This window comes from Tenrec ecaudatus, chromosome 4 (genome assembly GCF_050624435.1).
Source record: "Tenrec ecaudatus isolate mTenEca1 chromosome 4, mTenEca1.hap1, whole genome shotgun sequence".
Taxonomy (NCBI): Eukaryota; Metazoa; Chordata; class Mammalia; order Afrosoricida; family Tenrecidae; genus Tenrec; species Tenrec ecaudatus.
Window position 1 is genome coordinate 61,188,328 of NC_134533.1, and position 67,217 is coordinate 61,255,544.

A 67,217-nucleotide genomic window follows, 5' to 3' on the forward strand; every position below is an offset into this window, starting at 1 on the left:
GAAACTTCCATGATTGTAAAATTATTTGTAATCATCACTGGGGCTATTTCCTGGTGCTGATTTGTTTGCTGGCCTGCAGGACCAGGACCGGGGCCTTCAGGAAACCTGGCCCAGCTGAGAGGGGCTTGGTCAGCTTGGCGAGGGTGGGCTCTGCTTTGGTCTCCAGGGCATCGTCCAGCTGCTTGGTCACTTCCGGACAGCTTAAGTCAGCTTGGCCCTGGCTCAGGAGGACGCCCGAACGTTTTGTGCACCAGCTGCAGCAGCCCCTTGCTTCCTGAATCGCATTCACTTCTTCCCAGTGAGAGAAGCGACAGTCCGGCTCATGGTTGAGCAGAAGAGGTGGGAGGAGCCTCGCGCTGACTGCAGGGGGCTCGGCTGCAGGCACTTCTCTCCAAGCTCAAGTCTATTTTAAAGGGAACATTCTCTAGGTCTAAAAGGGACAAGGACAAACAGGACATCACTTGATGGGGAAGCCACAAGCTGGTGTCTGAGGATGCAGTTAAGACAGGGGACAAAGGAAGCTCACTAATTCATCATCGGTGACAGATCAATACACCAGTTACAGGGGATTACAGAAACAGGAACAGACTATGATCAGGACACGTACATTCTGGTCCATAGAAGAGCTTACAAGAAGATTGGCGCAGGGCCTCCTGAGCGAGGTCATCAGGGCAGAACTGCCAAGGGCTGAACTCAGGACTATGACCTCTCTGTGATTTCCATCCAGGACACACAGGCAATGAGGGACGCCCCCCTCTCCCGTTTCTCCCCCCCCTCCCGTCTGAAAAAGGGTGGGTGTAACCTACTTTCTAATGTACTCTGCCTGAGCCCAAGATGCTTCACAGGCTTGGGAGCCCTGGTGGCGGCCTAGTGGTTGCACATTGGGCTTCTAACTTTAAGGTCCGTAGTTTGAAACCACCAGCCACCCCGTGGGCGAAAGATGGGCTTTCTACTCTGTATGAAGCGTTAATAGTCACAGAAACTTGCAGGGGCAGTTCTGCCCTGTCCTGTGGGGTCACTCTGAGTCAGCATGGACTGGATGGCTGTGAGTCTGGATGTTGCTTTGGTTAATGAGCCCTGGTGGTGTCGTGGTTACAAGTTGGGCTGCTAACTGCAAGGTCATCGGTTTGAAACCTGTCTGAGGGAGAAAGACTGGGCTTTCTTTTCCTGAGATTTAGTCTCGGACCCTCCCAGGGGCAGTTCTACCCTGTCCTCTAGGGTAAGCATGGACTTGGCCGTGGATTGGTTTTGGTGTTAATCTATGTGGGAACTCTGCAAATGGATTCTGGATTTTCACTGCCATCCACGGTTTCTGCAAATGGGGTGCTCAGAATTTCTATCTATAAAACCCACACACACAAAACAAACATATTTAGCTCTTTGTTTAGTATCAGCTTTCTCCCATGATTGTTTCTCTGTTTAGTTTTTCTACTTCTTTTGCATTTCTATGGATGATCTATATTTCCTCTAGTACTGTCTGTTTCATCACAGTCCCTTGTGATTCTCACGTTATAATTATAAAATGTTCTTATCCTTTTTTGTGTATTTATGTCTTTTCTTTCTCTGTTAATTATGCTCCATAATGATTTCTTTACCAGTTTTATATTTTGCTTATTTTAGGATGGGGGGCCCAGCCCCCCCCCCAACTGCTAGTCATGAGTTCAATAAGCACAATTGTACAGTTGAGATATATAAATATTATATTAAAGTCATCGAGAGCATGTGCAATAGAAGAGATATTACAATAATGCAGTCAGACACATCACATGGTAGCATGGCTCACCTCAGCCCCGGCTCGGTGGTCCACATGGAGAGAGGGGGAAGGGAAAGGGAGGACAGGAGAGGAGACGGGGAAGAGAGGAGAGAGAGAGCGGTCTCTATTGCTAACCCAGGCCTATATACCTGGGGGAGTGCAAGCCCACTAATTACAGGTAAAGACATATGTCACAGGAAGGGGTTGCACTATAGCTTATACAGCAATGAGATGGGGTGGTCTAGGGACATACACGCAATAAGAAGAGGAGGGGTTGGGGGGATACACATGTGACAAGATGGGCGGATCCTAGATTTAGGATGGCAGCTTAACTTTGCATGTCTCAGAGCTGGTTTGACCTGTTCCCAGGCTCACTGATAGAACCATTATCCATTATCCGTAGGGTGTGAACTCCACCTACAGGAACCAAATAGATGACTGCAAGCCTGTTCATTGTCTTTAACAGTGGGGAGCGGGCTCCTGCAGTGGGGCACCCTCAGGGAGGATGCCTAAGCATCTGACCTCCCCCCACACTTGTTCCCATCCCCAAAGAACCAGATCTTACACTTACTCATCAACTTCATTTTAAAAGTTTTGAAATAATTCCTTTGGCTTTTAACTCTCTTAATTCATTCCATTTGCATTGCTGTAACTTTTCTGCTATATTCTTGCATGGTCTGCATTGTTGATGGCATTTCAGCCCCTACCCCCCCCCCCCACTTCTCCCCATCCCCAGCAGGAAAAGTGGTTTAAGGAGATGCATCTTCTGAGCACAACACTGGCTGCATTCCATAAGCAGTCTTTCATTGGGCTTTTTAAATAGCCTATACTTCTGGGATTTTTAAAATTTATTTAATGAGATATAAAACGCATACACAAAATCAAACATATCAAAACAAAAAAGCATAGTTCCAGCACCCTGATGAAGAAGCAGATTGTGACCCACAGCCAGAGCCAGCTACGTAACTGCAGGGTCTGGTGCAAGGCGGAATGAATGCACAGTTCCTTGTAAAAGTTGTTTGTTTAAAAAAAAAAAGTTGTTTGTTTTTTCTGGAAAGACTTTATTTTGGGGGGAGGTGGGGAGAAGGGGGCATGGCACTCAGTCCTTCTTGGCAGCGGCCTCCCTCATGGCGGCCAGCACATTGCTCAGCTCCTTTCTCTTCCTCTTGGCCCATATATGTGTGCCCACCCTCTTCTTGATGAACTTAAGTGCCCACTTGTCCTTGGAGACCTTGAGCAGCTCCATGGCCCTTCGCTCATAGGGTGCAAAGTCACACAACTCCCGGATCATGGGATCATGTCCCGCACGAAGTTGGCGTGCTTGGTGAGGGGCCCGCGGCCGTGGCTGCTACTTTCAATGGCTTCTTTAAAAATGTGTAGATGATGACAGGCTGTGTCAGGGTCGGTCAGCTAGAGGTTTCTATGACCTCTCCCAAATGCCTCACCTGATCCATTCCACCAGTCATACCTGCACGAGGTGAGCCAATGGAGTCCCGCCACCTGTTATAAAATCAGGGTTGTGCCCCTGTGTCTTCCTCAGACTGTAAGGGGACCTTCTTGATGACGTGTGGACAGTCAGCAAGGCTTTAAAGAGCACTGGAGGCACCTCCTCCAGGGAAGCTTTGGTCCTCGGCCCTCTAGCAGTCCTGATGTTGACAAGGGTGGGCTTGAGTTCTGGCTTCGCAAAGGGTAGGCCTGCATTCACCCACCACCACCGCCAGGCTCCTAATTCATACAGGTGCGCACTGCCATCAAGTGGATGCCAACTCCCAAGGACCCTCTAGAGCTGCTCCTGTGAGTTTCAGAGGCCGGATCTTCATGGGAGCAGACATGCCGTCTCGCTGGTTCAAACTGCTGGCCTTGTGGTTAGCAACTCAGCCAGCAACCACTGCACCATCAGGGTCCCGAACACTGGCTAACAGAGATCGGATATCGTTTTACAAAATACCATTTACTTGAGGTAGAGGACTTACCATTGAGATGCTTTCTTCAAAACAATAACAATTCTGTTTATTTTTCAATAGATCACAGGAGCTCATGATAAAAAAAATGTAAAGCACAAAAAGGTACAGCTTGAAGTCTTCCTCTCACCCCAAGCTTCTAGCTTCTTCCCCCAAAGGCAACCAACATGACTGAAGTCTTTGTGTAGCCTTTTGGGTATTGTCTACAAATTATGCGAAATAACTTTAAATACTCTACAAGCAATCTGTCTTGCTCAGGAGACCTGGTGGTATGTGGGTTACGGGTTGGGCTGTGGGCTGCAAGGCCGGCAGTTTGAAACCCACTAGAGGAATGGTTCTCAACCTTCCTCCCGCCGTGACCCTTCAATACAGTGCCTCATGTGGTGGTGACCCCCAACCATAACCTTAGTTTTGTTGCTACTTCATCACTGTCATTTTGCTACTGTGATGAATCTGGCGACCCCTGTGAGAGGGTTGTTCCACCCCCAAAGGGGTCGCGACCCACAGGTTGAGAAGCGCTGCTCTAGTGGCTCCCATGGAGAAAGATGGGGCTTTCTACTCCTGTAAACAGTTAGACTCTTGGAAGCTCGCAGGGACAGCTCCAGCTCCAGCTCTATAGGATCGCTATGAGTCGGCATTGACTCGATGGCGGGGAGTTTGGTTCGGTTCTACATATAAGTCATACACCATCATTTGTCTGTCAGTCTGTCCTACTGTTTTTGCATGTTGCCATGATGCTGGAAGCTATGTCACTTGTGTTTTGAATCCCAGCAGAGCCACTCAAGGTGAATCGCTTTTAGCAGCGGAGCTTTCGGACAGGGAACCCAAACGTTGTCGGTCTGAACGTGATCAAACATGTCATCGAGACGCATGGGTAATCATTGACCATTGACATGTGAAAGGTGGCCACAACGAGGGAGGGAGGGAGGGAGGAACAATAGTTGTAAAATAAGACCTTGGTAATAGAAACAGAGCTGGAGATTGCATGTACAATTTTGAAAGGCCAATGATTTCTCTTTTTCTTAAATCATTTTATTGGGGGCTCATACAATTCTTATCACAATCCATACATACATACATTGTGTCAAACACATATATACATTTGTTGCCATCATCATTCTCAAAACATTTGCCTTCTACTTGAGCCCTTAATATCTGCTGCTCATTTTCCCCCTCCATCCCCACTCCCCCCTACCTCATGAACCCTTCATCATTCATAAATTATTATTTTGTCATATATTACACTGTCTGATGTCTCCCCCTGCCTTCTTCTTTGCTGTCCCTCCCCCAGGGAGGAGGCTATATGTAGATTCTTACAATCAGTTCCCCCTTTCTACCCCACATTCCCTCCACCATCCAGGCATCGCCACTCTCACCACTGGTCCTAGAGGAGTCCTTTGTCCTGGATTCCCTGTGTTTCCAGTTGCTATCTGTACCAATGTACATCCTCTGGTCTAGCCAGATTTGTAAGGTAGAATTGGGATCATGATAGTGGGGGGAAGGAAGCATTTAAGAACACCAGGAAAGTTATGTGTTTCATTGTTGCTAACCTGAACCCTGACTGGCTCACCTCCTCCCCACAACCCTTTAGTAAGGGGGTGTCAGGTTGGCTACCAATGGGCTTTGAGTCTCCACTCTATACTCATCCACATTTACAATATCATTGTTTGTTCCTTGATGCTTGATACCTGATACCTGATCGACAGCTTGTGGTCACATAGGCTGGTGTGTTTCTTCCATGTGGGCTTTGCTTCTGAACTAGATGGTCACTTGTTTATCTTCAAGCCTTTAAGACCCCAGACACTGTATCTTTTTATAGTCGGGGCACCATCAGCTTTCTTCACCACATTTGCTTATGCACATGTTTGTCTTCATTGATCGTATCAGGAAGGTGGGCACCCAGTGAAATGATTTTTAGTTATTTGATGTCTGATCCTGGTCCCTTCTACACCTCATGGTCAGACAGGCTGGTGTGCTTCTTCCATGTGGGCTTTGATGCCTCCTTCTCAGCTAGATGGCTGCTTGTTTATCTTCAAGACTTTAAGACCCCAGATGCTTTATCTTTTGATAGCCTGGCACCATCAGCTTTCTTCACCACATTTGCTTATGCACACATTTTTCTTCAGCAATCATGTCGGGAAACTGCATCCTGGAATGCCAATTTAATAGAATATATTCTTGCATTGAGTAAGTGCTTGAGTGGAGGCCCAATGTCCATCTGTTGCCTTAATACTAAACCTATAAATATATGTACAGATATTTGTTTCCCCACACTCATATATTTACATATGTACATTCTAGTCTTTAGACTATAAATACCCTTTGTCACCTAGTTCTTTCCTCTATTTCCTTTTACTTTCCTCTTGTCCCACGATCATGCTCAGCTTTCATTTGGGTTTCAGTAATTTCTCTTGTTACCTTGCCCTTGCTGAATCCCTATCAGTCCTCTCACACCCTCCTTGCCACTGATTTTGGATCACTTGTTGCTCCCCTGTCCCTGGGTTGGTCAGCACCACTTCCTTACCCCCTCTTCCCCCTCTCCCATGTCCCCCAGAACCATTGGTCCCATTGTTTTCTCCTCCAGACTATTCATCCAGTCTATCTGTACAGATAATGGTATACACCAAAAATCAAGCCATAGCAAGATAGGCGATGAGTGAGAACACAGCTATGACAACAAAAAAGGAAACCAATTACCCGTAGAAGAATAAATTAATTAAACGAAAAAAAATTTTAAAAGAAAGAAAATCCTGTAAATAAATCAAGGTCTGATTTTTTATCTCTAGGCATGTCCTTCAGTCAGGTCCAATGGGGTACCCTGCTTTGGCCCCAGAGTCTGTCCTTTGTACTCCCTCTGGGGCTCCCTGCTCTGCTCCCAAGGTTGCTCTGCCGCACACTTTTAGTGGTTTGCCTCGGTGTCACAGGGTCAGTCTGGGCCAGTCCCGACACTTAGTTTCCAGTGTTGTCCCCCTTAGGACCCTGGGCCATCAAGGAATGGCATGTCTCATAATGGGATCAGCTATATTGTCCACTCTGTCCATTGGCTGTTCAGAACAGGGATATCGTCCTCCAGGCCCGATGGGCCAGGATGTGCTCCACTCTCTCTCCCTCCCCCTTCATTTGCTCCCATTTGCTCTGATCAGACATGCCCCTCTCCTGTAGCTCCAGCTTCAGTGCCGTCCTCTAAAGTAAATTCTTCTTAGGTGAGGGGCAGTTGTCCACATAGCTGGTATTGGGGCCGAGCGAGCCATCAGGCCCCTCCACTGGCTCCCCACTCCTTGCCAGCACATTGCATTCATCTGGCACTGGCTTTAGATCTGGTCCTTCTTTCCCTGTGGAGATACAAACAATAGTCTCCCCTTGGGTGGGTCAGTGCCCTATTGTCCCATCACACATCCTTTTTTTTTCTTTCCCCTTTCCTCCTTCCACCCCCTTTTTAGTTGGCTACCATATGTACCCCTGGAGACCAATGATTTCTTAATTGCAAATACTTTAAAAAAATTTAACAGCATAAATGACAACTATACACATGGACTTCTCCAGATGGAATACACAGGAATCAAATTGATTACATCTGTGAGAAGAGACCATTGAGGGGCTCAGTATCAGTAGTTAAAATGAGGCCAGAGGCTACCTGTAGAACAGACCACTAATTGCTCATATGTAAGTGTGGGTTGAAGTGAAAGAAAATTAAACAAGTCTACCAGAGCCAAAATATGACCTTGAGTATATCCCACCTGAATTTTTTTTTTCCACCTGAAATTTTTAAGATTAAACGTTATTGCTATTGCACGTAACAATTTCAAATTAACTCTGTGCTGTAAGGTGAGAAAATGATGGCTATCGTCAATTTCATAAGATATTTCTTCAAACTTTTCCACTGAGTAAGGAAGGGCATGGAATCCCAGGGCCCCCAATTGTTAACACCCAACATGTTGCCCAATGTACATATAATTACAGAGAGAGATCACATCAATAGCCGAGAATCAAATAGTTGAGATTTTAATTATAAGCTCTTAATGGGGTCTAACTGGGGCCTTGGTGTTATAATGGTTACCAGCTGGGCTGTGATCCACAAGGTTAGCAGTTCAAAACCACCAGCCACTCCCCCAGGAGAAAGACGGGGCTTTCCACTCCCAGAGAGTTTGTCTCAGAAATCCACAGGGACAGTTCGACTCTGTCCTATAGAGTCACTATGAGTGGACATCGACTTGATGACAGTGAGCTTGGTTGGACTTTTTGATGGTGTATGATCACCTCTGTCAGGCTGTAATAATAAAGATGGATTTATTTATTTTTGCCTGCAAAGTTCAGTTCTGTTGTTTTTAAGTAAAAGGAGAGAATACATGAAAACACTTAAGTCTTGTGCTTAATTTTCTTACAATACAAATAGTAGAAGTCTGGAGACTTTTAATCGTTCCTCTTGAGTTCAAGCTGGGACAGGACTACAATGGGTGTCAAGCGATCAGACTGATTCCAACTCCGGCGGCCATGAACAAACTGGCACCTGCAATTAAGCTGTCAGGCATACATTTCCTGGATTTGTAGAATCTCATTCCCGTAATGCCAGCCAAGGTCCCAGATGTAGCTAGTAAAACCCAAACGTTCCTGGGATTCTGAGAGAGCTGATAAGCCCCCAGGCCTGCTAAGCCCCCGAAGAGAAGTCCAGCAGCCAGGGACAGGACACTACCTGCTTTCGCGTAGCCCATGATCCCTCCAGAAGCAACCAGTGCTGCGTAGCCAAAGCCAAACCCATGCAGGGGCACTAGTGAGCTGGCACTAGCTGCTTCGCCATGGTTCTGTCCCTCTGCGTCCAACTGTGTGAAGACACTACCTGCACCCGAATGGCTTTCCCAAGGCCAGCTCCGGCAGATGAGTTCTTCATATAATCTAGCTTCTCTGTGACCCCTCTGTGAGGGGATGTCCAACTGTCTGCTGATAGGCATTGGGCCTCCACTTCATGCCCCTCCCCTGCACCATTGGATATCTTTGGCTAAAAGCAGAGAATACTAGAAAGATGTTTACTTGACTATGTGCTTTATTGACTATATAAAACATTCGACTCTGTAAATCATAACAAAGTATGAACAGCACTGAGGATGGGAAGCCCGGGAGGACAGTTCACTGTGCTCATGCAGAACCTGTCTGCAGACCAAGAGGGTGGCTCATCAACCACCATATGCCGAGGAAAACAATTAACCACCTGCAATATGCAGAGGAACCAATCTTGCTTGCTGAAAGTGAGGAGGACTTGTAACACTTGCTGAGGAAGACCAGGGTTTGCAGTCTACAGTGTGGATTACAACTCGATGTAAAGAAACCAAAATCGTCATTCAAGGTGCCAGCTCTAAGAGAAGCCCCCCCTCCCACCATTGGTCTAGGGCAGGGGTGGGGGAAGACTGGCTTGTGGGTCGTTTAACCCAAGAAACAACCACCACAGAGTTGATGCTGACGCCGAGTAGAACTGCCCCTGGAGGGCCCGAGACGAAAGTAGAAAGCCTCATCTTTTTGCTGCTGAGTGGCTGGTGATTTTGAACCGCCAACCTTACCATTAGCAGACCAGTGCATAACTACTGCACCACCAGGACTCCTGTGGGCTATATAAGGCCCACAAAATCATCGCTACCAGCATGCCTCACCAAAGAGAGGCAGTTCCAGCTATGACACTAGGGGTGCGTTGATGAAATGCTTGACTGGTCTGATTTGAGGAATATGTGATAAATACCCAATGGCCCTTGGCAGAAAGGTGAGTCCCCGACCCTGGTCTAGGGAAGGCCCTTGTTTTCTCCCAATATACGTGGGCTCTAAGGCCCTTGGAAAGCTACACGTGTCTTGGCACCAATCTTCCCCTGGGCCCAGAGGCTCTTCAGCTCAGGCACCCCCAGACCCAAAGGGGTTCTTCTTATTTAATCTCTTTCATATCTCAAAAGACATTGACTCAAGATGCAACCTAATCCTGTAGATTGTACCCTGCTTAACCTAAGTGCCACCAAGCCTGCCTCGTTTTCATCAGCACACAGAATCATTGCACCCAATTATAGAATGGGGCGGGTGCCTACTAGTAAGAGTCATGCCCTACCTAAGGTGACACACATTTTTAGGGGGACATGCTCAACCCATAGCAATGTCTCTTGGAGATGGTTTCATATGAATGCATTCATGCATCTCCTCCTCATTATTTTTAACATCTTTACTGGGGTAAATGTATAGACCATAAAATTCGCCTATTGTGTGGACACAATTCTATGGCTTTTGGTATATTTGTGTAGAGTTTATAGACCTATCACTACAATCCAGGTTTAGAATAATTCCATCACCCCGAACAAGTTTCCTTCTGCCCATAATTAATTTTCAATCACATAAGCTTTGTTTAGCTGACATCAAGGAGTCCTGGTGGGACAGAAAGGTGGCTAGGTACGGTGGGTAGGTATTTGGTTGCTGAAAGGCCGGTGGTTTGAACCCACAAGCCACTCCACAGCAGAAAAGTTAACGCAGTCTACTTCAGCAAAAACGTGCATCCTTGGAAACCTGATGGGGCTGTCAGTAGCAACCACCAACAGTGGGTTTTCCGTTGCCATTCGAAGCAGGGCTCTCATTTTCTTCCACTGGAATACAGAATCCACAGCAGAAAGAATTTGTACCAACCTTAATTTTAGCCACCGATGCCATTATCGTGCATGTTGAGCATTCTCCATTCTCCGTGAGACGTTCTGTCCTTTGGTATCAGCTGTGCCCTGCAACAGGACTGACCTTCTGCAGGGGTGAGGAGCAGTCTCCCCTGGATGCCAGAAGTCGGAGAGCCACGAGTTAAGCAGAGCAGGTACAGGTCACTTGTTGACCCATTTGACCTCTAGGAATGGGATGCACATTGAAGTTCCCAGCTGTCCTCAAAGAGCCCAGAATCTAAAAGGAGAAACAGATGTGTTCCCAAACAGAAAGTGCTGCTCTATGGACCAAGAAGGGCTGAAAAGAGAGATTTCCTCAGCAGAGCCTGGGACTCGGTGCTCTGTGAAAATGTGGGCCCTCTGCTAAAAAGCCGAGAGAAAGTGCGGTTCAGGAGACTTGTAAGAATTCTTGCAAGGCCTTGCTTCACTTGCATTTTCGTTTGCAATTTAATGTCATTCTAAAAATAAGATTTTAACATTTTCTATGCAAATATCAAACCAGGATGTCTGAGCTCGTCCCAGGAGAACATCTGGAGCAGGAGTTTAAAGAAAACTTTTACCCACAAGATTCAGGAGGGTTGGGAGGTGAAGGGGATGCCCGCAGGTGCAGAGCGTTGAGCCAGAGCCTGCCAGGGATAGGAGACCTTCTCTCAGGTGGTGCTGCCTCGGATGCTGGCTGACAGGTGCTCTTGGTCTGAAAGCTGCAGGATTCCTCTTCCACCCACAAGTCTGGGGCGGTCCAGCCAGGTCTTCTTCCCTTCCTACAGGACTGCCGCCCCATCCCACAGCAAGTGGGAGATGCTCCCTCCAAGCAGCTTTTAAAACTCAGCGCGGGAATGCATTCAGTACTGGGATGGGAGAGCCTACCAAGATGGGGCTAAGGTTGGCCGGCGACCAGGTGCTCAGCTCAAGAGTTGGAAGGCTCCCACCATGCCCTCCCTAACACCCCCCACCTGGGGCAATAGCACCATGCCCTTGAGAAAGGCAGAATGAACCCTGTAATGGGGTGGGTGGGGCCTGGGGCTGCTGGGGGCTGGCCAGGAGCAGCATGGTTAAGGCATCCATCAGGGAGCTGGTGGGGGCAGGGCCTGTGCACAAACTGAGGCTCCAAACCCCCAGAACCTGCTCCAACATTCCACTGGACTTGGCGGGCACAACACAACCTGAGGATGAATGGAAGAATGTCAAGACCACAGCCACAGTGCCTAACACATCATGCGTACAATCCATTTGGCAGGGACCAAGGTTTAGTCTAGGCAGTTCTTGCCTGTCCTCTGGGATTGCTGAGTAGGAAGCCACTTGCAGGCAGTGGGTTTTAAGAAGGTCCTTCTGAACACGGAGCCCTGTCCAGCTGTGTTCGCCACACACCCACGAAGCCGACCGGGTCCTCAGACCAAAGAACAACCAACCGGTGCACCTGGCTGGACCCTCCACCCTCAAAGGAAACTAAGGAACGCGAGGGAGTGGAGGACCATTCTCTGTTCCCATGCGGTCCCTTCTGCCCTCGGCAAGACTTCGCTGTGCCCCATTCCACTCCACCTGCCCCGCCAGGTCACTGCTGGGGTCTGCTGAGGTGAGGCCTCTGAGCCAGGAACCTGAATGATACGTTGCTGGGGTTGAGACAAGGCACACCGGTGGTGCACTGGTTGAAGCACTCCAGGCGGTGGTTTGAGGTCGAGGGCCGCTCTGCGGGCGAAAGAGGTGGCAGTCAGATTATAACCGTGGGAACTGTTCCACTTCACCCTCCAGGGTCACGAGGTGGTGGGACCCGCTCACTGGCTGTGGGTTTGCAGTGGATCATTGTAAGCCTGGCCTGCTTACTGCTGCACACAGGTTCCCAAGTCACTTGCCCCATGCGAGACTGTCTAAAGTGGGCCTGGGGTAGGGTGGGGGCAGCCAATGGATGGGACGTCTGGCACCTCTAGAAGCTTAGGGACGCCAAAGTTCTTGAGAGGAACTCAGACAGTAGGCAAAGGGCCTTTCCGTTATTTTTTTTAAAGGGAAAGGTTAAATTTATTTAAAAGCATTACTGACGTCACAGTTTTGAGCCTATTTGTATCTTTTCCATTAAAATTCCCAAAGCATTACAATGTAAAGAATCCATAAAACATTTTTTATTGTCCCCGGATAGAGGACGTATCAGATATTAAACTGATAAGAACAGATACTACACTTGATCTTAGCCAAAAGGCCGAGAAGTGATCCATAAAACATTTTATGAGGAGGGGTTTTACACAGTGGTAAAATTAAAAATTATTTCAATTATCTTTTTTTTTTTAAGTTTCCTAAAGTGAGTGTGTGTTAATTTGGTCATAAGTTACTTTGGTTTTAACTCTAAAAGGTCGAACACCAGTCCCATGGGTGTTGGTAATAAGATGTTTCAAGCAGATTAACCCCACCTAGAAAATAAATCATCAGGATTTCAGGAGTAGGTCAGGCTTCCAAGGAAATGTTAGGGAGTAAAACTAGAGAACTGGAGAAGGGAGCATTTACAGATCATTGACTAGCGTGACTAGAGTTCTCTGTGTGCAGGCCAATGGCTCCCTCTGGACGGGGGCAGCTCAAGAGCACACGTTCCTCACGTGCTGTGTCACATGACTGCTGTTCCTCCCAGGACGCTCCCTTTTCTGGTTTCATCCATGGGACAGTGCACTCTCAAGAGCTCTCTGAGGAACGTGGCGAGCAGAGCACCACACCAGGTGTTTCAAGCAGGTGGCCGAACTTCAGCCTGCTTGGTGGTCCACGTGGAGATGTGAGGTGGGAGGGCAGGAGAGATGGGTTTTTTCCTCTGTAGTGGCCTCAGGGGCCCACTCTGAGATAAAGTAGGATGTTTTCCTCAGACTAAAAGGTTTGCCTTGGGCACTGTCTGGATCCTACTGCCGAGGGATGTCCTCCAGTGAGGAAACCTGTAGCATAGGAGGTTATGAGTTGGGCTGCTAACCACAAGGTCAGCAGTTCAAAACCCACCAGCTACTTCTCGAAAGGAAGATGAGGCTTTCTGCTCCTGCAGATTTATGGCCTCAGAAACCCACTGGGGCAACTCTACATTGCCCTATAGGGTCACTAAGAGTCATCATCAACTTGCAGAGAGAGAGAGAGTCCAGTCGGCTCCTTTACTGAAGTACACTCCTTTGTTCAGGTCTTTTTGGGATTTGCACTCCTGTCTCTGTTGTGCCTGATGAGACCCTATCACCAGTTTCATTATCCCAGGGTGACTATGGCCACTGTCCACATATCAGCTAGTCTTCTCTGGTGAGGCCTGCCTAGCTCCCAAGTTCCCGTTCCCAGGAAGGCGGGCATGGGACAGCCAGCAGTACTGCTGTGCCCTATTCTCTGGGTGGCAGCAGGAAGGCATTTTCTTGTACTGTAACGGATAATTAGACCCAACACAATAGTCCAGTTTAACCTCACACAACTCAATCTGCAAAGTGGGCTGGGCAGGAAGAAACCCGCTGGAATGAGCAGACACTAAGGGAGGAAGAGAATTGGACGTGGGGCCCGGGAGGTCTGGTCAGCAGCCCAGACGTGGGCGGGTGGCAGGAGTCTGCTCTCACGCTACTCCACCTCAGCAGCCCTTCCAAGCCTCCGCAGGCCTCAGCCTCCAGTTGGGTCAGTGTTTCACAGGCTGTCAAGAATGGAGGCTGGATGTGCTGGTGACTCAGTCCCTTGCCGATATCGAGACACACGGAGGCTGTGAAGGAAATCAAGCAATCCCTGCTGGACCAAGCCCGTGTTGTCCTTGCACATCACTAAATCAGGCCACTTCAACGACCCTCATCAAAGACACTATTAAATAAAACAGCACAAGATCTTTTCCCCTTTGTACTGAAAAGTCTGAAAGAAAAACAGCTGATTTCAGCAAGTCAGTAAACAAAGGCTGGCACTGAACTCCGGGCTTGATGGTGGGTTTTCCACTGGTCAGTCATTAGGCAGCCCCAAGTCACAGCATCATGCAGATGGCACTGTCACAAAGCCTCCCTGGAGTGGCGGGCGGGCACCTAACTGCACTGGCCTTGGAGTCAGCCGGCTGGAGTGGTTTGCTGTGCGCAGCCCGAGGCCTGCCTAAGACACACAGCCTCTCTGAACACTTAAATTTCCTCGTGTCCAAACAGGGATAGTGAAGCCTATAGATCACAGGAAATTGTTCAGAAGACTATCTAAAAAAAGTACGTGAAAGTACTTAGTGCTTGATATGTTCAATATACTCTCGATATGTTCAATATACTTTCGATATACTATGTGTGTTGGGTTATAATTAATTCCATTTGTGGTTTTCTTTTAAAAAAATTTTCACGCTATATCTAACCACCACCACCACCTCCCCCCTACCCCACACCAATATAATAAAGCAAATAAAAGTTTACATTTTTTTAAATTGCTGTATTCAAAATTATAATAAACTTTAGGTTAAATAAGCTTAATGCAATCCCGATACAATTACCCTCATCTTTCTTCAAAGAAATGGAAAAACTGATTACCAACTTCATATGGAGAGGGAAGAAGCCCAGAATTAGCAGAGAACTCCTCAAGGAGGACACCATGGGAGGGCTTGCTTTACCTGACTTTAGCAAATACTATACAGCCACAGTTGTCAAAACAACATTGTATTGGTACAATGACAGATACTCAGACCAATGGAAAAGAACTGAAAATGCAGAAATAAAGTCATCAGCATACAGACAACTGATCTTTGATAAGGGCCCCAAAAATATCAAATGGGAAGCAATGCCCTCTTTAAAAAGTGGTGCTGGAAAAAAATGGATATTTACCTGCAGAAAAATGAAGCAAGACCCTTATCTCACTCCATGCACACGAACAAACTCAAGGTGGATCACAGACCTTGAAGTTAAACCCCAAAGTGTTAGGGCCATCAATGAGGGAATTGGGACCAACTTGAGAACTTTGGCGCAGGGAATATACACAGGCTATCAGAAATAGGGAAGGACACAAACACAGAGGAGGCACAAATTGACAATTGGGATATACTGAAGATAAAACACCCATGTACATCGGAAGAATTCACCAAGAGAGTAATAAGAGAGTCCACGGACTGGGCAAACATCTTTAGCAATGACACATCAGACAAAGGCCTTATTACTAAAATCTACAATACTCTGCTAGCTTCCAAAAAGAAAAAAAAAAACTAATTGCCCACTTGAGAGGTGGGCAAAGGACTTGAACAGAAGTTTAACGGGGCAGAAATCCAAATGGCCAACAAACATGAGAAAATGTTCCCGATCTTTAGCCATAAGAGAAATGCAAATTAAAACAACAATGAGGTACCACCTGATACCCTCAAAGGTAGCCCAATTCAAATAATCAGAAAGCAACAAGTGTTGGAGGGGCTGTGGGGAGACAGGAACTCTCATCCACTGCTGGGGGGCCTGTAAGTATGTACAGCCACTATGGAAATCAATCTGGCGATACCTAAAACAGATGGAAATAGAGTTACCATATGACCCAGCAATCCCACTACTGGGCATATACCCAGAAGAGACAAGAAACAAACCAAGGCTAGACATCTGTGCACCAATGTTCATTGCGGCACAGTTCACAATTGTAAGGAGTTGGAAGCAACCCAAATTTCTATCAACTGACGATTGGATTAAAAAAATGTGGTACATACATACAATGGAGTACTACGCATCACTAAAAAGCAGTGATGAACGTATGAGGCGCATACCGGCATGGGAAGAACTGGAGGAAATCATCCCAAGCGAAGTAAGCCAAGCACAAACGGACAAGTACAACATGAGCCCGCTGAGGTATTAAAAAAAAATGCAAAAGGGGCATAGGGAAAAAGCTACTATATACAAACATTCTTGAGGTGAGGACCATGTAGTGTGGCAGAGACCAGACCAAATCCAGGGATGCACATGGTAGACAACTGAGGAGGAGGGGGGGGGAAGGAAAAAAAAAGAGGATGAATATAAGGAAGAAAAGGGGAGTGGGGGCATGGGGCGCTAACCCACCCAAGGGGAGGGTATTGTTTATATCTCCACAGGGAAAGAGGGATCAGACGCCAACCCAGTGCCTCAAGGTGTGAATGCAACATTCCAGCATGGAGTAGGGAACCAGTGGAGAGGTCTGGGAGGGTGGCTGGCCCCAGTACCAGATATTAAGTGGATGCCTGCCCCTCCCCTCAGAATTTGTTTCAAAGGAAGACATTAAATCTGCAGCTCTGGGAGAGGGTCATATCTGATCGGAGCACACGGGAGTAGATGAAGGGGGAGTTGGAGAGTGGAGCACATCCTGGCCAGACCAGTCCTGAGGATGATGACCCCAATTAGAGCAGCCAGTCCACAGAGAGGACCACATGGCCTGCCCCATTATGAGACATGACGTCCCTCACTGACCCAGGGGACAGCACTGGAGACAGTGTGGGAATTGCACCTGACCTGATCCCACCACACCGAGGCAAAGCACTGGGGGAGTGCAGTGGAACAGCAAGGGAATGGAGCAGCAAGGTCCCCAGGGAATGCTGAAAGTGGACTTTGGGGCCAGGGCGTGGTACCCCAACAGACTGAACTGGAAAACACTCCTAAGGACCAACAAACGATCCTTGAACTAACTACAAGCTTTTCTTTCGTGAAGTGTTTTGTTCTTTGTCAGTGGTTTGTTGTTGTTCTGTTGTATACTCTTGCTTGGTTTTGCTCTGTCTTGTTTATGTGCATGTTATTATCTCCGCAAGTCTGTCTAAATAAGATAGGCTGGATAAACTATCTGGAGGAAAAACAACGGAACCAACAGTTCCAGGGGGGACATGGGATAGGGGGAGGTGGGGGTTAAGGAAGTTGTGTTAACAAACCCAGGGACCAGGGAACAAGGGATCCAAATTAGTGGTGAGGTGGGTGTGGTAGGCCTGGTAGGGAATGATCAAGGGTAATGTAACGAAGAAGTATTGCTGAAACCCAGGTGGGGATGGAGCACGATAGTGGGACAGGAGGAAAGTCAAGGGAAATAGAGGAAAGAGGTAGGAGGCAAAGGGCATATATAGAAGTCTAGACAAAGAAATGTACATATGCAAATATATATATATGAGGATGGTGAAATAGACCTATATGCCTATATTTATAGGCTTAGTATTAAGGTGGCAGGACCTTGGGCCTCTACTCAAGCACTCCCTCAATGCATGAATACTTTCTTCTATTAAATTGGCATTCTGATACTCACCCTCCCGACACAACTGCTGAAATGTGAAGAAAGCTGATGGTGCCCGGCTATCAAAAGATATAGCATCTGGGATCTTAAGAGCTTGAAGATAAACAAGCGGCCATCTAGCTCAGAAGCAACAAAGCCCACATGGAAGAACACACCAGCCTGTGTGATCACGTGCTTCTGAAGGGATCAGTTATAAGGCATCAAAGAACAAAAAATCATATCATTGGGGGATATGATCGCTGAGGACAAATGGGTGCATAAGCAAATGTGGTGAAGAAAGCTGATCGTGCCCAGCTATCAAGAGATTGTCTGGGGTCTTAAAGGCTTTAAGGTAAACAAGTGGCCCTCTAGCTCAGAAGCAACAAAGTCCACATGGAAGAAGCACACCAGCCTGTGCGATCACGAGGTGTCGAAGGGATCAGGTATAAGGCATCATCAGAACAAAAAAAAAATCTTACCATAGTGAATGAAGGGGGAAGTGCAGAGTGGAGACCCAAAGCCCATTTGTTGGCCACTGGAGATCCCCTTCCAGAGGGGTCTAGGGGAGGAGATGAGTCAGTCAGGGTGTGATGTAGCACCGATGAATAGAGCTTTCCTCCAGTTCCTAAATGCTTCCTCCCCGCAACTATCATGATCTGAATTCTACCTTGCAAGTCTGGATAGAGCAGAGGATGTACACTGGTGCATATAGGAGCTGGAAACACAGGGAATCCAGGGCAGATGATCCCTTCAGGACCAGGAGTGTCAGGGGCGATACTGGGAGAGTACAGGGTGAGTGGGTTAGAAAGAGGGAACCGATTACAAGGATCTACATGTGACCTCCTCGGTGGGGGACGGACAACAGAAAAGGGGTGAAGGGAGACGTCGGACAGGGCAAGATATGACAAAATAATAATTTCTAAGTTATCAAGGGCTCATGAGGGAGGGGAGAGCGGGGAGGGAGGGAAAAAAAAAGAGGACCTGATGCAAAGTGGAGAGCAAATGCTTTGAAAATGATGAGAGCAAAGAATGTACGGATGTGCTTTATACAATTGATGTATGTATATGTATGGATTGTGATAAGAGTTGTATGAGTCCCTAATAAAATGTTAAAAAAAATTTTTTTCACGCTGTATCTAACCACCACCACCACCACCACCACCACCTCCCCCCACCCCACACCAGTATAATAAAGCAAATAAAAGGTTACATTTTAAAAAATTGCTGTATTCAAAATTAATAATAAACTTTAGGGTAAATAAGCTTTAAACAAAAGTACATAGGCAAAAATAAATAATTGATACCAACCCACTGACTTAATTGAAGAGTAAAGCCATTTCCAATTACAGCACAGCCACCCCCGACAACACTGACCTGGGGCCAAACGTGGATAGTTCATTATTTTAAAAACAGTAACAATAAAATAGAACCTTAAGTAAAATCTCTAGTAAAACCAAAGCACTGGATTTAACTGTTTAATTTTAAATAACCAAACCATGTGATTTTGTACATAATCCAATGTAATGCTAATATAATTAGCATTTCTGTTTGAAGAGCACATAACGGGAATGGGTGGAAATGGGGAACTTATAAATGCATAGTCTTCAAACCAAAGGAAGGATACAAATAAAAATAGACAAGTATACAGTAGAACAAAAACTGTAGTCTACTAAAGGTTGGGGGGGGTGGTCGAAGGCTTTACATTCTTTATTTATCCATGATGGCTTTTGGAATTGATTGTTTGACGTACAGAACGTTTTTTCACAGTAAGTAATAATCCATCCTAAGACTCCATTTGGCCTTGCACGTGGACCCCAGGGATTTTTGATCTGATAGAAGAGTAACATGAACAGTTAGTTACTGTAGAGTCCTAATTTCATACTTCCTGTGCACAATGAGTCAATTTGGGAATCTAATCAAAGGGTCAGGTTCACAAAGTGTCGAGAAGAGAAGGTCCTCCCTCTTGCGTGACAACGTGTGCAGTGTGTGGGGAATGCAGAACTTCTCGGTGTCCCGGGCCTGGCTGCGTGGGCCTTTGCTGGCAGACGATGCAAGGCTCCTCCTGCTTTACTGCTCTATTGCTCCGAGGATTAATCATCCAGCCCTGGCGTGTCTCCTTGTTGGATCCTGGACGCTATTCTGATGGCTTCTTCCAAAGATGGCTGTTCTCCAAGCTGAAATGGGAACAGAGACCCAAGTCACACACTGGGAAGACGGTGCCAAAGAAAGTCTGTAAACTTCTAGCAATTTTCTCGGTAATTCTGACAACCCTTGAGTTTGTGAAGATACTACGAAGAACATAAAAACAAACTCCTGCAGAGGCACATGATGCAATTTCATTAATCAGGACTTTGATAAGCTTCTCACATGTGCAAAGGACAAATGATACGCACTTTGGCCAGTGGACACAAATAGATGGAGTGATTCCTGAGCCTTTACATTCTATACCCAACAAAATGAAACTGACAGCTGGCATTTTCTGGAGAGGATTCTAACGTCCCTTTCAAGGTCATGGGAAAAAAAAGTTCTCACCAGGAAGGAATCTTAAGTGCTTCTAGGCAATCTTCTGCACCTGGTATTTAGGGTTCTGATTTTCTGCTTGAATCACCGACTCTTAGCGAACACCGGCTCCTTCTAGTGCCTGGTTCTCAATCTTCTTAATGCTGTGACCCTTTTACACAGTTCCTCATGTTGTGCTGACTCCCCCAACCATAAAACTATTTTCATTGCTACTTCATAACAGTAATTTTGCTACTGTTATGACTCGGGCAACCCCTGTGAAAGGGGTCGCGACCCACAGGTTGAGAACGGCTGCTCTAGTGTCTTGAAATGTCCCTGTAGTCCCACGGGCTTGCAGGGCTCCTCAGAGAATCCTGCCATTATTAGACATTTGAGAATAAATAGGGCAGACTGGGTCCCTGAAACGTTTTGTCCTTGCTATAAAGTCCTCTCGAACATACCTAACCAGGTACACAGTGATATACAGAAAATATATACAAATGGTGATTTCCTTAGAGCAGGCTGGGTGCCAGGTTATCTGGTGTTGAAAACGGTGAGTGGCAGCAATGTAGTTGACTAGGGACATGCCCTTGTCCTCACCTGGACTGCGATCTGGGTGCCGTTGGATGTTGCCACTAAGGTCAGAGGTCTGGTTTCTGTGGTTACCAAATGATGGCTGTGCTGCTGGTGCCCCATTTCCGATGAGGCAGTGTGGAACGCTGCCAAGTCCTGGGCCACAATTGCAACCTGAAGACATTTATAAAAAGCACACGTGGAGAATGAGGTGTGTGATTTACATAGATAAAAATTCATTTGTGCAAGGGATTATATTCAAATTAAAGGGATAGACAAGGAACACAATTCTTTTCTGCCTACAGACATGAAGAAGCCCAACACTAGAAGAGTTCTTCTGCTTTATACACCGTGTGCCCTGGACTTTTTCTTTTCCTTTGGGACTAGTGACATTCAGAGCAAAGGGACAGGGGAGATAGAGATCACTGTGGAACAAGGTAAGCTACACCAGGCTCCATTAGGCAGGGAGACCTGCCTGTACTTAGGTACCACTACTGCAGGGTTGGTTAATTCACATCTTAACTATCTATTTATTCCCAGGGGTGGATAATCTAGAACTTTCTCCTGTGTGACTCTATTACAATTAGATTCCCCAATAACTAAGAAAACGATAAAGACCAGTAAGCAGCACTGCTGGCAAAGTGACATTTCTTGTCGTATTCTGCATATGAAATCTTCCCATATTCTCCTGAAACACCTAGCCAGAGTGATGGAAGGAGCTTTCATGGCTTGCAGGCCATAAAGATTCCCTTTTACATGTAGACAACATACAACAATGGTATCAATTACTTTTATAATAGCTAAGACTTTATTCACTCAAGTTTGGAGGATCCAAACTCCAGTCTCACTGCCAGTGATCCATGCTAACTCACAGTGACTTTACAGAACAGGACAGAACTGCCCCTGTGTCCCGCTGGACCAGCGGGACATTAACAATGTGGACCTGAAAGAGGGACTGGGAATGAAGATGGGCAAGGGCGCAGAGAGATGGAGGCAAGACAGGAATCTGATCAAGCCTCATTTTATTGAGTTGAGAGCAGAGGTTTAAATAGCCAGCAAGGGGCTGGCACCATTACGTCACATGTAAAATAAGGTACAGCTGAGGTAGCCAATAGTCGTGCATCTCCAAACAAGGAAGAAATGGCGGGCAACTGACCAAACAGGTAAGTATGCTAATGAAGCATTCCTGGTGAGCCTGGGGGGAGATGCCTTCAGTCATGTATTGACCAATGAGCACAGCAGCTGCTAGTGAAAGAGCACCAATCCTAGCAAGGGTCAAGGCAGCCACCCTCTGGCGGGAAAGGGACAAAGGGCAGTAAAACCTCAGGGCAGTTTGTATGGCAGGAAACCGAGAGTAAATTCATGGCTTAAATCCAGGGTAGGGAGACACACAGTTCCCTACACCCCTGTGAGTTTCCGACACTAACAGCTCATGGAAATACAAAGTCTTTCTCCTTCGAAGCAACTGGTGGTTTTGAACTGCCAACCCCATGGGCTACAGCCCAATGTGTAACCACGACACCACCGGGTCAAAATATAATTGTTGCTTTCCTTGATAATTCATCTACTAAAAGTGCTAGATTTTTAAACTAATAAATATTTAACTCGTGCCCACACCCGTTCCATAGTTTAATATATCGGAACACAGTAATGGTGGAGTAGCTTAGAGCAGAGGAGCCGTCTTGTAGATAACAAATATAAATAAACGTGGGACAAAACTACAAAATGTTAACTATTTGAAGGGACTCGAGAGAACCAAAGATAGGCCAGAACTAAAGGAGATGCATGAGAGAAGGGGTCATATTGGGCTCTGCTGGTGTTGCTCCTTGCCACGGAGCTCCCACCGTCCGACAGGACAAAACACTGCCCAGTCCTAGAGCACCTTCCTGGGTCTCAGGAACCTGCTGCTCCTGATCAGATGTCCAAACTGTGTAAGACAAAGTCTCGCCATCCTGGGAGCCCTCCTCTGGCTGAGCTTCCTCCAAAACAAATTTACTCTGTTGCTCTGGTAGTCCATGGAATAGTCGAAATTCTTTGCCAAAACCACAGTTCAGAAGCACCCATTCTACTGTGGTCTTCCTCAGTCAGGGTCTAGCGTTCCCACGCCCAGGAAGGGACTGGAAATGCCATGGTGGGCCACGCACACCCAGTCTTGTTCTGTAACCCTGGGAAGAGGTCTCTGTGAATAATTTCTCCACGCAGTGCGTCGCTTGACTTCTTGACTGCAGCTTCCAAGGACAATGAGATCCTTCCAGTTTCATGTTTTAGTTGTTGAATTCTATTGGTTTATATTTACATCATATTGCTATCCACACTGAAGGTTGTGTTCTTTGCTTCAAGTCTTCTTGGCATCACGTGGCTAACGAACCTTCCTTCCACCCCCATGCCTTGCTCTTCTTTATAGAGTCCCGCTGCTCAGCATCGACTGGGCAAAATGCTGGGAAATGTACACTCAGACACACACACCTCTCCCGGTCTTAAACTAAGCAGTATCCCCTCGCTCTGTCTGAAGGACTACCTCTCAGTCTATGTACAGGTTCCACATCAGACTAAAATTCCCATTCTTTACAAGGTGATCCAGAGTTTGCTATGATCCACACAGTTGCATGCCTTTGCGTAGTCAACAAAACACAAGTAAACAATTTTCTCATATTCTCTACTTTCAGCTAAGATTCACCTAACATCAGCATGATCCCTCGTTCTGCATCTTATTCTGAATCCAGGTTGAATTTCGGGCAGTTGCTTGTTGATATGCTGCTGTAATATACTTCTCGAATTATCTTCAGCAAAATTTTACTTGCATGTCATTCTTAATGATGTTTAGTGATATTGTTAATTTCTTTATTATATTAGGTCATTTTTCTTTGGAATAAGTACATATATGGATCTCTTCAAGTCAGTAGGACACGTAAACGGTCTTCCAAATTTCTTGGCCTAAGTAAGGGAGTGCTATTACGCCTTGCTGAAACATCTTCACCACCCCCATTTCTGGGTCTATACTACCTTTTTGAAATGAACACAGACCAATTCTGGTACAGTGACTGTGTTCCTTTCAACATCACCCATTCCTTTATTCACGCCAGCCAGGTACAGTGCGGGGTGGCGCACGGTCGAGTAAGAAAGGAGGTAGGTGATCAGAGATTAACCGGGGCAATCGTTGAGAAATCTTACTACTGTCAGATCAGCCTCGGCTATCTTTGTTTGTTTCTGTATCATTTAAGGCTTTTGCCTACAGAACCCTGCCCTACTTCAACCTGAGCCTTGCATTTTTTTTTCAGTTCTTTCAGTTTGATACATGTGGAGTATGTTCCTCCCGTTTAGTTTTTCTCAGTCCAGGTCTGTACACATTTCATTAGAATGCTTTGCCTTCTTAAGCTGCACTTTGAAAATGTTCTGTTCAGTTATTTTGCTTCATCATTTCTTCCATTTGCTTTGGCTACTTCAAGAGCAAATTTCAGTCTCTCTTCTGACATCCACTTTGTTTTTCTTTTCTTTCTGCCTTGTCTTTTTAATGACCATTTGCTTTCTTCAGCTATGAAGTGAGAAGGATTTCAAGTACTTGCTGATGAAGATCAAGAATTGCAGCCTTCAGTGTGGATTACAAGTCAATGTAAGGAAAACTCAAATCCTCACACTCATTGCTCATGGAACCAGCAGTCAAGAGATCAAATGACACACTGGCTTGAAAAATATGGTGCAAAAGATCTCTTTAAAGTGTTGAAAAGGCCGGATGGTACTATGAGGACTAAAGTCTGCCTGATCCAAGCCATGGTATTTTCACTCCTTTCACATGCATGTGGAAGCTGGATAGTGAATAAGGAAGATGGAAGAATCCATGCATTTCGATGACGGTGCTGGTGAAGAACAAGGAAAGACCCCGGCACTGCCAGAACACACACCCGTTCAAGAACTTAAAGGAAGAGAAGGTCATGCTGAATACTCAGTAGATGAAATCTCACCCAACAAGTGAAAACGTTTTTTAAAATGGAATTTGGAATTTGATTTTAAATTAAGTTAAAGAGAATAAACTTATAAAAGTAGATTGCTTATGGGGATAAGAAGTAGGTTGGTGAGCTCGGCACAGGAAGAAAACTTTTCACGATATGCTTGATATTTGAGCCATGTAAAGATATTACATACTCAAAATATTAAACAAATGGATTTATTTCACAAGTATCTGATGATGACAATGATAGCTACCATTAGCGAACACTTAATGTGTACTTGGATTAAGTAGTGTACATGAGTTATCTCAATCAATCCTTATATCAGCCTTATGGGACAGATGTAATAGTCACTCCGAACTTACAGACAAGGCAACTCTGAGGCTCAGATGGATTGATTAGCAACCTTAAAGTTACAAAACTAGAATTCAATTTAAGGCTCATGTGCTTAACCACTATGCACACTGAACACTTACATACTTATGTATCTGGTTTGATAATGATGTATATATTCAAAATAGAAAAATGCTACTACCTGTTGTCCTTCCGTGCCCTCTGCTGTGACCATGGCAACAGAATGTGTTCCTGCCGAGGAGATGACTGCGTCATGAGCGGGAACTGTGATGGGCGTGCCATCCTGCGTTACCATGGTTATAGTATTACCAATAGCTTGCATGTCAGCTTGAGATATGTTGACCTGCATGCAATAAAATGAATGCATTTTACACATCAGTCAATGTAGTTCTAATTGGCAATTTTTATTAAGGATTAGGTTTAGTCTGTGTATAAGTTTACTCTATGGGAGCAAGAAGTTTTTTAGAATGGAATAAACTCTTCCAGGTGCCAAGAAAAACAATGTTTTTAAAATGTATCTCTCCTCCTCTCCACCCCTCTGATAATTTAGACCCTACTTCTTGCTCATTTGACTTTATCCAGTAATTCAATTGTGCTCCAGTTCTCCAGACTAGCCCCACCGAACCATCACTCACTCCACCATGCAATCTTTCTTAAACACACACACACACATACACACACACATACACACACACACACACACGTCATTATGTTTCCTGCTTAAATCTTCAATGGCTCCCCCCGCCCACCACTTCACCCAGAGTTCAGACTTCTCACATAGTCTTTGACTCCTGGCCCTCCCCTCATTTCTAGCCTCTACTGATTCTCTCCCCTCATTTCTAGCCTCTACTGATTCTCCACTCTTGTGTCACTTTTTCCAACCAGCATTTGGTGCTCCAGCACAGGCAGTCATTTGCAGTCCCAGAGAGTGTCAGATCCTGTTATAGCTCCATGCCTTTGCCCTGCCCTCCATTCTGCCTGGTGAGCTTATGAAAATCCTTCAAACCAGGCCCAGTGGTCTGAGAGAGACTGGTGGAACCCAAGACCATGGCTGTTAGCTCTGCTTCCAGCCTGGAACGGAACCCATCCCCACCACTCAACTTTCAGGCAAACAACAGACAGGTCTATGTGGTAAACAGTAATACCAAGGAGTATTGGAGCAATCCTTTGAACAACCAATCATACAAGATGAACGAGGCAGCGTTTGCCCAGGGCTAAAACTGAGAAGGCTGGCAGGAAAATAAGAGCAAAGGGAACTGAAGAAGTGAGGGAGCCCGGGGAAGAGCTGTTGTATTCTAGGGATTGTAGAGTGCTATGAACCAAAATGTAACACTGAGTGGAAAACGACTAGCCTCTGTGAGCTACAAATAAGGAAAATCCTTAACTGGCCATTCTCTATGAAGGTCTCCAAGACTCTCACTCAGGAAGAATCATTTCCTCCTCCTGTTGCTGGGCTGGATCATTATGCTGTGCTTTCTGTTTAGTTTTTAAACACACTTTCATCATTTCCATGTGTTACATGTGTGTGTACATTATTTATGTGGGCCCATTATTTGTGAAAAAGATGGTAATCGTGTAAGTTCAAGCTCTAAGACTACTGAATTTATGATATGTGGGTAAGTTAATCATAAAACTGTTTTTTAAAAAAGTTCAAGCTCTAAGATAGGGAGTTAGGGAGAGGGTTTTCTGTGAAAGAGCCGTAAGCCTGTGTGTCTATTTCCACCAGGCACGAAAACAGCCCTGGATAAGACCAACGATGAAATCAAGTCTGAATTGCTTTAGGCTCTAGTGGAATCTGGTGCACAACACACCTACTGCGAAGAACCACCGCTGTAGTGAGCTTTTCTTGGGGAACTCAAGACACCTGTCCCACCAGCTCTGTGAAGCCAAGTCATGACCCCGGTAGTGTGAGGGTCACATTTTGGCAATTTACAGTAATTACCTCCCACTCATTTCCAGGATCATGGAATGACAGACACCGTTATAATCTCACCCCCTTGACCCTGGTTCTGCTGGTTTCTCCATCTACCCTCCTAGAGCTAAGGAGCATAGAGATCCATTACTCTTCAGCCCTCAGTGGCACTCACATCTGAGCTGCCAAGGACACCATTTAACTGCTAAAGTCCAGGTTCAGAGACAAACTCTTTCACTCGTTTTGTTTTCAGTGGATACGTACATGCTGGGTCCCATCCTGCGATATGAGGGTAACTTGCTGACTCAAGCCAGATTGGGTGACTGTGGCTACTTGTGCAGACACAACATCCTCTCCTTCTACACCTGTAACATATGTGATCTGGGGTCCTTTAAGAACATCTTCACCTTGACCTGTTTAGAAAGCAAATGAATCATTTATTTGATCAACCAACTAAGCTGTTTAGAAAACAGACGGCATGTTATTAAATATTAAAGACAAAATTGTACAAATTAAAAGTAGACATCATATTCTACTCTGAATCATAAAGATGGCTTCCAGCACTTCCTCCTGGTTCCTGCACCTCTCCTTTTGCAAAGCCAGCCAGATCAAACCAAGCAGCCCGACCGAGCCAAGTGCCCGTCACATGGACAGACTCTTGTTTTCTCAGTCGTAGTGAGTGTGCAATACTGTGCTGTGTTAGACCCAGAGAGGGGAGGAACTGCACAGGAAACGAGTAAAGGACTTACCCCGAAAGATAAGCAGCATAGACTAAGGTCATGCATTCATGTGAGGAGATGTTAAAAGTGATAATCTTAAAAAACCAAAAACCATTAACCACAAAACCTGAATGGTTTGTAAACACAACCTATGGATACTAAAATACCTAGTCTTTAACACAAGCAATTTCAAGTCAGCAGTACACAATGACACCATTGTGCAAAGACAATGTAACGACTTATTATCTGGGGCAAGGTTAATCATTTAACAAGCAGCAGAACAGAAACCCCATCCACTTCTTTACTTTAAAAAGAACTGACAAAAAAAAATCAGCAAGTAAATAGCAATTTCACAGCCCATTACTGCGCTACCTGGCAACCAAGAAGATTACAGATCCCTCCTTCCCTCCATTACTTTCTATCTCTCATAAAGCCTGAAGAGGACAAATGTGGGTTTTGTTTCTTGCAAGAGAAGGACTTAACATTTAAGCTAAGAGCACTTCTCAAGGGCAGCAGCTGACACTGGCACTCCTAAAGCTACTGGGCTCACGGTGTGAATCCACAGTCATTGCTTACTGTCTTTGGGCCCTGTCCCATAGGTCCTCATGGACCACTAATCCAAAGGGTACAGGAGCCAGGGGCAGCTGTGAAAGAAAAAGAATGCAAACCCATCCCTACTTTCCTATTGAAAAAACCATCTTTTTTTTTTTACATTTTATTAGGGGCTCATACAACTCTTATCACAATCCATACATATACATACATCAATTGTATAAAGCACATCTGTACATTCTTTGCCCTAATCACTCTCAAAGCATTTGCTCTCCACTTAAGCCCTCTGCATCAGGTCCTCTTTTTTTCTCCCTCCCTCATGAGCCCTTGATAATTTATAGATTGTTATTTTGTCATATCTTACCCTATCCGGAGTCTCCTTCCCCCCCTTCTCTGCCGCCCGTCTCCCAGGGAGGAGGTCACATGAGGATCCTTGTAATCAGTTCCCCCTTTCCAACCCACTCACCCTCTACTCTCCCAGTATCACACCCCTGGTCCTGAAGGTATCATCCACCCTGGATTCCCTGTGCCTCCAGCTCCCATATGTACGAGTGTACAACCTCTGCCCTATCCAGTCCTGCAAGGTAGAATTCAGATCATGGTAGTTGGGGGGAGGAAGCATCCAGGATCTGGGGGAAAGCTGTGTTCTTCATCGGTACTACCTCGCACCCTGACTGATCCATCTCCTCTCCTAAACCCCTCTGTGAGGGGATCTCCAGTGGCCGACAAATGGGCTTTGGGTCTCCACTCTGCACTTCCCCCTTCGTTCACTGTGGTGTGTATATATACATATTTTGCATGATGCCTTATACCTGGCCCCTTTGGCACCTCGTGATCGCACTGGCTGGTGTGCTTCTTCCATGAAAAAACAATCTTACGTTTTGCTTTTTTTTTGGGGGGGGGGGCCTTGGTGTTAATGCCTATTTTCTAAATACAAAAAATTCTTGACAACTTTTTTTTTAAAATCAACATTTAGAAAAGAGTGAGGAAGCTTATGAATGGAACCGTCTTATAACAAGTTTGGTGACAGTACAGGCCACCTGCATGGCTGTCCTCTCTCGCAGCAGCACCCGTTTCCAGTGGTCTGGGCTGCAGGGATTGCCTTCTCTCACTACTACACCCCCTAGAAGGGCAAACTAATAGGACAGGGAGTCACTGGATCGGGCGGCACATGATGCCCACTCCTTTCTTGTCCACCTCAGTGATGTTCACTTCAGTCCTAGCTGTTACAAACAGGAAAGGTCTACAGCGGATTGTGGGGGTGACTGCACAGCTCTTCCTCAGGCGGAACTACGGAGCTGCGCGATACGTAACATGCCACTAAAGTCGCTGCAACGACAGGACGAGGCGCTTTAAGCTTATAATGCACTTCATTTAGGAGGCACTCGCGGAAGCAGTAAGACAACCTGTGCGTTTTCAATGATGCCGAGTAATCTACCTAAAATCACAGAATGTAATTCTTTAAATATTTTTCTAAATTTATTTCTAATAAAATGAATGCTTTTGACTGCTGAAACACAACAGATGGCACCTGAATCAACACAGTTATCTGAGAGGGAGCTCTCATGAGTAAGAGCAAGACGTTCATCCCACTGACAAGGCCCTGACCAGCTGGCCAGCCCGGCCTCCCTCTCCAGCCTCACTGCACACCACGTTTCCTGGTCACAGGCCTGAGGCACTGGCTAGGCTTCTTGCAAGTCTCTCCAAGTGACTTTGCCTCTTTTACCCCCAGGCTTCTGCATGTGCCATTCCCAATTTGGAATGTCCTTTCTGCCTTTGCTCCTTCCTCCCCAGCTCCCACACTTACCTGCGTCTTCACCTGCTTAACCTCTGCACACCCTCTAGATCTCTGTCCAAAGATCACACCCTCAGCGAAGCTTCCCTGACCTCTCAGTCTGTTTCCCTTGCTTACACATCCAAGTGTACCATGTACTTCTCCTTCACAGCATTTACAAGATGTCAATTCTAGCCCAGCTTGATTGTTAGACTGCTTTAGGCAGTCTAACTATATATTTTTGAGTGAGTGAATGAAGAGAAAGGAAGTAACAGGAAGGGAGGAAAGGCGAATGGAGAATCGGTGGCAATGGGTAACAGGATCAAGAGGATACACCACTAAGATTCTCAGGAGGGAGCAACTCAAAACTGCAAAACACACTGATGGCCTTCTGCTAAGGATGAAGGTATATAGCAAATGCTTTATTACCACAGGAGGAAAAAAAGAGGGTTTGGGCAACAAAATTATTTAAAGATAGTGGTTAAGCGATCAGTCCACAATATTCTAGGAGAGGACAACTCTGATTGGGGAGGATGCTCGGGGCTACTGAGGCTCACACACAGACACAGCCACTGGAGGCACCCCTACCTGGGGGAGGTTCAAAGAAGGCTTCCTGCTCCTCTTCGATGGGCTCAGTGTCGTTGTGAGCAGTCCGTTTGTGCATAGCCAGTGTGGAGATCTGCTTATATGTCTTCCCACAATGGTTACAGTTGTACGGCTTGGAGTGAGTGTGAACAACGTGGTGCTTGTACAAACTGGAGTATTCTGTAAACCTTTTGTCACACCCAGGAACTGTGCAGACATATGGCTTTTCCCCTAGGGAAAGAATGGAACCCAAGAAAAAAACTTTAAAAAAATAAAACTTTTATATATGAAGGTTATAATCATTCCACCTTACACCCTTGCCCCCTCCTGATGGTAAAACTAAACAGATGCCCAATCCTTTTCCTATAGGCACGAGGGGGCACACAAGACTTCCTAACTCTGCTTTTGACTGGGTTCAAAAGGTGGTGTCCCTGTGAACCCACGTTAGCAATTTTCCCTGGATTATAAGAAATGAAGACAAAGATACTGACCTCTTTAAATTTTGATAAACTGTAATTTCTTGTTTTGGTAACTATGTAATTGCATTATCAGTAATGCTATTATGCTAACAATGGCAATAATTAATGCAATTATTACTACAACTAATATGACCGACTCTGTTTTTAGAAACATAATAATAAAAGGTCTTCTAAAAGCCTATCAGACAAAATTGGGCAAGATGATATACCTAAAAGGACACACGTTTCATATTAACTTCATTTGATTTCTTTCATCCAATTAAAAGCTACTGAGTTGCAAGCCGGGAACGAGGGGGCAGATTCTGCCGTGTAAAAAAAAAAAAAAGCTACTGAATATCCACTAAAAACAATGAAGCGATACAGAAGAAAGTAAAAATTTAGTTTTTCTTCTCCCATGAAATAACCAGAGAACAATATGAGCAGTAGATAAGATTTTTCAGAACTTTAATCATTGAAAATTTCAAACACAGATAGAAGTATATATAAATAATGTAATAAACCCTCCTGTTCCCATCAACCAACTTCAACAATAAACAATTCATAAGTAATCTTGTTTCATTTATTCACTACAGTTCCTCCTTGCCCTTAACCTGGGTTGTTCTGGTACAGCCTCAGATTCACCTGTAAACATTTCAAATTAGAGATCTGAGAGATGGGTTTTTAAAAAACAGAATGTAAACAAAATGAACAATAATGACTTAATATCATGAACTATCTAGACATTGTTGATATGAGTGTTGAGGGAGGAAGGGGAACTAAGCTTGAATATAAACTGGAACAAATGAATGAAAATGTAGTTTCAACGAATATTATTAACCACATCGAAGGGTGGAATGGGGTGGGGAGAATAAACTAAGTGCCTCATGTGGGAAAGGAGATAGCTACCACCAGGTGGCACCAAAGCAGGGGAAACAAGAATGGATTTGGTTTGTGCTTTCAGCTGCCTGCTGGCCTAGCTACAGAGCCTGGATCATGTGAGTAACGCTGCAGAAAGGGGCTGCATTTTACAGGGTGAAGCTTTGTTCACCACCTGACATCTACTGTGTCATCTACTCACTCAACGAGTATTTTTCTTCTAGCCCAGACTTACATGCTGGTCACACCAGCATTTAGAACATCTCTGAGGGAATCCCCGTGCTAAGGTGGTGACGCAATTGGCTGCTACTCAAAAGGTCAACAGTTCAAACCCACCAGCTGCTCTATGGGAGAAAGATGTGGCAGTCTGCTTCCAAAAAGATGCACTGCCCTGGAAGCCCTGTGGGGCAGTTCTATCCTTCCTACCCTGCTGGTGGCTGAGTTGGAATCGCTCATCGACTAAAGGTTGCTGTCATTTTAGGGCGGTATTCTCTCTAAGGCGACCTGATGGTGCGTTGGTTAAACACTCAGTTGCTAAGCAAAAGATCAGGAGTTTCAATTCACCAGTCAGTCCATAAAAATTATGCCCTGACAGTCCTATGGGGCGGTCCTACCTTTTTCTACAGGATCATTATGCGTGTCATCCTTGCGCAGTGGCCATGCTAATCTTCTCTGTATCGTTCCAATTTTAGTATATGTGCTGCTGAAGCGAGCACTCTACAGGATCATTATGAATTGACTTGACAGGAATGGATTTACGGTCACATCTAACCTCTCACCCAAGCTAAAAATCCCTCCTCTTTACTCCCAGTGACTAACCTGTCACCAAGTCCTTGTCTATACCTCTTCACTGCCTTTCCTTTGCAGCCAGCAGCCTTCTCCATCTCACTCCTCCAGAACATTCCAACAGACTAGACTGGTCTCCCTTTAACTATTCTGCTATCTGAGTGACTTTCTTTCTTTCTTAATGATTTTTTAAATTGTAATTTAGCGGGGGAGAGGGTGGGTACATTTCAGACCATCTCCTCTGTATTTAATTGTTCAAACTGAGCGATTTTCTAAAAAAATTTTCTTTAAACCTCTTAATCGTTTCCCTCTGCCCCCAGCAGATCTGAAACTTGTTAGAGTACCCTTCCGTGGACGAAGGTTGTTGCAGTCTCTGAAAATATTTCCGAAGAGCCCTGAGGTCTGTTGTTGGAGGCAAGCTGAGAAACACTGACTTCAGCAACTCACCTTCCGCTCTGGGGAAAGGTCACTCACTTGTGAAGTACCACCACTTTTAATGCCAGTAATAAAAAGTATCCTGGGGCCGCGGGGGGCGGCATGGAATGAGGAGCTGATACCAAGGGCTCAAGAAAGAAAGAAAATGTTTTGAGAATGATGATGCCAGCACATGTACAAGTGTACTTGACACAATGGGTGGATGTATGGATTGTGATGAGTTGTACAAGCCCCCAATAAAATGATTTAAACATAATAATAATAATAAAATAAAAAGATATCTCGTTTTCTTGTAAAATGGATGCCTTCTATCCAACCCTTCCATCATCCCCCTTTCAACATCCAGACCACTGCTGTCCCTGACCAACAGGCTCCACAGAGTCAAGGTCATGAAATACCCTTACATAACCAACAGGACCTCTGCCTACTCCTCCAACTGCACTTAGTACTAATCTTCTATATTAACTCTATGCTCCAGGCACGTGGAACCCCCTAGACTTCTCCAAAGCAGCCAGGACTTTCATACCTTTGAGCCTATGAATGTAATAGAACCTTTGCCAGGACATCCCTTGCTGGTACTACCTACCAAACCTCAGGACTTAGTCTGAAAGCTGAAGTCCCCTGTAGAGCCTTCCCTGAATGCTTTCCCTATTCCATAGAGATAGCTGCTCCCCCATCTGCTCCAATGACAGCTCACTGGGATAACCAGAAGCTCTGCCACATCTTAGGTCTGCCGTTTCTTTCCCAGCTGTACTGTCCCTGATGATGTCTTGTCCCTCTCTGGATCTGAATCCTGGCCCTAGGTGCTCAATAGTTGTTTGCTGAGAAAATGATGTTAAACATTAAGGTGAATTTTGTTTTAACTTGTTTGATTGTTCTCTATTATGGCCAAGTGGTAGGAAAGGGGAAGAGATTAACTGGAAATAGTTAGAGAAAGAGGCAGGAGTTACACTGAACCTGGAAAGAGAGGAGACAGCAATCTGCGATTGTTACCTGTGTGTATCCGCACGTGGTTCTTATAATTGGTTGCACTGGCAAATGCTCTCCCACATCCTGGCTCTGTACAATAGTAAGGTCTTTCTCCTGTATGTGTCCTAATATGCACTTTTCTGATATTCGATGTTGTGAATGATCGACCGCAGCCTTCAAAGGGACATTTAAAGGGCCGTTCTCCTGAAAACACAGAGGGCAGAATTAGGAAGACGGCACAATAAAGTGAACTGGCTGTCTGACCCATCAATTCAGCTTAGGAAGACGCTCGAGTCTAGTTTCCCTTTGAGGATCCCCTCCCCCGCCCCCCATAAATAACATCTTCCACTCCAGATGTAAGGTCTACATGTTGCTGTTAGGTACCACGGGGTCAGTTCTGACCTTGTGTACACAGAGTGAGACTGGCTGTTTCTGGGTCATGTTTGAGCCCACTGTGTCAGGCATGGTGTCAGTCCATGTAGTTGCGGGTCTCCCGCTCTCTCCAGGGACTGACCCTTGCAGAGAGCATGTCCAAAGTACACGAGGTGAAGTCACGTCTTTTTATTTATTTATTTAATTTTGGTTTTTGTGAAGTCACTTCTAAGGCTCATTCTGTCTGCACATCTTCTAAGGCAGAGCGAAGAGACTTCTCTTAGGCTGATCTATTCCCACAAGGAAGATCAGAGTCCCCTTCCCTTTAAAACAATTTTACACTTGAGGACAGGAATCTTTTACAATGGTTTCTATCAACAGGGAAATAATAATTTCATTTGGAAAAAAAAAGTGGCATAACAAACCTCCAACTATATTTATAGGTAACTATTTATGTATCTATTCATCTTCTAAGAGAGGGGGATTCTGTTTTCTGTCCCAGAAAACTTTTGTTCAATTTCAGTTCATTTTAGAAATGTGCACATGGGATACCCACATATCATTCAAAACTTTTTTTTTCCTCAAAACTCATTATTTAGAATATAAATCTTAAAGATGGAATCATCCAAACAGGCATTAAAAAGAGAAAAAAAAAAGCTGAGGAAAGCAGAGAAAGAAATACATGGAAACAAGCTTACAAGCGGCCATGCAAGACACACTTGGTCTCTGTTCACCTGTACGAGAGAGGAAAGAGAGTCAGGAAGAGAGGGCGGCTATGGAATGTATGCTGAACCGTGTCCATGGGCACTTGTTTCTTTTGCCATGAGACCAGATGAACTGGACGGTGCCCATCGATCATTACTGAACATTTTGATAAAAAATTCCATAGAAGAATCTTGGTCAAATGTAAAACAGAATTTCAAAACCTGACAGACTTGACTATCGGCCTTCCTGTGGCCATAAAGGTTGGGATGAACTTCTCTAAAATTATTGCCCTGAGATCAACTTTAAACCTTAAACCAAAAATATCCCCTGAAGTCTTCTAAAAACCAGTAATAGTTTAGTTTATCTAGTAACGTGTGTGTTTTGAGAATTACGCTCCTTTATGGGACCTAACAATATGAGGGTAAATCTACAGCAGCTCTAACTCTAGGGGACAGTGAATTCATGTTCATGGAGGGGAACAACTCCGAAAGGGGTGGTGAGAATGGTTGTACAAACTTGAAGAACGTAATCAGTGTCACCAAACGGTACATGTAGGACCTGTTTAACTGGTTTTGTTGTATATTCATAACAATGAAAAAGAAATAACAGGAAATATAAATCAAGATTAGTCAAAAACGAAGTTAGAACAATGCTAACTAAAGTTGACCCCATGTGTTACAGATTAGAATGCTCCATGGGGTTTTCTTGACTGTAACCTCCGTAGAACCCAGTCACTAGATCTTTCTTCTGTGGCACCACAGAATAGGTTACAATTGCCCATCTTGCTCTTAGCCGAGAAGTGTACATCATTTTTGTCATCAGGGACTTTTTTAGAACAATCCTAAACTCTTTATTCTATAACACCATCAAGAAAAAGAATCTTTCCTCTTCTTTTTAACCTAGTGTCTGGACTGTAATGTACTTCAAAATACTTGCTAAGTGTATTGCCATTCTTATAACTTAAGCTCATGGGGAAAAAAACCTACTATGCCTTTAATATTCTTTCTTTTATATAGTCTCATATAACCTCAGAACCCAAAAGGTTGTTAACTTGTCAGTCAGGACATAGCCCATGCTTGATTCTCATGTGAACTTTCTAAAAGGAGGCCCCCCAAAGAAAACATTTCTGGGACAGAAAAAAACAATGCCCTCCTTCTTCCCCACCCCCCCACGCCCCACGCCCCAAAACCAACCCTCACTAGATATATAGGCCAAAATATTTATCCATAAACACAGTTTGAGGTTTACTCCTTTTCCCTTGTTGGTAGAAACCGTTCCAAAAGATTTCTGCCATCAGGCCTGAAATCACAAAAAGGGACAGAAATCTCTCATGTTTCTCGGGAGGATTTTGTTCTTAGGTCAGCCCAAGGGAAGTCTCGGCCCTCTCTGGATCTAGATAAACTCTTAAGGGCTTCCCAGCCCTGGACACTCTGAGGAGGAGCCAATGGCTCCAACAATCTCTACTGAACAGTAGTGAACAGCACTACTGACTGCAGCGCTTGCTCCCCACCCACGGACATAAAATACTTGTGACTTGAAAGCTGGTACAGACGAACATGTGGTTTGCTGAGTGAATGCCATCAGAGGAATCACAATTCACTTTTTTGGTAAATATTAATGGCACTAAGATGATTGGGCTTTTTTTTACAGCTTTTTAGAAGAAATGCAATAAAAAAATCACAAGAATTTTGAAACATCTGGAGTTGATAAGACGGTTAAGAGTAAATGTACAGATGAAACGAAAGGAGAAGCTATATTTTTGTTCCTAAATATTGCAGAGTAAAGCCCAATCTGGGATACTTGAACCAAAAGTTAAACCGTAAAGGCTTGAAAACGCCCCCATGGAAATTTGCTACACTACTTCAAAGCTCTTACCAGTAAAGCATTTAGGAACAAAGTTAACGTACCATGTTTTAAAATATTTGTATCGAAAGCCCAAACAAAACTATCTTATGCTGTATGATTTAGTCAACAGCAAATACCGTACATACTCATATATAAGCTGTGTTTTTCAGCACATTTTTAATGCAGTTTTTGTGGTAAAATTGGGTGCCTCAGCTGATATTCGGGTTGGCTTATACTCGAGTATATACTGTAGTAACCACAACTGTTTCTGAAAAATTTCTAGCTCTAATTCAAAGCAATAATGACCTTTCTAATACCAATTCCACAAGAAATCAAATATAAGGGGAGAGGGACAAGAGAAGGGAATTTTGGAGGGGAGAAGAGGAGACCAACCACAGAGAAGTAAAACGTCTATCTTTCTGTGGGCTATTGGGGCTCAGATACTTTCTTCAGCAGCAGCCTGATGCAGGATAAAAACAGTAAAGGGGGAGGAACAGGGTGTCTTAGGTTGTGGTCTTAGTTTAGCTCCTAATTACAAGTATCTCAACTCTTACTGCCATCGAATCAATGCTGACTCACAGCAACTCTGTAGTGCAGGGTAGAACTGCCCCTGTTTAAGGTTCCAAGACTGTAATAATTCTCCCCTGTCCCAAATAATTTTATTAGGATATATTCCAGACATCATGCCATTCAATCATTCAGTCACATCAAGCAGTGTTGTTCAATCACTGCCACAAAATAATTTCAACATATTTTTCTCCTTATTGTACTTCTTGCTATCGGCTCCCCATTACTGCCTCCCTGCCCGGCTGTGCCCCACAGGGACCCTGATCCCAGTTATTGTCTCTGTAGATTCACCCAACGTGGGTTTCATAAACCGAAATACAGAGAGAGATACATAACAGAAAGTCAGTAACGCTACCAACAATAACCAAGTACAGCATATGCAAGCCCCACCGAGACTAACTCTTAATAGGAGTAGAAAAGCCCGACTTTCTCCTTTGGAGTTGCTGGTGCTTCTGAACTCCAGACCTTGTGGACAGCAACTCAATGCATAACCGCCATACACCAGGGCTCCTAATTACAGGTATAAAGCCAGGCAAATAATCTTGTTGCTCAAATAATTCCTGAAAACGTATAGAGTTGAAGGTCTAGAGCACAGGTTTGCAAACTTATTAGGAGGCTTACCACCCCCTTTTTAAAAAAAACAACTTACTCAGTGTCCCCCTGGCAATTACAAACTTTTGTATTACAGCCCATGATCCAGGATAAAGTGTAGGTATCTGCTTTTGCAGCCCTCTGGGTCATTCCAGTGGCCTCCCCGGACTGCCCTCGACCACTGTGAGAAGCACCAGTCTAGAGCCATGGTTCCTACCTTTGTTGAGACAAGGACCATTTTCAAAGTCAGCCTTCATCCTGGAAAGATGTGCACCTACACACACAGCAAAGTGCATGGCTTTCCAGGAGCTTAAGAGACATGCCCTAGACACTAATTCTCTGAAACTTTTCTAGAGATTCCTCTCCAAGTCTCCCCCCGCAAAACGAAGTCTTCCTCGGCTATATATCGTCCTCTGTTTGCATCAGTACCTGTATGAGTTCTGATATGTTTCTGGAGATCTCCTGAAGTTTTGAAAGACTTCGTACAATTGTCTTCTGAACATCGATATGGCTTTTCTCCTGTGTGAGTCCTGAAATGACTTTTTAATCCATAACCTTAAAGAAAATTAAAGGAAAAAAATGATCCCATTTACTTTATCCCCTAAACATTCAGATTAAGGTAGTTTCTTTACAAAAATACACTGAAAAATATAGTAAGCATGATATAGTATTAGGTGAACAACAGAAAACTACTATCGCCATTGCTCACAGCTCATTAAAGAATTGAAAAAGCTTATAGTAGCACAAAGCACACAAGAAAAAGAAGAATGCATGTCAGGAGGTCAGCTATCAGGCCTAGGTCTGGACGTGTCACTGGCAGGCACCTTTCCGTGGTTTCTACACTGTCCCTAAGAAAACACACAGGAACACAAAGCACCAAATTAAGCCTGAGGAGAAAAACCAGAACAGCGAGGGCCAGAGCAAGCAGGATAATACACGGGTAAGAAAGAGACTGAAACACCAATCAGGTGCTTCTGCTGCGTCACAGACACTCAGATTCTGCCTCAATCCCTAAGCACAACCAAGAAACAAGGACAATTCTTGTTTCTACCTGTTGCAAACGCTTTTCCACAGCCAGAATGCTCACACTGATAAGGCCGGTCCCCTGTGTGAGACCTCTCGTGGACCTGTTAATAAAACAGACATTCACAGTTGCTTTAGGGATCCCTCAGAAAGGTTTCAACACAAACTTTCCCCTCCTCCCTGAGTTATTTTGTTGTTTGTAGGTCTCCTAAAACAACTTTCCACAAAAGCACGGCCCACTAATTCTCAATATAGGTCTATATATTGAATATATCTCATAAAATAAAATATGCATGACATACTGAATAGAAAGCCAATTTGCTTGTAAATTTTCACCCAAGTCACAATCTTACAGAAATTATGTACGTTATAGAGAATATAAATTTTTAACATAAAAAAATAAAATGAGAAAAAGAGCACACACAAGATGGGGGAAAGTGTGTGGAGGTTGCCCTAAGAGGCGCCTAGGCTCCAGGCATGAATTAACTACTGCCTTGCTCTGTGGCCACACGAGCCTACCTATTCTAAGCCTCAAAATCCTCTGTGTGAAGGTGGGGACATAATCGTGTTTACCTTCTAGGGTTGCTGTGAGATGAAGAACAATATAAAGAAAACGTTTACTGACCTTTCCCACATATTGAGGAGCCCACCCTGGTGGCATAGTGGTTATGCATTGGGCTGCGATCTGAAAAGTTAACAGTTCGAAACACCAGCTGCTCATCAGGAAAAAGATGAGGCTTTCTATTCCCATAAAGAGTTAGTCTCGGAAAATGCCCAGAGGTTGTTCTACCCTGTTCCGCAGGGTCCCTTTGAGTCAGAATCACCTTGATGGCACTGAGGGGGTGGGCAGGTGTTTAACCTCGGGCACAGTTAGTAGGGGTGGGGGCTGACTTGGAGCACAACAGCACAAGTCTGTACAGGCTTCTGTGTGACTGAGTGCATGTGCACGCGTGCGTCTGCATCTGATACGTATGGCAAAACTGACCACGTAAGATTTTTAATGGTAGAAATTTAAAGTGGATTTTGAAAGCCACAAATCTATCACGTCAACTTTTAACGACGTAGGTATTCTCCTGGTTGGGTACAGCACTTCTTTTGTATGTATATGTACCTTCAGATGATGAGCTGTTGTATATAACTTTCCACATCCATCATATTCACATCGAAACGCTTTTTCTCCACTCTGCTGAGCTTTAGCAGTTACTCTTGTTGCATGTCCTTGTAAGACAATCTAGACAGAGCAAAATTACTATTACTACGTGCTTAACCAGAAATAAAACAGGCAAACTTAACATGTTCAGAATGAGAAGATAAGGCTGCAGTGTTTCCTCAGACTCAGTCATCACAGGCTGTACTTTAGAAGGTGTAGCCTGAAACCAGTATTGAAAGCATTTCCCCTTTACACAAACATGAGGCATTTTGGCCCGCTGAGTCACTGTAGGAAATATCATATTCTGTATGACACTCTGTATTCATTAAAAAAAAACAACTAACTGTATTCAAGTCAATTCTGACTCAAAGCAACCCTCAAAGAGCAGACCTGCCTCTATGGATTTCCAAGACTAACTCCTTTTTTGGGGGGTTAGAACTCAGCAAAATAAAATTCTGGTTTATTGTTGGCCAACATACTTCAAACAGGCTAAAGAAACAAACAGCCAAAACAAAAAGGAAAAATGAAGAAGAAACCTTTAAAAAGGAAGAAACCTTTTGTAATTGTTTTTCTTTTGTAACTCTTTACGGGAGTAGAAAGCCTCATCTTTCTCCTGCAGAGTGGTTGGTGGTTTTGAACAGCTGACCCTGTGGGATCCAACACCATGAACATTCGTAAAACAGTGCTGATTTTGAAAATCTTTTTAAAGAGACACAGGGCCCTTTCAGTGGTGATGGGCTGAGATTCAAACCTACCTGAATGGAAAGATGAGGCTACCTGCTCCTATCAAGTGTCATAGCCTCAGAAACCCATGTAAGGCTATGGTGTCGGAACTGACGAGATGACAATGGGTCTGGTTAAAAATGAGTGTCCACTTTAGAAAGTAAGGCCCTATAAACAGTAAAGAATGCCTGCCTTCTGGTCAGTGAGCCCCGTGGTGACAGACTGCCCCATGGCCCAAAAATCAATCTGTGGGAGGCTTATTTATACTGTGAAGATTTCGAAATAATACAGGAAAGATCATCATGACGGAGGAGATACTATAGGTATTACAGGCTGGAAGAGAAACCTGTAATAAAAGTCTTATCTGAATTAAGCAAATGACAAAATAACAATAATTTATAAATTATAAAGGGTTCGTGAGGGAAGGAGGCCAGGGAGGAAGGGGAAAAATGAGGAGTTGATGCTAAGGGCTCAAGCAGAAAGAAAATGTGTTGAGAATGATGATGCAACAAATGTACAAATGTGCTTGACACAATGGATGGATGGATGGATTGTGATACAAGTTGTACGCCCCGCCCCCCAATGAGATGATTTAAAAAAAAAAGAATTAAGCAGATGATGTTCAACTCTCTCTGGCTTCTGATAAAGCGATTCTGCCACACTCCCACTACCTTGTATCAGTGACTTTTGTTAAGCAAACATTTTATGAATGCATTTTAATGGCTTAAAGCTTTTGATCTCTTATTATGAAGGACATGAGTACGCTCTACAGATTTTGATTTCTGATGTGAAAACTGATGCAAATTTATTTTACTTTACTTTAATATAGGTTCCATTTTCCGGAAAGCGCAGATTTATAATCTGGACAAAATTATGACTTAATAGGTTTGGTTCATTTACATGATGTGTTTACATAAAATAAAAATTAAGGTAGATAGACTTTGAAGACTTGTTCATTTCTTACCATAGAATATATGTCAAAACGTCTTGTTAAAAATCATTTTTGTCTTTTGTAATAAAGCTATCTATACTCTGGGGTCTGGTCAGGTCCTCCCCACGCTGGGTAATAATCTACTACAGTTGAGCATGTGTTTCAATGGAATGGGCAGAGTGGAGGTGTTACAAAAGCTAAATGGGGAGGGGAATGAGAGGCAGCCTGCATTAGTGGGTAACGGTACAAAGGAAGATGATTCACCATGCCAAAAGCTATTACTGGATATCCAGACTCTACATGCGACTTTTCCTTCTAATTGATAAATTTAACAAACAGTAAATCTCAGGGTAACTGCTGAATGACAAGCTATTTAGCCACTGTCTTGTACTATAGTGGCATCCATTAGGTATTACAAACAAAAGTTTCTGAATAAAGGTGGCATGTTGATAAAATATTTAAATAAGATCTTGCACAATCTTTCCAGTGGGCACGAGGGAAATGCTAAGGACTGATAAATGTCTACACACAGAATGATGTAATGCCACATCATCTTCCTACCTCTATGAGACCTGCTCTCACCTTTCCAAATTTCACCAGAGTGAGACTTATGTGGGTGGAGAGCCAGGGCAGTGTGTGTCAAGGGATGAGGCAGCAGATGAAGAGTCTCTAATGCCAAGGTAAGATATTGGGTGTTAGGCTAGAAGACAGTCCAGAGTTTCTTAAATGGTTTTCACTTGTGACCTTTTCCCGCTCATGCAATTTTATACGTTCTCAGGCATAGAAAATAAGTACTCAAACTAAACACAGCTTTGAATAAAGTTAACGACTTGAGTAGTATCGCGAAGCACAACATCTAACTCTGGTGATCCTCTTTTGGTTACGAGCACTGGCCATGCGTTCAGAGCCCAGGCTGCAGTGATGGCTAAGATACAACAGGGCATGTGTTGCCGGAGACACTTTGGATCCGTCACGCATTTGATTCTGAATGACTTTTTTTTGGTGACTGCAAGCTCTCAACCTGACAGTGAGGCAGCTCTGCCCCATAGAACAGAGCGGACCTGCTCCATAAGGCTCCCAAGGCTGCAAATCCTTCAGGCAGTAGACAACGACATCACTCTCTGGCCAGTGACCTCTTGATTTTGTGACCTGGTAAAACGTCAATCTGAGTCTACGAATGCTCCTTCTGTGAAATTTGACCTTAGAATAAATGGAAATCTCGAGTTGCTTGAATGGTGAACCTGAAAAAGCATGTACAAATTGAAGAAGACGTGGCAACAGCCCATTCTGGGAAGAAAAGAAGCCAGCAGAGATAGAAGTGTTTTGGTTTTTTTGGTCATTTTATTGGGGGCCCGTACAATTCTTACCACAATCCATCCATCCATCCATCCATTGTGTCAAGCACATTTGTACATTTGTTGCCATCATCATTCTCGAAACATTTTCCTTTTACTCGAACCCCTGGTACTAGTTCCTCATTTCCCCCTTCCCTCCAGAAGTACTTTAAGGCTTTTGAGGGGCTAGAGAAGGGGGCCAGAAAGATCACCCTCTAACCTCGACTCTTGCAAATCTAGTTCCTGTTCTTGGGTGCCTGCAGTGCTGCTGCACCCTTACGATCTATCTCTGTTCTTGAGCTTAGCTTGTCTAGCTTCTGTGCTTTCTAATGACTAGAGTCCTGAGTAGATCTTGGCCAAACCAAAGAACTTTGATCTCTAATATGTATGGAATCTGATTTGAAGTCAAAAAAATTCTGAACTGTTACAGTATAACATACTTAAAATCTCTATGGTGCTTACTAATTGACAAACCGTGTTCTCACTGTTTACTTCAACTCCTGTATCGCATGTAAACTTTATTTGGTTTCTAAGACCCCAATAGGTGTGTAAGGCAAAAGTCCTCCTAACAGTGAGGATTCTTACATTCAGAGAAATTATGTAAATCACCTAAAGTCACACAACTACTACACAGCAGAGTGGAGCTCAGGCTGGGCGTTGGCTGACAAATGATGTATCCCTTCAATACCATGCTGTTTTCTTATGCAATGTAGGGTAGTGGGGTTTGAAGGCAGGGACAGCAATCACAAGCTTCCCCAAACACATGCACACACATTCAGTGTCTGCATTTCATTACGAGTTTGACTTAGGTGAATCTGACATCATGCACAAAAATAACTCTTAATCCCCTTTTATTCACATGTAAAGTAATGCGAATTCAAAGACCTGAAAATGTTGCCAAGAATCACATAATTTGGGAGGGAAATAGAGGTAGCTGATCGCATTGATGACTGGATAACCCCACTCGACGGGGTCCAACAACAGGATTATATTGAATGGATATATTGGATCATGTAAGATATGGCAAACACATCCCAAATTTTTATGGGGGGGGGAATAATAAGAGTTCTTGGGGGGGCCTAGGGGAGAGAGGAGATAAAGGGGAGCTGAAACCAAGGAGTTCAAGAAGAAAGAAAATGTACTGAAACTGATTGTGGTCGGGGAGAAGGAGAATGGGGGAACCCATCACAAGGTTGGATATAGACACACACACACACACATCCTGCTGAAGGGGGCAAATGAACAGAAATGAGGATGTGGTAGTTAGAGTCTGGTGTCAATTTTGGACTTGAGAGGATTAAGAGTGAAGGAGTGGGGTCTAGTCTGTCAATTGGATCATAGCCAATGAGATCTCTGTGTGAACATGGACTTTTTCTGAGAATTCTGGGAACTCCTGTATTTTCCTCCTTGGAGGTGGGAAACATTTACTCTGCTCACTCCCTGAGAGGCACTCTGACAAGATACATGGCCCTACACTAATAGACCGCGTGCCCTGGGAACTGGAGAAGCCACATGGAGACCCCTGCCAGAGCTGATATGCTTATACCACCACTGGAACCACAAGACTTCCCACCCACTGGCCTGTGATCTTCCTGCATTCATCGTCACTGCATGTGTTGCGTGAATCTAAAGAGGACTTTATAGGCTGGTATCGGACATATGGACTTGATCTGGACTGAGCTGTTTTCTCAAAATTCAACTGCACTTGTATATAAAGCTCCTTTTTATACAAGCGAGTGTCTATGAATTTGTTTCTCTAGTCTACCCAAACTAACATATTGGGTGAAGGGAGACAACAGTGTAAAATATGAAATAATAACAATATACACTTGATCAAGGATTCACAAGGGGGGAGGATTGGGGAGGGAGGGAAAAAATGAGCTTATACCAAGAGCTCAAATAGAAAATATTTTGGAAATGAGGAGGGCAACATCTTACAAATATGCTCAATACAACTGATGTATGGAATGTCCTAACAGCTGTAGGAGTCCCAGTAAAATGATTACGAAGAGAAAAGACACTGATTGCGGCAGCAATTGTACAAATGCTGCATGTGACTCAACTACGGATTGTTTGATACCTGTAAGAGTGCCCAATAAATAAAATGATTTTTAAAAAAGAAAAAGTAATAAAAAAAATCACTTGATTTCAAAGTTGATGGGCTTAGGGAATTGAAAACTGTTTATACTGCAGCCAATCCGTGCCACCACTTCAGCTGGGAAACAGAAATATTGGCTACTTAACAGCTTATTAGCATCAAATGTTTCCCAGCGATTCCTGGTATTTTATCAATTATTACTATAGATACTTAATTTTCTTAATAACCCATAACAATATGATTCAAAAGTCATTAAGTGTAAAATGATGGTGGCAGCAAATGTACAAATGTGCTTGACACAACGGAGGGATGCATGGATTGTGATAAGAGCTGTATTGTTGAAGGCCATTAAGACTCAGCCTTGAAACGGCTGAGAAGTCTCGTGACCTATGAGTCAGTGTTTACGGATTTCTTCTGTGACTTTACGCTTTGAACAGACTGTCAAGGACAAGAAAGGATGGGAGGTCTGGGAGAAACAGGTGGTTTAATTTTCTCAAGGATGTCTGGCTTGGCAGAAGACAAAGTTGCTATGTGTATCAAATGTGCTTGCTTAACAATGAGATCATTAACCCGGGTTGTTTCTGCATGGATATAAGGAGTGTGTAGAATAAACTCGGGCGCTTCAGTCCACCAGACTGTTGCCCTCCCAACAGGTGCCTTTTGTCTCTCTTTTCTTCCTTAATCCTCACTCCCCTTTTCAGGACTGTTCGACTCGTCGGCTGCTCCGACACTGTACCAAGCCCCCAATAAAATGATTTTTTTTTAAAGTCATTAAGTGAAAATAAAAAAATAAAGTCATTAAGTGATGATGCTAATGCTCAAGTTGAAAAATGTGGCCAAGCATTAATTTAAAGAATGAGGGTTAAACATGCTAAAACTCACGGAACAATTAAAGAGAAAGCAGAAGCAGTCAACAAGATGTTAGCTGTAACTGCTGAGAAAACAAAGAGCAAGAAAATGCTATATTGATTTGGTAGGCTCCAAACAATCGCTCTCTCCTACCCTCACACATTTCAATTACACAGTGTCTGAATTTTTTAACTGTGGGACAGCTTCTCTGCAGTTCCTGCAAAACGTTCAGAAGCGCTGCTGCTCGAGGCTGGTACCTGGCTACAGGTGCGCATTTCAATCAACGGAGAGCTAACGCATAGGCTGTCAGCAGCCCAGGAAACAAGCTGGTACAAAAGGCTTGACCTACAGGAACAATGATAATTAGCTAAGCTGGTGTGCCCTCCAGCCTTTGAACAGGAAATCACCGAGAGATTGAGTAAGAAACAGGAGAAACAAGATATGGAAAAAAGCAAAGTAGTAAATAAAAAAGCAGGGTGGGGGCCAAGTCACAGCAAGAACAGAGTCCCTGAAAAAGAATCTTCAAGTGGATAAACAAGCTCAGCCACATTTGTACTACATTTTCTGCTTCAATAACTCTCTGAAACACCACAAGACAGAGACAAAACCGGAGAAGATCGTGCTCGCTTCGGCGGCACACAGACTAAAGTTGGGGCGAGACAAAGAAGATTAGCATGGCCCCTGCGCAAGGATGACACGCAAATTCGTGAAGCGTTCCGTATTTTAAGAAAAAACAAGAAAACACCAGAGAACATTATGCTCAGCAAACTCAGCCAATCTCACAGAGATAAATGCTTAATATCACCATTGTTATAAAGAAAAAAAAAGAAGAAACATGGTTTATACACCAATAGACAAGACTGATGAGTGGGAGGAGGCGGCAAGGGATGGGGAGGGAACAGGGTGCGGGGGTGAGGGTGTGTGTGCTTGCGGGCATTGCTGGAATCTGGGGAAAAAGAGGAGGGTTTAACAAGATATTGTTGTTGATTTCATTTTGTGTTACAGGCTATGTAAAAAAAACAAAACTACCTATATCGTCTGTTTCCTTAAAAAATAAATCCTTCTCGATCCCTTATCTTTCAACCATAAATATTGATTCCAGTCGCTTAAAAAAAAAAAAAGGAGGAAAAGTGAAAAATGAAGTAGACTGGGGTCTCTGGGGACAAACAAGTTCATCTCAAACAAACAAGGAGTCTACAAACCACCACGGGTGGGATGGACAGAAGAGCTCTTGGTTTCCAACGCTACCCTGGCCCCAGGAAAACAGGCTGTCGCTGGGTCTCCCTGATAGGCCTACTTCCTTTAGTGCCACCTTCATCCAGAACGCCAACCCTGCGAGCTGAGGCAGTGTGAGAAAGCTGCTGCCTCACGCACACAGGTGTTTCCTACACCGGGACCTTTCTGGAAAGGCAATGACTCCTCCAGCCAAGCTTTTGTGCATAGATGCGCCTAGCAGTGGTAACGGGGAAGAAGGAGTTCATGTCTGCGTCTCTCTGTAGAAACAGCTTTAAATACCTGCATTTTCTTCTCTTGCTCATTGTCGCCTATCATTCCAGTGGCGGTCACACTCTCACTGCCATCAATGGACACCTGGAAGTGTGGTGGGAGTAAAAGAAAGCTCTGAAAGAGTCATAATTTGAAGGCAAATGTTTCGAGAATGATATTGGCAACAAATGTACAAATGTGCATGACACAATGAACGTATGTAAGAGCTGCACGAGTCTCCAATAAAATGATTTTTTTTAAGTCTCATATTTGGTGATTGCTTAAGCAAGGTAATGGGTACAAGGGAGCTATTTTCTCCTGTGCACATTTAAAAATCTCATTAATCAAAAGTACAGAAATGCTCAAATTATGTAAGACATATGAGGAGGCTTCAAAAAGTTTGTTGAAAAATGGAGTTGAATGACAATGACATCTTCCCACAAACTTTTTGAAGCAGAATAAAAAACAAAGTGGCTCTTTTAATGTAAAAATTAACTGAAACTTTCACCATTTCCAATCTGACTTCCACTTCATTCATTAGCGGTGCCCCTATACTGCACTATTTCTTCATGGAAGGTTTCGTGTGTGTGTGCGTGTGTGTGTGTGTGTGTTATACTACCCATCTCATTTGTTACATGCTCTCCTAGCCCATCTCCTTCTCTTTCTCCCAATACTTCTTCCTTTCTTTCTCTCTAACAGAAATGCTTTTCTTCTCCTTGACACTCTCTGCGTTTGACTTTGACTTCCGTTTCATATTTGTTTAGAGGATGCTTCCCCGCCGTCCCTGTCTCCTTGAATAGAAAATAAAAATATTTACACTTGAGACATTTGCTTTTTGTTTGGGCTTTCCTGTCCTTTCTTCATTGAATATTTTATTACGAAGATGTGCATGGATAGGAGAAAGGCTAACAGTCATAAGTGTTCCATTCTTTGGGTGAGGGAGTCGTAGTGCCATCACAACTCCTGAAGGATCTAGCTTGTGGGGCTCCATGGGATTTTACCTGGTGGGCTAAGCACAGCAATGGGAGCTTCTGGTCTATTCCCTGAACCGACCAGTTGGTCACGACTTACATCTCACTACTCTTAGAGCGCCTTTCTCTGTAACCTAGGTTTGGAGGCCCTTTTCAGCCTCTCCCTCATTCCATCTCTGGTCTGGAATTTGTCCCCTGGCATTCTGTGTTCCACGGAGAACTCCTGACCTCGCGGGCTCTCTAGAATGCGGCTATAACCCGATGAGAAAGCAAACGTACCTTTGCTGCGTACTGTTCCAAAGCACTGATGGTGTCGGGGTCGATGGTGGCGTCCCCAGTGTGCAGACCTGCCACGGTGCCATCAGCCTGAATTGCCAAGATGGTGTCAGACTGGGGGACCTGCACCGCGTGGTGGATGTAAGCTGTGGTACCATCTTCCAGCTGAACGGCTTGTAATGCACTCTGGTCATAGCTGTCTAAGGGAGTGGAAGAAACTGCTATTACCGTCTGACACATGGCTACGCGTTTACAGGAGGAAGGGAAGGAGCTTCTACGGAATGTGTGCTACAAGCATCAGATGGCATGCCTTACATGGATTAATCTATTTACACCACACAAAAATTTTGTGAGGGGAGGTGGTATATTTACCACTCAGATTGTACAAACAGACACAGTAGGGTTTGGGTAATTTAATCAGTTTCCTTAGGAATGGGAAAGTAAAAAAGTAAACATTCAACAGGTAAAGTCAATATGTAGAAAAATCAGAATTTGAATTCAGTTCAATATGACTCTGAAGTCTACATTTTTCCTTCTTCTCAATAACTCTGCCAATAGTTGTAGTCCAACCTTTTAACAGTATAATGCTGTAGAGGGGTCCTGTGAAATAATAAAACTAGCAACTACAATGAACACGATGTACTCCAACTGCTAAAAAAAAGGTGGTAGCTTACATCAACAGTGTTTCTAAAATACTTTATAAGTAATAACTCCCCCAAGCAAACCAAGCTGTCGCCATCAAGTCAATTCCACAAGTCACAACTGCTACCATTACCGAGCATTTATTTGGTGACCAGCAGGGTTTTAAGGGCTTTTACATGTTTCGTGTTCTTGTGGTTGCTTCTTCTAATCCTCATGCCGTGGTGATGAAACGAGGTACAGGAGGTTAAGCAATCGGCACAAAGGTCACATAGCCGAAAGAGCAGATGACTCAGGATCTGCGGGCAGATAATCTGGCTACAGAGCTACGCTTTTATCTCCTAGGCAAAATCCACCTCAAACCCTGGTTCTCTAACATAAGGTTAATAAACAAGAACACTTTGGGGTCTTTGCTTTAAAGAAGCCCTGGTGGTACTGAGGGATAAGCACTGGGCTGCTAATCACAAGGTTGGTGGTTCAAAACACCAACTGCTCCACAAAAGATCTAGTCACAGAGACCCTATCCTGAGCAGCTGTGCGTTGGTAGTGACTTGCCGCCGATGGGCTTTGTTCATTTGTTTCAAGGTTCCCTGATGGGGCCACAGATGAAGCACTGGACTATTAACCATAAGGTCACTGGTTCAAACTCACCAGCCCCTCTGTGAGAGAACGGTATGGCAGTCTGTTTCTGAAAACACCACAGTCTTGAAAGAAATCCGGTGGAGCAGGTCTATGCTGCTCAACAGTGTCACTGAGTTAGAACTGACTGGACAGCAGTGGCTTCACGCTTGGGTTTGAATTTGGCTATTTAATCCAGATCTTTTTTTAAAATACTTTTATTGGGGGCTCTTATCACAATCCACACATATATCCATTGTGTCAAGCATATTTGTACACATGTTGTCATCATCATTTTCAAAACATTTTCTTTTTAGTTGAGCCCTTGGTATCAGCTCATTCCCCCCCACCCCACCATGAACCCTTGATAATTTATAAAATATTATTTTTTTTATGTCGTACATTGACTGCTGTCTCCCTTCACCCACATTTCTGCTGTCCGTCCCCCTGGGAGGGGGTTATATGTCGATCATTGTGATCAGTTCCCCTTTTCTCCCTTACTTCCCCCTCACCCTCCTGGTATCACTACTCTCATTATTGGTCCTGAGGGGTTTATCTGTCCTGGATTCCCTGTGTTGTGAGCTCTTATCTGTACCAGTGTACATGTTGATCTAGTCAGATTTGTAAGGCAGAAATGGGGTCATGATAGTGGGGGGGGAGAAGACATTAAAGAACTAGAGGAAAGTTGTGTGTTTCATTGGTTCAATCCAGATCTTTTAAAAAACTTCACTTAATTTTAATTAAAGATAAACACAACAGGCAAAGGACCTTAGTAAAAAAAAAGATGCAATCAAGGACAACAGCAAAAAAAGAAATTATAATTAAAAGGAAGAAAATAATAATTTAACTCTCAAATGTCTAATTTCATATTTTATTTTATACTTTCTGATTGTAATTTCATATTTTAAAGATAATCTATACTTGATATCTTCCAGGAATATTAGGTTGGCTGGAGAGCCAAAATTCTCAGAAAGTTTTTCCAAAAGCCACGCCAAACTCTGCCATCGTGTATATCAGAGAGCAAGTACAATTACTTCCTTGATAGGCTAACTTGTCAGCTGCTAAAGCAGGTCTCATCTGTGCCACACCCGCCGCCACTTCTCCGGAGCCGTCCTTACCTTTGGAGGCATGGTGGATGAATGCAGTGGATCCGTCTTCTAACTGCACGGCTTGGCCGTCTTCGAGCCGCAGACTGTCCCCTGCTCATGAAGGAGGTTGGCATTTAGATCTCATTTTCTACGCACATTCTGATGAATTCACTTAGCAGCAACAGAGTCAACAAACCGCCGTTACACACATATTAACAATCTACACTTAGTTTTACTAGTTCTTGGGACCAACAAATATTTACAATTAAAAAAAGAAGAATATTTAATTATTTTCAATAAAGCTGATCTAAGTGCCTAAAAGGTTAAAGAAACAAAAACCTAGAATATTTATTTTAGAAATATATATCAGGGGTGAGACGAGTTGGACGATGCAAGAAACATGGAGGTTCAGCTCAAAGATTAGGAAAATTCACGATGAGCTTTTGCCCATTTATATTGAGAAGGACAAAATAATTTACTTTCCTTTATCTTATGAGACAAAATTTCAATTCCTTCAGAAGGAAGACTAGAAATCTGGATCGTTTCGCTAATACAAGAGCAGAAAGCAGCAGACAGAGAAATAAGCCATCAAGGAGGGTCTCCTGTGTTGTACCGTAGATACTGACCACTTTTCGGTAGAGGCACGTGTTGAACGTAGGCAGCAGAGCCATCCTCCAACTGAATGACTTGGCCATCTATGAGTTTTCCTTCTGAAACGTAAGATTCAAGCCAATAAATAATCACAAACAAAAAATTTAACTTTATACAATTTCAAAATGATAACGACTATAAAAACATACATGACTTAAGATCATGTTCATCTTGATTCTTCCTCAATGTTCTGAGGCAATTCAATAATACATCCAGTGATCCTACAGAGAACAGAAAGTCCCCCCTCAGCCATCCTTCCTCCCCTCCCATGTTCACTTCGTGGAGTGCACCGCAACAGGCTATGTGGGTGGGAATACTGTAGCACTTTCACAGCCCCTGAGGAAGTGATGCTGACCACAGGACAACCAAAGCTGGAAGATGGACAGGTCTGGGCGGCCCAGTGTCATTCTCACCCGTGGGGCTTTAACCTCTTTTCCTTTTATGCATGTGCTCAGGAGTTTCCACGAAAACCAAGGACAAAATAAACACTGGCTCCCAGACAGTGTTACAAAACCTTAAGTAAAAACAGCAGAAGATGGCTAATTTTGGCTTTGCTTTTGCTGGCTAATTTTGATAAACTTCCAATATCTCAAAGGTTATCTCTACCTTATCAAAATAAAGTTTAAGTTCAATTAAAATTACTTAAAATGACATTTTGATGAGAGACTGGCAAGGGCTAGAGGTTTCAATTCTGAGGTTTCAAGTCACTGGCACTAACCAGACGGACGGCTGTGTGGGAGGCACATACCTTTAGAATTGTGCTGTATGTAAGCAGTGGAACCATCTGCAAGTGTTACTGCCTGCAAGCTTACACCTTCCATATTCTCTAAATTATCACCATCTATTGAAAAAAATATTTGTTAGATAATCATCAAATGTGCAGTTTAAAATTATGAATTTTAGAGAACTAAAAACAGCAGATAGTTGAACATACAGTCAAATGTAATTTAGCATCAAATATATATAAAAACAAGTATTAAGTATAGACAGAAATATAAGATATTTAATTTATTTATTTCCCTACCCTACTGCATCCAGCACTCAACCCTAGCTAAAACTGCTTAGAGAAATACTTCAGGCTTTGTTATGATAAGTTCTCATTTTTCCTTAAGATAAATGGTCATTTTTGTGGTAGATACATAATCATTTGTCAATTTGAGGATTCGTGTAGGGGTGGAGTCTAGCTTGTCAATCAGATAGAGCATAACCAATGAGGCCTCTGTGTGGGCATGGCCTTCTTCTGAGAATTCTGGGAAATCTGGTACTTCCTCCTTGGAGGGAGACAGGAGATACTTCTCTATCTGCTCACACCCTGGGAGACATAGCAGCTGACAAGAAAACAGGGACCCACCCTGATCAGAGACCCCTGCCAGCGATGAGATGTTTCCAACGCCACTGGAGCCCAGGACTTTCTCCACACTGGCTTGTGATCTTCCTGCATTTGGCTTCATTGCATGTGTTTTGTGAGTCTGAAGAGGACTTTATAGATTGGTATTGGACATATGGGCTAATATTGGATTTACAGACTGATCTGCACCGGGCTGTGATGTTTTCTCAATGTTCAATTGCTCTTGTTTTTTTTTGTTCAATTGCTCTTGTATATGAATCTCCTTCTCATACACATAAGAGTTTCTATGGATTTGTTTCTCTAGTCTACCGACTAACACAATTTTAGACGTAGATGATTCTTTTAAAAAAGACTGCTCACCTGCCACGGTCACTGCTTCTGTCAAGCAGAGGGTCACGTGCTGAGCCTCCATTCCTCCTCCAGGAAACTCTGCCATTCCCTGAGAGTCTCGATTTATCTGGGCTAGCAACATTTTCTACCTGGGAGAAAAATATAGGCACTTGAGACCCAAGAATGATGTTTAAGAAATAAAAGTTCTAATAGAGAACCTGTAAGAACCACAAAACATTGCGAAGCAGTATTTGAATAAGTCAACGTCGCACTGATACAAATTAGTAATATCAATCTACGTTCTAGGCATGCTTTTCATAATTCCACACTATGTTATTATACACATGGGCAAATCTGGCCTACTAGCTTTGTACCATTTCTAAAATCTCCATGGTTAGAGCCCTTGCAGTGGAACATGGTTCAAGCTCCTCACAGACTATCCATCCACAGGTGAGGCTAGGTCTCAGCATATGATCCTTACCCGGGCCACTTTTCACAACTTTCCACCGTTACTTCCCAGATCTAAGCCACCATCATCTCTCACTTGCATTACTGCAAAAATATCTCAGCTGGCCTCCCTACTTCAAGACTGGCCTCCCCACAGTATCTACTCAACACAACAGGGTATCTTTTGAAAAGCTGGATTGTACCTTTCTCTTCTCTCTACTACCTGGTGACCTCACACAGAACAAAATCCAGCAATCCTTACATGGGCCTATGATATCAGGGATCTTATCTCCCCCTTCCTTACTCTTCTGCCTCATTCACTTCAGCTATCTGCTATCTTCATGTTTCCTCAAACATCCTAGGCATTTTGCTGTCTCTTACCCTCTACCCCATTTTAAATTGTACCTCCCAACTCTTCCAACTCTGACACACCCTTTTCCTCTTGGTATTTCTACAAGTCCTTTTCGTTGGACCTGCCACATATACTTACTAATTCGCTAATTATGTTTTCTTCTCTTGGAGAATGGGCAGGATATGCTTATGTGAGTCTAGTGCCTAGAAAATTAGGACTCCTGGTGGCATCATGGTAACTGTAAGGTCAGTAGTTCAAAGCCATCAGCTACTCCAAGGGAGAAAGATGAGGCTTTCTATTCTCGTAAAGAGTTAAGTCTTGCAAACCCAAACAGGCAGTTCTACCCTGTCCTCAGGGGACAGGTCTCCCCTGATGTGAGATGAATAGTGTTCATTTATCTAGATTACAAGGTCACTGATGTCGTGATGGTACGGTAACTCAGACTAAGTAGCATTTGTCTTTTTCATTCAATTACTCACAAATTGCCAAGTAACTATAGCTACATGTGGCATTAACCGGTAAATGACATAACCACAATAAGCGAAAGTTACCTCTTTTCTGAAAGCTGAATTCTTTAGGAGAGCTTCAACAACTGTGGTTTCCATCCTATTGAAAAATCAAGTCTAACGGAAAACTATACAGATAGCTTTTGTAGACACAAACAGCCAACAGCTGGTTCTGTTACCATCTTCTCTAGTGGTGTAGACATGACTGCATCTGTTAAATCTTTAGGAAGAGCCACCTTATGAAAGGTGGTCAATTTCATGCACTTTAATAATGAACCACGGGCAAAGTCTGGCACAGAGGAGGCTGTCAAGGGCACTGCAGGGATCATCAATGGAGAAACTGTGTGGTAAATCTCTGCCTTTTTAGTTGATGATGTGTGTTCACATAAGGGAAGAAAAACACACACCCCTACACACCCCAGGGACAACTAGGAAACAGGGATCTTGCAAAGGAGCAACCGACTGCTGAGTAACTGAGGCTACATGGCAAGTAACAGACTAATTCTTGCTGCTTCCCTGAATTCCTCACAAATCTCCCATAAAACACCAAAGGAGGGAAGCTGTCATTTGATGATTCACTCATTTAACTGAGTGTAGAGTGGACCTTATCTCCTCTTACTTACTTCGGGATTTTGCTTCTGCAATTACTTCCTCACTAAGCAACTGTGAATGTGTCCTTGCATAATGAAGTATGCAGTTAAATTTCTACAGAGTGAGAGAAGCATGATAGCATACCACAGTGGTCCCTTAGGGTCGCTGAGTCTCAACAGTCTTGACAGCACCTGACAGCAACATACCATTTTCTGAAATTTATAATCAGGTAAATCAGTGCTGCATATCATTAAGTATCTGTCAAGTCATTCCCTTGTCTCAGCAGACTGCCTTTATTCCTGCTACCAGCATCCAAAGGTGTCAGAAGTGATTTGAAAGAAACCACCCAGTGGCACCAAGGACAGAAGCCTTGGCAACCTGCCACTGTAAAGCTTACAGCTCAGAAAATCTTAGGGAAGTCCATTCTGCCATGAGTTAGAACTGACTCAGTGGTATTGGGATAGGCCATCACCCTCTTGGATTATTATATCAGTTTCTTAATCCACTCTGACTGCCCTCCATCTACTCTGCACAGCACAATCCAAATGCTTTAAAACCCATAGCAAGAATCGGCAGCAAAACCTGTTTCTCATTTTCTCCGTCTTGTCAAAATTTCATAATCTGGACTCTACTAAGGTCCTTGGTAGAATGAACCACCATCCTGGTTTACCCATGCCTAAGGAGGTTTCCATGACATAAACTTACGTACATTAAAAAATATTAATTTTAAAAATAAAAATAAATTAACCAGTACTGTGTTCATCATTGAAAGAAAATTAGCAACTTTTAAAGGAGCCCTGGGGGAGTAGTGGTTACATACTGGGCTAACCACAAAGTCAGCAGTTCAAGACTACTAGGTACTCGGCAGGAGGAGGACCAGGCTTTCTACTCCAATAAAGACAGTCTCAGAATCCAGCCAGGGCAGTTCTACTAGGTCCTATAGGGAACAGCAGTGAGTTTGGTTTTGAGGGTTTCTTTTTAGTAACTATAATTAAAATACATGCACTAAATTTGCTCTAATTCACAGCTATTGAGCGGATTCCAATTCATAGTGATCCTATGAACAGAGTACAGTTGCCCCAGTGGATTTCCAAGAATATAAATGTTTTCAACAGTAGAAAAACGCATCTTTACCCAACAGAGCCACTGGTGCATTCAAACCTCTAGAGCAGGGTCCTCAAACTACGGCCCGTAGGCCACGTGTGCCCCGCCGAGGACATTTATCCCGCCAGCCAGGTGTTTTTGCTCCATTTTTTACTTCAAAATAAGATATGTAGTGTGAATAAATAGGAATTTATTCATATTTTTTTAAACTAAAGTCTGGCCCTCCAACAGGTCTGAGGGACAGTGACCTGGCCCCCCGTTTAAAACATTTGAGGAGCCCTGCTCTAGAGTCTAGCCCTTGTGGTTAGTAGCCCACTGAGTAACTCACTATACCACCAGGGCTCCTGGACCTCACAACAGTTGCTGTTATTTGGCTTGTAGCCCAGGCCACTCTGAATTGCCATGCAATGTTTTTATCATCCGAGGTTTCACTGTACATAGTCGTACCCATAATTCACTTGTGAGCTGTGTATTCCAATCCTGCCTGGCTCTTGAGCAATTTACCTGCTGCCAAGCTTCAGTGTCCTATGTTTGAAAAAGAGGGGGAAGAGGGGCTAGCAAGCCCCTTGTTTTTGTTAGGTGCCATCAAGCTGAATTTGATTCACAGTGACCCCATAAAACAGAGAGCTGCTCCATTCCAAAGCAGACTGCCAGGTTTTTCCCTTTGGAGCCACTGGAGAATGGAGGGAAGGGGGTCAGGAGGAGGGGGAGAGGGGAGGGGAGGGGTCGAGGGACTGTTGAATCAACCTCAACAGCTCCTTGCACCATCATGGGTTCTTGCACACCTGAGAGGTCTTACAAGGATTAAAAGAAATTATGTATATAAACCCCCAAGGGCTCAGAGGGTATGCAACAAATGCTCGTTTCCATCTGAGATGCTGAAAGTGAGGCTTACATAACTCTGTCTTTAAAATTAAAGGCTCCGGACTCCTGAAATCTAGTGCTTTTCTCTGAGCAGTTGTTAAACATCGACTTCCAGTCTGCCCAAGTAGACTAGATTCCTTCTAATGGTGACAATGCATTTTATGCATCTTTGAATATTTGACACTGATGATTTTATGTTCAACAAATACCAACAGTTCAACACAACACATGTTTACAGAGTGCTTTCTGATCACCCTCCTTCCTAATGCAAACCCAGCCACGCTGATCTTGGAGGTCCTGAAACACTCGGATGCTCCTGCTAGGCGGCTTTTGCATAACATTCTGTCTGATAGAAACACTTTCCCCCCTTCTAATAGAAAGTCAGGTGTCCTAAAAGTTCTCCGACCCCATTCTACCACCAGTCCCCAATTCTCTATCATATCACCCTCCACGGCTTCCCCGTAGCACTGCTCAGACTTTGGACCTGTACTGTAAGTGCTGAGTGCAGGGCCTTTTGTGGTTTCCAAACTTGCATGGAAACGACCACAGCTTCATTATTTACAACATTCAAAATGTGAGAACAATTCAAATGCACACCAACTGAAGGAGAAATAAGATGCCCATATGAAGAAATACTCGGCACCAAAAAGAAATAGTGTTATATGCAACATGACTAAATGTTGTAAACATACTGAGAGCACAAAACCACATAATATATTTAGAACCGGTAAATCTGCAGACAGAAAGTAGAGTTGAAATGGTGGGGGTATGTTTCTTTTGGGGGTGACAAATGTTCTAAATTGGATTGAGGTCAGTTACACGGCTCTATGAATAAAATAAACCCAACCAACTGCCTAGTTGATTCTGACTCAAAGATGAGGCTTTCAACACTCCCATAAAGATTTAGTATCTGAAACCTACTCTGTCCTATAAGATCACTAGGAATCTGTGAATACCAACTAAGTAATTGATGTTAACACACGTGCATAGCTCAATAAACTTTTCTTTCAAAAGACCAATGGACAAAATTCACACTCATATGTACTAAAACGATTCAAAATAAAATTAAATCAGGATCAAGTTAGTTATCGGAGTTTGTGGATGATCTGCTTGTCCCACTTTTTCCTAAACTTAACACAGCACGAAGGGGGGAAAAAGTATATATACATCTCACATGTACCACCTATTAAGACTCAGGGCCAAGCCGACCACAATCTTGAGCCTAGGACTTTTCACTACATGCTTACAAATCAGACTGGATAGACACTTTCAAAGTCAAGCTTTTACTAAAAGTAGTACATTTAGTGATGGTATTCTTCCTACTTTTTTTAATTTTAACTTTGTTAATGTAGCAATGGGAGGCGGGGATTCAGTATTAAAAAGCAAAAGGGGAGGGAAAAGGGTTCACTACATTGGCTCAATAAAATGTTACAAATGTGTCACTGACTATCCAAAATGAAAAAAAAAATCGCCAATTATTAGTATCCGATGTTGGGTCTTAGCAGTCCCCCAAACAGACAAGTCTGGGAAGAAGTAATCTGTGCACGATCCAGGGAGGTGAAAATTCTGGGTGCGCTCTGCAGACAGGGGTCCTGCGGCCCGCGCCCCAGGTGGGCCTGGCGCCGCCCGTGGGCCCGAGTCCTCTCCGAAGGAGCTCCGCCGAGGCAGCCATGGGCGCCCGGGGCCTCACTCCGCGTGGAGGTCAAGCGGAGAAGCGCCGCCGGGCTCCCGCGGGCTCCACCCTCCCTCGTCTCCCTCCCTCCCTCCAGCGGTCCCCAGAGGGGAACAGTCGGGGAGCAGCGCGCAGAGCTGCGGGGGGAGGGGGAGAAGCGTCCTCAGGCGGACAGGCTCCGCCGCCCCGGAGTGGCGGCCGCGGGTTATTAATAAACTCCGCTTCTGCCCAGCCGCCTCTGCCGCGGCCGGCCGTACGCTAGGCAGGGCCTGCAGCGGGGGTTTCGCGGCAAGGGCCGCAGCCCGGGCCCGAGCGGGCCCGCGCCGCCGCGCTGAGGGCGGCGGCCGGGCGGAGAATAATGCACACTGGGTAAAAACACATTTATATACGAACCTCCGAGAAAATTTTCCAACAATTCCTTCGTCCGACCACCATGCACCAGGACAGGAAACAGCCACCCGGCCCCCGGGCCCCGCAATCCGCATAGCCTGCCGGAAGCCCGCCCCCGGCCTCCATTGGGCAGGCGACACGTCACTCATTGGACGTCTCCTGCTTGCCATTGGACCAGACTTAGCCGACGCGAAAGGAAACCACCGAAGCCCCGCCTCTTCTCGTAACGACGGCACCACCTAGCCTAAAAGCCCACGCCTGACTGGCTCAGCGAAAGTACGGAATCAAAGCTTCTGTGTCTGACTGGTTGGCAGAGCCGCTCATCCCAGTCGGAGGCCGCCTCCGCGAAGAGGGAATTATGCCGATTCAGGGGCCGCAGCGTGAGGCGCCATTTTGTGGCGAGGGAGGGAGGCTGGCCCTTGTGATCACCCGGGAGGCAGAAAGGGTGACGGGCGCCATTTTCCCCACGGGCGAAGAGCCGGCTTTCACTCCCCTGGTGTGCTTGCCGCGGCGCGTTCTAGAGGCCGCATGGGCTTGTGAGACGGCTGTCGAGTTTCGTCTCGCTGGGAATGATGTGGGCGGGAGGAGGAGGCCGGGATCGGAAGTCTGACTGCTCCCCGGGGGCTCGGGTCTGCCGGAGGCTCTCGGCGTTGGCGCGTCGACGGCTGTTTCCTGAGCAGCGGGGTGCTAACCGTCGGCTGCGGAGCCCCGTGGCTTTCTCCGTTCACTGGGCCGTCAGCTCTCGGCGGGAGACCGGGCCTCCCGCCTCTTCGTAAACGCCGGCGGCCACGCACCTGGAGCTCCGCTGGGAGAGGCTGCGGATACTTCCGTACTTGGTTTCTAAGACATTTGCAATTCCAAAACGGTGTCCTCCCTTTTCTTTGAACTGCTAATTTTTAGAAACGTAATTTTTTTTTTTTTTGGTCTTTAAGGAAAGTCAAAAGGTGGGGAAAATGTAGAATCGAGCTCCCGCTAACCTATTTGAGAATAAATAGGTGGAAATTAGTTTTGAGGTTTAGCTTCTGAGTCTTGTACCTCTCGACCAAAACTTTTCTAAGAATGAGTGCTACTCACTCTCAGGAGGAATTCAGAAAATACTCATTTGCATTGTTGTCTGGGGTGAGTAGTTGAGATGAGAGAAAATTGTGGAGACCCGCGATTTGTTAAATTGGACAAAGTTTAAGATCCAGTGAACCTGTGGAATGAAGAGGAAGGTTGGCTGTAACACATGTGTCCTTTTAAAAGCAGCAGCGAGCTTGATGTGTGATTTGATTATCTTTTGCGTTTCAGGTGTTGAACTGTCAACGCTTCTTGAAAGAGCCAGCCACCTCTTCAAAATGATAATCGAAATGCTATGATTTACATTGAATTTAGTTTGATGTTGCAACGCTACCTTTTCGGGGCCCTTCTCGAGATAGTAATAGTAACCAAGGTTTATGTGGGACTTCACGAAGTTCTTGGGAAAATCGCACTAAAAAATCATAGTTTTTAATACTAATTTTTGAAGATCTTTCTAGTTTCACAATTAAAATCGGACATAATGAGCACCGCTTGAATACATTTTATATTCTTTAGAAGTTTTCAAGTACGGATTTTTTATATATATTATAAAAATTAAGTGTAACACAAAACTAAGTGACTTGAAATCTAATTTAAAACAGCTGTTTATCCCCAGTCTTCACTGAAGAGACTCCCGGTGTCACAGAGAAGGTAGAATTCATATGAAAACCAAGGGACCCTTTGTACTTTCTGTACTTTGCAAATGTAGATGTAATTTGAAACATTATTTAGCCATGTGTTTATTACAGAGCTCATACCTGACATCTCTTCACTAGAGCATTGTAATACAAAATCTAGAAAAGAATGAAAAATCACCCAAATTGTAGCTTGCAATTGGTTTTAAAAGTTGGGTGGTGGTGACAACTGTTGAATAATATGATGGTGTCTGCATTATGTCCTAATAAAATGGTTTGAAAGAAAAATTGAATGGTGGTAGATAAGATGCTGTAAAAAACTAAACTGCCACTCAGTCAATCCTGATTTATAGTGACCTCTCCACAAGATCTGGCAGAACTGCACCTGGTGGTTTCTGAAACTAATCTTTTTTTTTTTTTTCTTAATCATTTAGAGTCTGTAATCTTAAAGTGAGTAGCAAGCCACATTTTTCTCCCACAGAGCTGGCGACTTTTCTATTAACATCGTGACACCAGAGTGCCATACTTCTGAGAGGGCCTTTAAAAAATTCTTGGAAAAATAGAAAAGATGATAGAAAAATTTCCCATGGATGTTTTTTCAGCCGCCTCACATATTTGATCCAGGGAGAAACCTTTCTTTTGTCCCAGATATGGACTGTGTGTTAGCAGTAGTTACCAGGCCCTGAATGGCAATAGGGTTAAGGCTATAGACCAGAGGAGGAGGCCTGGTGGCACTGCGGGTCTTGCAGTTCGCTGCAAGGTCTTGCAGTTGGAAACACCCCCCTGTATGGAAGAAAGATGAGGGGTGGTCTGCATCATGTTCCCTCTCTGATAATGGTGGTGGTGGTGGGTGGGTTTGTTTATACAACAGAGGAGTCCTGGTGGTGCATGTGTTATGCAAGCCATGGGCTGCTAACAAAACAAAAAAGACATCTGGCAGTCTACTTTCAGTAGAGATAGTCTTGGAGACTCTGGAGCAGTTCTACTCTGCCCTGTTTCGTTGTTTTTTTTCTTTAAAACATTTATTAGGGGCTCATACAACTTATCACAATCTATACATATACATACATCAATTGTATAAAGCACATCTGTACATTCTTTGCCCTAATCATTTTCAAAGCATTTACTCTCCACTTAAGCAGCCCTTTGCATCAGGTCCTCTTTTTTTCCCCTCCTTCTCCGCTACCCCCTCCCTCATGAGCCCTTGATAATTTATAAATTATAATTTTGTCATATCTTGCCCTATCCGGTGTCGCCACCCCCTTTTCTGTTCTGCAACCCCCAGGGAGGAGGTCACATGTAGATCCTTGTAATCGGTTCCCCCTTTCCAACCCACTCACCCTCTACTCTCCCAGTATCACCCTCACACCCCTGGTCCTGAAGGTATCGTCCGCCCTGGATTCCCTGTGCCTCCAGCTCCTATCTGGACCAGTGTACAACCTCTGCTCTATCCAGACTTGCAAGGTAGAATTCGGATCATGGTAGTAGGGGGGGAGGAAGCATTTAGGAACTGGGGGAATGCTGTATTGCCCTGTTTCATTTTTATGGATCAGACTGGACTTGCTGCCAATGAGTATAGAGCAGAATTCAATACACATAGTATTCGGACAGTTTATAATCTCTAGATTTTTTCTGAATCGCCCCCATTAATAAAGGGCTTCCTGCCAATCATTCATACTTTAGGCTCTTACATAAACTTTCCTAAAGGACCCAGTACTTTCACCATTCTGCATTGTGTGGACCATGACTGCAACCCCACACATGGCGAGGAGGAGAGCTGGTCCTTTGGGCGTTCAAGGCTGGCCCTTTTTGAACCAGATCCCGAGGCTTTTCTTTGGAGGTCCTTCTGGGTTGGTGGAAACCAGTGGTTCTCAACGTTCTATTGCTGCCACCCTTGAAAACCGTTCCTCATGGTGTGGTGACTCCCAACCAGAACATTGTTTTCGTTGCTCTTAACTGTAATTTTGCTACTGTTAGAATCAATATAAATATCTGATGTTACGCAATTGCATTGTTACAAATTGAACATAATTAAAGCATAGTGATTAATCACAAAATATGTAATTGTGAAATATTTCTAATGACAAATAAATGAAATTTTGTCTTGAAGCATGGTGTAGAGTGGGTAACAGTCTTCACACCCGGTTCTCGCATATGGGCTTATCTGCACGCAGGTGGGTAGACCCACCTGGAGACGATAGAGGAGCAGTGTCTTGGTTCCGAAGACCATCGCAAATATGTGTTTTCTGATGGTCTTAGGGGCCCGGACCCCTGTGAAAGGGTTGTTCAACCCCTGTATTAGACAAGGTTCTCTAGAGAGAGAAAATCAGATTGCTGATCATTATATATATATTTATAAAGGTAGATATGTAACAAGAAATGGAACTGTTAAATTATATACAGATAGATATATAACACAAGAAATGAACAGTTACAAAGCAGTACAAATGGCTCAGTGCAACTCACTCCCGTGAGAGAGTTGTGAGAACTGGCAGTCCTTCAAGTCTTGAGGGCCGCCAGCTAGTCCTCTGTAGAGAGAGCTAGGCTATCCCAGCACAGGCAGCAAACAGCAAGGCAGGTCACCAACTGTCAGTCCTCAGCTCCGGGGATGTAAATTTCAATCCTGTGGTCTTAAAGGGACCTCAACTTACAGTGATACAGTCCACAGGCTAGGCGTCCCACAGGTAGTGTGCTGTTTAAATTGCACAGAACAAGCAAGGCAGCTGCACACTGGTCTGATAATTAAAGAGCGAGAAACAAGAAAGGTGAGGCTCACCAAGTCATTTATCTCTTCGCCCACCAATTATTCCCACTTGTGTTTATCGGCCAGGCTGGCACAATGAACTGTCTCAATCCACTCCTTGGCAACCTGACACAATTCTTCAGCCATATATAATTATATAATTTTTGGACATTGATGAAATCACATCATCATCTATCATACATATAATTGAAAACACACTGAGTCCAATTGTATCTGATATATCGTACCCGAACAAAGGAAAGATATTCAATGAGCACACATAAAGAAAATACATTGACAATTAAAACCTAGTTTTTGCAATTGATCACATCATAACTGATAGAACTACCTTCTACTACTACCCATTCTGTATTACCTTTGCCCTCAGCAAGCACCTCAGCTGGCTGTGGTTTTTTGCCTGGTGGGGTGACCCAGACCTTCATTCCTGAGGGGTTATACGTCCTGTCAGGCTTGGGTTGCTGTAATTTACCATTTACTTTAATCACAGGGCATGGTAGCACTAAGAGTTGGCCTATGGGATCTCCTGGATTCCAGACATATTCTTCTTTACCTCCATTATGTAGTACCAGTCCAATTTCTCCTTGGTAATCAGGATCAAGCACACCACTTAGTATGGTGACTCTCTTCCTGACCTGTTGATACAAAGGCATGAGAAGCCCAAAGTGGCCAGGGGGCATTCTCAGCTGCCAGTTCAGTGGAATCAGTGTTGTGTTTCTGAGTTGGAGAGTTCCTTCCTTCGGGACCAGGACCTCCAGGCCTGAGGAACACAGGGTTGCTGGGACAGGAAGCAAAAATGCTGCAAGGGGATCACTAGGAGTAATAGTGAGTGGTGCCACTCTAGCTTACACCCCTTGGTTCCTGGACCCATGAATTCTGGCTATTGGAGACACAGCACCATATATTGGCCACTGGTTTAGAGTGTATACAGCTTCCTGGAGAACATTGCCCCAGTCCTGCAAGTTGTTGCCACCTAGTTGGCACCGTAATTGTGTTTTCAGTAGCCCATTCCATCGTTCTATCAAGCCGGCAGCTTCAGGATGATGAGGAACATGATACGACCAGTGGATTCCATGGGGATGGGCCCATTGCCGCACTGTATTTGCTGTGAAGTGAGTTCCTTGATCTGAAGCAATGCTATGTGAGATGCCATGCCGGTGGATGAGGCATTCTGTAAGTCCATAAATAGTAGTTTTGGCAGAAGCATCGCATGCAGGGAAGGCAAATCCATATCCAGAGTAGTTGTCTATTCTAGTAAGAAAAAAATGCTGTCTCCTCCATGATGGAAATGGTCCTATGTAATCAACCTGCCACCAAGTTGCTGGTTGATTTCCCCAAGGAATTGTCCCATATCTTGGATTTAATGTTGGTTTCTGCTGCTGGCAAATGGGGCACTCAGCAGTGGCAGTGGCCAAGTCAGCCTTGGTGAGTGGAAACCCATGTTGCTGTACCCATGCATAACCTCCATCCCTGCCACCATGTCCACGTTGTTCATGTGCCCATTGGGTGATAACAGGAGTGGCAGAGGAAAGAGGAGGACCAGTCTCTACAGCACGTGTCATCTTATCCACTTGATTGTTAAAGTCCTCCTCTTCAGAGGTAATTCTTTGGTGAGCGTTCATGTGAGATACAATTACCTTTACTTTCTTGGCCCATTCAGAGAGGTCTATCCACATACATCTTCCACACACCTCCTTGTCACCAATTTTCCAATCATGGTCCTTCCAATTCCCTGCCATCCAGCCAAGCCATTAGTCACAGCCCATGAATCAGTATACAGTCTCACATCTGGCCATTTTTCCTTATATGCAAACTGAATGGCCAGGTGCACTGCTCGAATTTCTGCCCATTGGGAAGATTTCCCTTCATTACCGCCCTTTAGGGAGATTCCAGAAAGGGGGTGTAGTGCTGCTGCTGTCCACTTAAATGAGTGGTACCTGCATATTGTGCAGAGACATCCGTAAACCAAGCATGACTTTTTTGGTCTTCAAAGTATGGTAAGGAACTCCCCAGGAGGCCATAGGTGCAGACTGGGAGAAAGGAGGCAATGTGACAGGAGTGGAGATTGTGGGCATTTGGGCCACTTCTTCATGTAGCTTAATTGTCCCTTCAGGTCCTGCTTTGGCCCAATTTCATATATACCACTTCCATCTAACAATGGAGTGTTGCTGCGCATGTCAAACTTTATGATTCCGTGGGTCAGACAATACCCACTTCAGGATAGGTAGTTCAGGTCTCATGGTGACTTGGTGGCCCATGGTGAGGCATTCGGTCTCCACCAAGGCCCAGTAACAGACCAACAGCTGTTTTTCAAAGGGGGAGTAGTTGTCTACAGAGGATGGCAGGGCTTTACTCCAAAAGCCCAATGGGCTACGCTGTGATTCACCAATGGGGGTCTGCAAAAGACTCCACACTGCATCTTTATCTACAACGGACACCTCTAGCAACATTGAGTCAGCTGATCATATGGTCCCAGTGGCAAAGCAGCTTGCATGGAGGCCTGAACCTGTTGAAGAGCCTTTTATTGTTCTGGACCCCACTCAAAATTGGAGGCTTTGCGTGTCACTTGATAAATAGGTCGAAGTAGAACATCCAAGTAAGGGATATGTTGCTTCCAAAATCCAAAGAGGCCCACTAGGCATTGTACTTCTTTTTCAGTCATTGGGGGCACTAAATGCAATAGCTTATCCTTCACTTTAGTAGGGATATGTCAATATGCCCACACCATTGGACCCCTAGAAATTTTACTGATGTGGAGGGTACCTGAATCTTCTTTGGGTTAATTTCCCAACCTCTTGTAGGCAGATATTGTACCAATGAATCTAGAGTCTTTGATACATCCTCCTTAGTGGGTCCAATTAGCATAATGTCATCAATATAATGGACCAGTGTGCCATTTTGTGGAATAGACAGGTGATCAAGTTTCCTTCAGACTAAATTATGAACAAGGCAGAAGAGTTGATGTACCCCTGGGGAAGAGTTATGAAAGTATATTGTTGCCCCTGCCAGGTGAAGGCAAACTTCTTCTGGTGGTCCTTTGAGACTGGTATTGAGAAGGCATTAGCCAAATCAATAGCTGCATACCAAGTACCAGGAGAAGTATTAACTTGCTCAAGCAATAAATCACATCTGAAACATCAGCTGCAATTGGAGTCACCACCTGGTTAAGTTTACGATAATCCACTGTCATTCTCCAGGATCCATCTGTCTTCTTTACAGGCCAAGGGGTTGAGAACCACTGTTTTAAACTATCAACCTTTTGGTTACTAGTTGAGTGCTTAAGCGTT

The 67,217-nt window shown here is 44.3% G+C and overlaps 1 protein-coding gene and 3 non-coding genes across 5 annotated transcripts; 1 reads left to right on the forward strand and 3 right to left on the reverse strand.

Annotated features, from left to right (window-relative positions):
- Window positions 1–12,392: 12,392 nt before the first annotated feature.
- Window positions 12,393–12,582, reverse strand: LOC142447392 (U2 spliceosomal RNA). The gene has a single exon (XR_012784120.1). It is a non-coding gene; the product is annotated as a U2 spliceosomal RNA (small nuclear RNA).
- Window positions 12,583–19,103: 6,521 nt separating this feature from the next.
- ZNF143 (zinc finger protein 143) lies at window positions 19,104–59,598 on the reverse strand. 2 transcript variants are annotated; one of them, XM_075546092.1, is made up of 17 exons: window positions 59,479–59,598; window positions 53,580–53,698; window positions 52,620–52,712; window positions 51,847–51,930; window positions 51,251–51,331; window positions 48,879–49,075; window positions 47,659–47,733; window positions 40,170–40,289; window positions 39,684–39,743; window positions 39,087–39,162; window positions 38,465–38,590; window positions 33,980–34,159; window positions 30,435–30,662; window positions 27,066–27,214; window positions 25,071–25,232; window positions 20,619–20,765; window positions 19,104–19,693 (listed from the first exon to the last, which is right to left on the reverse strand). In XM_075546092.1, exons 2-17 carry the CDS (start codon window positions 53,689–53,691, stop codon window positions 19,610–19,612), a joined length of 1,974 nt encoding a protein of 657 aa, XP_075402207.1. In that variant the 5' UTR covers window positions 53,692–53,698; window positions 59,479–59,598; the 3' UTR covers window positions 19,104–19,609. The 2 variants fall into 2 exon arrangements, with proteins under 2 accessions (XP_075402207.1, XP_075402209.1); XM_075546094.1 differs by lacking the exon at window positions 39,684–39,743.
- LOC142447506 (U6 spliceosomal RNA) lies at window positions 32,378–32,481 on the reverse strand. The gene has a single exon (XR_012784204.1). It is a non-coding gene; the product is annotated as a U6 spliceosomal RNA (small nuclear RNA).
- On the forward strand, window positions 46,763–46,869 carry LOC142447502 (U6 spliceosomal RNA). The gene has a single exon (XR_012784200.1). It is a non-coding gene; the product is annotated as a U6 spliceosomal RNA (small nuclear RNA).
- Window positions 59,599–67,217: the final 7,619 nt, after the last annotated feature.

Bases quoted from the DNA above. Each gene is read 5' to 3' on its own strand.
- ZNF143 (XM_075546092.1), bottom strand. From the start codon at position 53,691: ATGTTGCTAGCCCAGATAAATCGAGACTCTCAGGGAATGGCAGAGTTT. The intron at 47,734-48,878 runs GTACGTTTGCTT...CCACACTTCCAG, and splicing joins TGGAACAGTACGCAGCAAAG to GTGTCCATTGATGGCAGTGA. The intron at 19,694-20,618 runs GTGAGGACAAGG...TTCCCATTTCAG, and splicing joins GCACCCAGATCGCAGTCCAG to CTTGGAGAACAGCCATCTTT.